The 72,089-nt window shown below is 40.2% G+C and overlaps 1 long non-coding RNA gene across 1 annotated transcript; it reads left to right on the top strand.

Annotated features, from left to right (window-relative positions):
* The first annotated feature begins 50,822 nt into the window (after positions 1-50,822).
* Positions 50,823-53,721, top strand: LOC146444197 (uncharacterized). Its single transcript, XR_014855210.1, has 3 exons — positions 50,823-51,225; positions 52,182-52,279; positions 53,463-53,721. It is a non-coding gene; the product is annotated as an uncharacterized LOC146444197 (long non-coding RNA).
* The last annotated feature ends 18,368 nt before the right edge of the window (positions 53,722-72,089 follow it).

Here is a 72,089-nt window from a genome sequence, read left to right on the forward strand (position 1 = left end):
AAAATCAAGAGATAAAGGATAAATGAACAAACCACTGCACAAGCATTACATTTCAGTCAGCATTTGGAAGATCAGTTGAACTCCAGGATTGAGGCCATGACAGATGGTGGGTTTGTCTGTGCATTACAGAGACTCTTAGTACTTTGAGGAGGAGGAGATTATTTTGTCTCTAAACAAAAACAAAATTAAAATATGTCTCTCAAGACTGTTACCCTTATAGAGGAGGTATGTGCTTTGAAGTGTCATTCTTTGGCATAGTCTTGATAATCAGTAATGAAGAGAATACAGAAGATTACAAAACAACATAATCAAGTGATATTAATGAATATTTCAAACAGGCATTTCAAACTTTTAATTAAAATTAGTAGTTATTGGTATTGTAATGTGCTCAAGAACATACAGGCAAGTAATCACAAACCTCCCAAATGGGCTGCATTACACATGCAATTAATTATGGAAGAAGTTGTTGCTCAAACCACCCTGGGATCTCTGAGATTTAAGGAAAGTGCTCAAGCATTTCTGTACAGAAGGCAGCTCTTCTAACACAGCCAGCAGATTAACTATTATACTTAAACCAGATGCTGCATTGCTGCGATATGGCTCAGATCTGTTCTGCTAGCAACAATTTTTACTCATCTTCTTTAATAGCACAAATACTTCTTCTTTTGCCTAAAGTAAAGGCTGGTATTTTTAAACACAGGCTGTGAGAGCTTGCAGGACAAAAAAAAACCCACCTACAGAGATGTTCTTTTCACAATATGCCCTCCACACTGCAGGAGAAGAAAAGTTTAATCAAAGTACAATGCTTGCTCTTACTTTTCTTTCTCTTTAACACTGCCCCCACCCAGTGCTCCCACTCTGATGTCCTTTCATGATTCTTGGGGTTTTCTGAAGTTAATTTTGTCACTAAGGAGCAGGTCTGAAGGCTCCTTACCTTAATATGAGGGTTTGTAGTAGTACCTCCAATTCACAACAAAATGGCTTAATTTAAAGCATGGAGAGGTGGTTTAGAAATGGCCCTGAGTATACTTTGACCTATTGCTACCTGTGAGCCTGAATACACCTTTTAAAAGATCTTCCATGTCTCTCAGTGAAATTAAATCATTAATCTGAGAACTGAATCTCATACTGAGCTATTCTGAATAAACCACTCTGGCAATTCAATGCACCCAGAGCTTACTGTTAGGAAAAGTGAGAGTCTAAGAGCATTCAATCTTGTTTATGGATTTGAGGCTTCAGGCACAGCAGGATCAAATATACTTAAAAATAAATGGGAGTGGGGAGGGAGAATGGTGCTTTTCTGTGACCTTTTCAAACTCTTTCCAAGAAGGCAAATGCTCCACTCTTTACTTGGCAGGTGCCTATCTCCAAATGGGCCCCTAAACACTTTTCAGATTCCTTGCTGGATAAAAAAATTCTAAGCTATTTCTGAGCATAATGTTATTGATAGGAGTTCTGCTGCAGAAGGAAAGGAGAATATTAGGCCTAAGGCCTTTCCTCTTCCTCCAGACTCAAAATGCTATTGATGAAGGTTTTTGAACAGATCTGATAGTGCTGGGTTTTTTTTATTTCCTCAGCACCCTGAGGAAGGGAATGGACATAGGTGTCACTTTGCAAAAAGCAGCAATATCCTCCAAGCCTATCCAGGCTAATTTTCTGTCACAGGATTGTGGCCACCACTGATCTCAGCAGCTGTTTTGCAGAACAAGGCAACTCTGCTATAAGTGTCATGAAGGAAGTAAAAACCCAGTTTGGAACATTTATGAAGGATGATAATGTGATATTAAAACTGAATTGTAAGACATTTAGAGTCTTGTTCAATGAGATGTCAGAGCTCTTAGCTGTTGCCAATAATGGGATAAAAATCCAAAGGCCAATATGGTAAAGGAGATGGTACCCACAAAAAAATATGTTTCCACCTCTTTGCCACCTTAAGAAATATACAAAATTTGAAGTGAAGCAGTGTAAGACATACACCATACCAGCACTTTTTATCCTGTGCAGTCCTTTGGGGTAAGATGCTGTAGTTATGCTTTGTAAAATATCTGGGTGTTAGCTCAGATCAGCCACCACTGCCTGTCAAAAATGCAAGGCAGCTCTGAGCAAGAGAGGGAGACAAACTCTCCTGTGTTTTGAGCCCTGAGTCATAAGCCCACTGGCTCTTCCCTCTAACCCCCGAGAATACACAAGTTAGCATTATCCACAAAAATATATGTCAAACTCATCCTATTGAGACTCAGAGTGCTTGTGAATTCTGGGTTGCTTAAGGAAATATCACTGAGGGGAATGGCAGGGCACCACTGTCACTGAACTGCTCCTGTCTGTAGCAGAATAGAGAAGCTCTCCACACCTCAAACTCCATGCAGAGGGCCATAGTTCTCTGACACAGAGCTGCATGGACCAGGGGGGACACTTTTCAAAAAATGATGGCTAAGCTTCAGCTCCAAAGTGCATGTTTGTTTTCCTAAATAAGCAAATTGATGTTTTCATAGAAGCTTTTTATTTCTCAGGAGGTGCTGCCATTGTCAGTGACTCTGCACTTGTGGAAAACACGTTCTCTTTCAGTTTGTGTTTCTCACTCCCTCTTTACTATCAGATTTTCATCCTAAAATTGACTCAATACAGGTACAGAAACATCAGTATTTGCAGTCACTTGTAGTTTCAGTAACTATACTTCTTATACACACTGATATTCACCCTTTTTGCAGCTCACTGCACCACCTTCTTACTATCTCCCTTTCAAAAGACAAAGATAAGATTCCCACTACAGGGCTATGAGACCAAATAGAAAAATGTAATTTCAGATTTGGTCTAAAGTTCAGCTGAAATACTGTTTATCCATTTTTTCCATAATTAATACTACTACACTATGTACTAATGAACAAATATATAAAGTGCACAGTTACTTTTCATCTCATTTAAGAAATTGAAATTTAAATGGAAAACAGGCAAAAAAATGACATCTAGGCAGCATCTGGCTTAGTTGGTCCCTCTTAAACACAGTGGACTAGAGGCTTCATAAAGATGGAGTTGACATTAATGTAAAGGTAAAATTCCATGCAGGAATTTGTCACTGAACAAACCCTGAGATAAGTAAGTAGTACAGAGAAGCCAAGAGAACAGGTGGGGACCAGCATCCTTGGAGAATTTAGGAGGACTAACTCAGAAGGATCATAGTTAACATGTACTTGACATGGCCTTCCTTAAAGGGCAAGACAAATACAATAAAATTCTTCCAATCACACTAACTTTTGAAACTCCTGGGAGCTATTTTAGGGGAGATTTGAGATGGACTAGGCTGAAGTAGTTACAAGGCATAACTTAAGTGAGATTGTCTTTGCCATACAAGTTTTTCAGCTCCAGCCAGAGAGTTTAGTGGATAAAATTCAGACGAAAGCATGAAAAGGGAGAAAACAAGCTAAGCTACTAGAGAGTGCTTACTATAAGCTTTTTTTTCCATAGCAAATGGTCCTTAGCAATATTTGCTTTACAGTATTTATTCTCAAATGAGAGTTTGCCATGTTCATTTAACACAGGATATCTCAATGCTGAGTGCACTGTTATTAGAATAAACTCAAGGCAAGCTGGGGGACTCAAGTAAAAAATGCCATTACTAAAGGTCAAGCTTTTAATTCTTGAAAAACTGAAGAACCACACTCCTAAAAGAAGCAAAATATTTCCCCTACTGAAACGGAGAATTATAATTTTTCACTTCATTTTCTTAGAAGGGCAGATACCTGACATTTATTGTTGAAAGCAAACTAAGTAGCAATGAATCTGGGAATAAGCACAGCCCCAGTCCTTCTACATCTCTGCTTCTTATCACCTGATGCTGTCAGAAAAATCTATTGGGAGTAAGACACTAAAGAAGAGTGATTCACACTGAAAACAAGAAATGTAACCATGTGGGTTTGTTCATCAGCCAAAATTTAAAAATTTAAAATTTAAAATTAAAAAAAATGAAGTATGAGAATAATTTTGGAACATAGAACATATAGATCATCAAAATGATGATCAACATATAGATCATTACCTCTTTTATGACCATGTATTTCAGCTGGCAGCCTACTCCAGTGAAACCAACAGCAAAAGACAGGGGAAGCAATCCACACAGAGCGTCCTGTTAGGAGATGCAGGTACAGTCTTGAAAAGCCTCAGAAAAGAGAGGGCTGTGAGCATCTCCTGCTCTGCCCAAGCATCCTACCACAGGCTAGAGGGAAATGTCACTACTGATTCTGGAATGGTGCTGAAGTTATAATGCTCCAAATAGGATTTAAGCATTTTAGCGTTTCTAAGATAACAGAGTCTGCTAACCATGGTATTTCACAGCCACAGATTGACAGTTCAATTGACAATTCACGGCAACACAGCATTCAATAATGCCACTCTAAAAACAACTTTGGAAGGAGCTGCAGTTTTCACGGTCAGACACAGCATGCAATACCACTGAAACATCCTTTTTTTTCACCACTGTGGGTCATTCAGGAATCAGAAATGCTGAATGACCCTCATTTTTATGATGACATGACTCTCACGAAGTAAATAATTTGTAAGAATGTCTTATCCATGTGTTAATGGCTATCATTAACCAAAAAAACTTTCTGTCAGAATGACATGCAGAAATAATCCTTGCAGTGTGTCATCATCAGTGTTGGTACCATAGAGCTCATAAAAGAGCACAGAAAAATGGCTGGCAGAATCAGCAAAAATATGGTCATATATTAAATATTTTCATATTCTAAAAATTCATAGGCAACCTTAACACATGGATTTTCTGACTGGTTTCAGTAACTAATTTCACAGCTCCTTTATATTCTTTGTTAACTTTACTGAATTCTGGTAGCATTCCTTTTTCATTAGTGGTAAGCAATTCCCTCCATCTCTTTGTCCTTGTCCTGTGGCAGCCAATACTGATGATGACTTATGTCTGTAGGTCACAACACACAGGAAATTGCACACCTTAGTAACTTTCTCTAATACAGAAATAAAAAAAAAGAATTATAAATAGATGGTGTGTCTCTGAAGTCTGCGGATGACAGAGAGAATTAAGTGTTTGACAGAACCCAGAATGTGGATCCATAACAGCCTGAATTCTCAATTTAAGTGAAAAATATTGGGTTATTAACATCCGGGAACTTTTACACAGAACAGAAGGGATATTCTAATCTCTTATCAGTAGAGGAAATATCCTCATATGTTCACTTAATTATGTGTCTAAAAGCCTAGGTTCGGCCAGATTTTAGAAATTAGCTAAATAAAGTTAGCTTAAAATCCCAGGAGATTCGCAGCTTCTTCTGCTTCAGCATCTCCTCACTGCACGTACTTGCCCTTTTTATTTAGTCAAACATGTACATGAAGCTGCTTAGCAAGATTGGGTGCTAATCCTCTGCAGTCCTTACTGCATTTACTTGCATTTCTCCCCTCATCTGCCTTTTAATGATGGACACTGGCAAAAGCAAGTACCCTAGGGTCATGTTCTCAAAACTGTCCGGGGTTTGCAAGTGCCTTCTGTCAAAATCACAGCTTCAGATCTTAGCTAAAACTACTAGGAGAGCACCTGACATCATTCATTCTTGAGCAAATATTTCAACTTCTTTATCCATGTAAGGCATCTTCTTCTGGGGAAAAAAGAAAAAAAAATACTATGCATGCCAAACAGTTCTCCATGTCAAGCTTCTTTTGCTGCAAAAGGCTTCCAGAAAAATCACAGAGGATTTCAGAAAGATTAATTTTTTGAAGAGAAATGCTGCAGATACAAACCACTAACTCAACCCAATAAACCAAAGTCTAGCTGACAGTCTAATTCCTTTACTTTCAAGAGAGCAGGAAGCCCAGAAACTCCTGAGCAGCCTTCTTTCTCTAGTCTAGTAGAGACGATTTTAAAGGACAGAAAATTGGACCATCATGTTCCCAAGCTTAAGACAGTGTCAAACACGAGCAATGAAGGGTCCAGAAATAGCAGAGTAAATGCCCACCAGAAATAGGACGTACAGAGCCTGACTTTCTTCATGCTTCATCAGTCTGGATCCAGTGTGAAAAATCCTACTAACAGATATTGATCTATGGCAGAGCAAATGGAAGCTGGTTCAGTCTCAAACTGGGGCTCACCTCAGAAACAGTTACTAATATTGGACTCTGCACTATTCACACTGACGAAAGAGACAGCCCTTATATTGAAGAAAAATGTTGACAGCTGAAAGGTCTGAGGGGGCTGCAGGAGTGGGAAGAGACTCTTATTTTAATCTGTATTGGATTAATGTACAGATGTCCCAAATGAATTTCATTATACCATCTGTAAGTTCTACTTTACGAGAGCTATCGCTTTTGAGAGAGAGAGGAGGAAGGGCAAGAAGGTTCTCTGTGAATGCTTAACCTTCCAGCTTTAAAATTGGAGACACCTGCCTTGCTTCTGAATGAACTCACCTTCATACTGTCACAGTTAAAGTTGAGTTTATATAATGCAAACTCATATAATGTTTATGTAGTTTAATCAGGCAGCAAACTGTCCAGGAGCTGAATCTACTTTAGTCAAAAACTTACAAACCCTCTTTTTGCCTGCAACTTTTAGGCCACTTTCTCTTCCTCGTGTGACCTAGAGTGCAGATCTAACAAGCCAAGTCTTTCTGCAAGGAAACACCAATTGTACCTCGAAGTCTGTACTTCTGTCAGAGCTGGCAACAGCTGCATTTGCTAGCAGAAACACCAAGGTCTGTCTGGTGTTTGCTCTATTCACACTCCCCGTGGACACTGACTTGCTAAGATGAAGCTTGTGAAGCAATTAATTTTCAGGGGCATTTAGTATTGCCTTGTTACTTCATGCTCCCTGCTGTTTCCACCACCTCAGAGCAGGTTTGACCCTGCTCAGTGCATCCATCAGAGTTTTATCTCTCCAGAAAGTACTGTGATCTAAAGAAAATATGGCTCTGCAGTGATGCTGATGCATATGCTGATCATCTGTACCACTGGTACTGACAAATCTGATTCAGAAAAATGAATGCTTCATAGCATGAAATAACCCAGGGACCTTTTTAAATCTGAGGCTCCTTTGCAGCTATTATATGGCCTGACTCACTCTCACTAAGCACACACAGAGAACGGCGGTGTAACTACTGCTAGAAGCAAGGCTAACAGTATCCATGGGGATTTTTTAACAGCTACATTCAAGGGAATAGTCTATGAATTCACATCTGAGACTTTCCCTGGTTTTTATTTAACTCCTACACAGTCGAACTTCAACTGAAAATAACATGACAAATCTAATCAGTGCAACTCTGTCCCAGGTGAAGAGAAGTTTTCTCCTCTGACAGGTCAGAAGATCTTGAGGAGGTTTAAAAGTTTGCCCTGCAAAATAAATCCAACTCATGACATAATTTGGTTTTTGTGGAGGGGGGGATGGGTTGTGAAATCAGGAACCTGCAGAATGCTTATCTAGCAATATCTAGCAAGATATTCTTCTTACAGGAAGACTATATTCTTATACGAGTAATTGGTCTGAAATAATGTGAATCAATGGCAATGCAAAAGCATCAAAGAACTGACTGCAGGAGAGCAACAGTGGTTAATTACAAGAAGAATTTACAACTTACTGGAAAACATGGATATTTTCCCTATTTCAATCTGATTTCTGATTTTTTCAACAGAAAACATGATTAACTGGGGAAGAACGTGTAAAATTAAGGGAGGGAGAAACACTTAGGAATTATGTGTATCTACACTGGCATTTCACATTTTATAGGGTTATTTTAGTGCTCTGCTTTTTTCCCCTGTGTACATCAAATTTAAATGGCCCTTCTGAGTTGGCTGCCTCTTTGTATTCACTACCTTATACAATAAATTAGAGTCTACTTAGCAAGGAATTTACAGTCTAGGAATCTCACTCAATATCAAGAGAAAGGCATGAATTTTTAACTGATATAGGGTAGATTCAGAATAGATATAAGGAATTCTTTATTATGAGGCCCTGGAGGAGGTTTCCCAGAGGAGTTGTGGTTTCCCCATCCCTGGAAGTGTTCAAGGCAAGGTTGGATGGGGCTTTGAGCAACCTGGTTTGTTTGAAGATGCCTCTGCTCATTGCAGGGAGGTTGAAATAGGCGATCTTTAAAGGTTCTTTCTGACCCAAACCATACTGTGATTCTATGAATTTCAGCCATTCCCCATTCCAGTGTCCCCAAAAAAGGAAGGGCTAACACACAAAGAGACCTGCAGAGCCTAATTCTCTTGATCTACATGTAACGCCCTATCCAGTAGATCAACCCATCAGTTCTCTCAAATTATTAAACATATGTGTTCATACGCATTATTCATGATAATTAAATAATACAACATAATAAATGACAGCTTTAAAAGTTAAAGCTCCACATTGAAATGTTTTATATGTAAGAGCTTTAAATTTAAAAGCTCTCTAATGATTTTTCAGCTCAAGTTTTTCAAGTAGGCAGTTCAGATGCCCAAATTATATAAGGGCAGGACTTCTCTCTGCTTCCTGTTTGTTATTTGATATCTAGACACCCAAATATAAAGTATCCACAAACTTGCTGGACATTTCAGCATGACAGAGAAACATCCCAAATAGTTCATGAAACATGCTTAACAACAGAAATTTTTTAATTTTTTTTTTTTTTTAAAAGAAAGATATTGGAAGAAATAATAGTATTTTTTAAAATCATTTTAGTGACTAAGACATCAAAATACCATTGTGCAGACCAAAACAAATTTTAAATCATTTATCCTAAAGATTAAATAGAGTTAGGAGACTGCATCCAAAAGTGGGAGCCTTCTAGGCGTTTTGACCTTTGCATCTAAGAATAGCATCTACAGATGCTCAAGTCAAAGAAACAAGTACTCCTCAACAGATCCAACTGCAGGAAGGGTGAAACAAAAAGATGGAAGAAAACATTAACTCTGGTCACTGAGAGGCTTTGTATCCCTGAGGGAGAAATTCCTCACTCCAGAATCCCCAGTAAGCTACCTGGGGAAATCCACACAACTGCCCACAAATAGAGATACTTAGGTCAGGCCAGTGTGGCTGCACTAAGTGATTATACCTTTATTTTTAGATGCCTCCAAGCAGTTTATTCAATGTTTAACAAGAGAGGTTGTACAAGGTGGGGTTCTGTTCTTATCACAAACAGCTGGCATTATAGATCAACGCATTTTATACAACACTGGCAGAAATTCACTCTTGCTCAGTTATTTCCTCTGCCCACTTGATTCCATTCTCCACTTCTAGCTCTGTGATAGGCAATTGCTGAAGGCAAGGAATGGAACCAAATATTTTAAGAAAAAGAAATCAGTGCTCAATGTGACTGAAGTTTTCAAGGTTTTGTCTCTTAATAAAAAATACTGCTGTATTTATATAGTTCTTTCCACAGGATATTTAGCGAGACAGTTCTGAGCATAAAACAAACACTCTTCGTGGAAGACTACTGAGGTATAAAGGCAATTTGGATAACCAGATTCCTCTCATTTCCAGAGGAATGGCTGCATTTCATTTCTCTTACATACCCATACAAAACACTTTTTTGTGTGTTTTTAGCTACCAGACCCCAACAATTTGCCTAAGGTCTTACAAGAACTAAAACATATAAGCCCAGAAGGCTTTATTCTTTACATTCAAGAATTCAAAAAAAAAAAAAAAAAAATCTGATTTTTAAGCGAAGTATAGTTGCAAAAATTGCTTCTGTCACCTCAGAAAAATGGGGATGGGTGCTGTGCACTGCAAATTACAGCTGTAGGAAAATGCCAGTGGGACAGGCATTCACTGCATTTCAGGGCACTCAGCAAGGAGTGCATGTCATGGGTTGTTGTTTCTTCTTGACAGCTTTGTCACTAGACAGTCACAGAATTAAAAATCTAGGAGGAATGGCTTGAGCAGTGAGTTGTCAGCACCATAATCCCTCTGTGCTTTAGATCTTATCTGGCCTGACTGGATAATGCATGGATGTCACATCTGGACTATAAGCTGAAAAATTTAAAAAGAATTCATTGGTGTCAGTAGTCTTACCCAACATTGAATAATATCTTTATTAAGGTTTAATATATTGAAAATTCAAGAGGAAAGATGGCATGCAGTGCTTGCATGTACTGAAATATGAAACATAACCAGGGCATTGTTGAGCTCATTTCAGTGTAATTCCTGAAGAATTGCCCCATTAGTCTCTGGCAATTTGTGAATAGCAGAAAAGAACAATATGAAGTGAACTGAAAATTACATCATCAAACAACCTACAAAGGACAATAAAAGAAGAAAAATGGTGTGAAAACAAGGTCAGCACTGGACAATGAACATCTAATACGTGTGGTTGCAATATGGTTGGTCACATTTAAATATTTCTTCATTTTAGGGATAATTCAGTGCAATAAAATTATAACTCTTTTGCAGTCCTTCTTATTTGAGACATCCTTCATTCCTGTGTCTGTGTAAATCCAAGAGGATGAATAAAGTTGATAAACAGCTTCTGGATCAGCTGAAATTCTCTGTGGACACAGTTTTGCCCTGGTGCTTCATGGATTTCAATGAAGCTGAGTCCCATAACAATTTTGGGAGGGAACTGCTCATGCTGGTGATAGACTACTTCCTCCTAATCCCCTGGTTCACAGGTCAGGTTAAGGGCACTGTGGAAAACATAGTAAAAGTTATTTCTTTTGAAATGTATTCTAAAACTACAAACCTGAATAATGCTTCAGAAGCTGCTTCCTGCCCTGATCTTGTAACAGCCCTTGAAAACCCTAATGGTCCTACGAGGAGATCACACACAGGGTTGCACTTTGCCAGCACTTTATAAAGTGTCCTTCTCTCTTTCCACTCCAGTTCAAGACAATGCTGCAGGGTAGTGTTTTACCCCAGGAACAGCAGTGGCTGTGTCAGGTAAGACAGGAGAAGGGGAAGTGAAATGGTGGGAGGATTTGGGGCAGGAAAGAATTGCTACATACTCCTATGGGTTTGCCACCATTTGAATAATCCACCAAGGGCTGAAACAGTAGAATTTTATTCTTGGCTATTGCATCTCTACTAATGCTCTTCCAGGCTGAAAGAGCTCATTGCTGCTAAAATGCCATCCTTGAATGAACTGTAAATTTGAGGCCTGTTTTGCAAGGGTCACAGTAACATTCAGCAGCATTTGAAACCTGATGGCTTTCTGAACATCCTGTGCAGCTCTTCTTTTAATGGCACAGTCAGACACTGTTTGTCACTGCTCTGCTGTGATGAGCTTCTGGGGCTCTTTTTGTCTCAATGGGCACATCAGAATGAGCAGTGTGACAGCCTCAAGCATCTGGGAGCAAAAGGGACTTTTTTTTAAAAAGAGTTTTATGATGAACCTTCAACCTTTTGACAGTTGGAAATGCTGGTGCCAACAGGAATTTTGTTTCCCTGATGAGCACTTGGTCCAAGGGCTGTAGTTTTGGCAGCTCTGGCATAAGGAGCTCAGAATCTCAGTTCCAGATGACATTCTAGGTGTTTTCATTCCCCCCTGCACTTAATGCACTTTTGTCTTATCCTGTGCAGAAGTCATTGTTAGCTCTCAGTGAAGACCATTAATCATCTGCACTGTTTGTAGTTTATTATTTGCTTTTTCTCCTTCTATGACTGTACATATTTTGATGCTTGTCAAATGAAAAAAATTTTGAAAGCAACCAAGCTCTGGGCCCTTTCTTACACCTCAATTTGACATTAGTTATCTAAACAATGACAACAGCAACATATCCCATTAAAAAGTCATCATATTCTTGCTACAAGCAATTCATTTAAAAAGAGAAAAGGAAAGACAAAAGTAGGTCTCCCTCGACATTCAAGAGAATTGCATTTCTAATCAATGCATTGTGGTGGCCAAATGCCAACACACAGGCAGATCACTTAACCAGTCCTTCCGGGTGGCAATATTAAAAGGACTTTCCAGGAATTCAAGCCCTTGATTATAAGGAATTATGCTCCAGTATCTCATTTGTGAAAAGGGTGTAAACACTGCCAGTATGACAGGGAAATCAAATCTATATGGAAGAGCAAGGAAGGGTGTATGCAACTGGGGAAATCATGAGAAAAACTGTAACCAAACTATGAAAAATAAAATTAAATAAAATTTTTCAAAATTAAAAACACCATCCTAATGTTTTGTATGAACAAACAAAATTAAATCACAAAGGAATGAAAAGGAATAGCTGGAAAGGAAACACCCCAATCTACTTTAGGGAAAGAAAAGTTTAAGGCAATGATGCTTTAAAATAAGGATGGGTGGCTGTACAATATTAAGGGCATCACCTAAGTAGTATTTGAATCTTCTGGCCCCTGAGTGAGATCTGCAAGGCATTTTTTTAGACTTGGACTCTGTCTTAAAAGCCTAGAAGAATGGGTTTTTGCTTTTTCCTAAAAATTAGTAGCCTAACATCTTAAGATTAGTCTTGCTGAATTCAGCAGGCACTGGAGGTGCTCTAAAGCAGGTCACTGCCATTGAAATGCCTGCATATGTGTTTAGTTGCTGTTCCACTGGCACTCTGATCTGCTCAGCTTTTCAAAGGGCTCAGTGTACTTTGAGCTGCTCAAATGCAGGAGATGCAGGCAAGCCCAGGATGTCACTGTCAGTGCCAAACCTGTGCCACAGGCAGGGGCCAGAGGATGCAGCACTGCTGGGTCACTGGGTGCTGCCGAGGGAGTCCCTGCTTGTCCTGCACACAGGACATGGCAGAGCTTCTGAACTCACGGGGTGCCAGCAGCTGGAAATCACAATATTTTTCTCAAAGGAAAGCTATAGGAATTCAGGCATACAGGAACTTTTTGGACCACTTTACTGTGATCGGAGCAGATGCTTAACAAATAGGGATCTGAACTTAATTCTTCTGAAGGTTCAATAAATTTGTCCCATTTTTAACCACTTGAGTCATTAAGTTTATGCCAAGTTTTTACAAGCTATCTGTTCCAATGCTCATTGATTTTGATATATATTAAACTGTGTGAACTAGCATGTATAACCAGCATGTTCGTCTTCAGGCTTACTCCTTTCCCAAGAAAATGAATGAAAATACACTGGAAACATCATTCAGATGTAGTACTGTGAGTAACAGTTCAATGACAGCTTTAAATCTTGACACTTTCTCAGTGTCAAGATATCCCAAAAATACCTCCATACAGCACTGGATCCAGGACCAACTTCTCCCTTTTCTCCCTTAGCTAGCTCAAATTGTGTGTTGCCTAGAAAATGCACCCTCAGCTTTTAGAATTGATAATTATATAAACTTTCGGGAAAGTCAGGGTGTAATTCTGGCAATCTGGAACATTAAAAAAGCATGCATCAAGGTCAAAAAGAGATAAAATAAAATATTCCTTTTGCTTATAAACTTGCAAGTGGAAAAGAAGCAGAAGAATTTTTTAAATTTTTTCCTCTTTCCTTACATTTGTTCTTTTAGCGCCTGAGGTTTTTTGTACAGTCACAGAGACCACAAATTCCCTTTTCTTCTTTCTTATAAGTTACTGTTATTATTGCTGTTGGTAAAAGTTAGACATCTTTGCAAAATCAGACTAATCCTCTGACTGGAGCTTTAAGAAATCTCAGTATAATGAGGCCTGTTGAAGGAGCTGGCAACAATGGAAAACTCATACAGAAAGGTAAAAATGAGATTTAAACAATTCTATTTGAAAGTTTTAATTAATGTGTGACATAGAGATAGCTCTTTTTTTTTCACTCCCAGTTTTAAACTCAGAAATAGAAGAAATACACATCCTGTAGTAAAAAATGTTTAGAGACACAAAGGCACCCAAAGTTACTGGTCACCTGAGTGACTAAAATAGAGAGGGATAGCTTCTATTTACTACTTCCTGTAGCAGAAAAGCAGGATGCAATGAGTGAAAAATTGAAAAGAAGATACATTTCTTATGTAAGATATTGTTACTCTACAAGTGACAAGAACTAAGGAGAATTCTCACAGAGTGCAGGCATATCTATATGGGTTATAAAGATTTATATTTCTGATTACTGAAAAAGGCATGTCATTTTTGGACAGCTCAAGTGGGTTAAAGTGGGAGAAATAACAGAAAAACCACCAGAGGACACAGAGCATCAAGTCAGGTTAATAATTCAGAAATATTCCTGTTACTCTGAATAAAGAATTCCTGATATATGAAATATTATTTACTACAGAGATATTGCCCTTTATATTCCTAGTGTCTCCCTATCTGCATGAGGAAAGCCATCACCTCTCCAAGTAAACATCAAATAACAGTGGGTGACCTAGATTTACAATACATATGTTGACATAATCTAATGTGCAGGGAAAATGGCTTAATATTTTGCCTGACTCTGTGTCCTGCAAGAAAAGACTTTCATCCCAGCCTTTCCAAGATAGTCAATGTTTGTTTAACCATGTTGCCTCCTTTTTTCCTTTTGGTATTTGTCAACCCCATAGCACAGTAGTGGTGCAATGTAGGAGACAGGGAAGCTGTTTAGCAGAAGGGAAGCAGGCCAGCAGTTAATATTCATTCTATACACAATGAAAATCAGAGTTGATAAGGCAGAGCAAAGGCACTAGCTAAATCCTAGCTGGAAACGAGGGGCTGAAGGGCACAAGTGCATGCTGATGACCTCCAGGTGGACCTGGCAAATATTTGTGATGTCACACAAGCACGAAACACTGTTTTCTTTATTGGACAGCCAAGAGGATTTATTGAGCCCTTTATCCACCACAGGTGCAGCTGACTCACAAAGCACAAATATTTATCTTTCTACCTAAAAACAGCACTTCTCTGATACCAGGGGAAAGAAGCTGCTCAGAAAACATTAATCCTTCTTTTTCCCCACTTCACTGCTCCGCCCCTCTCTGAGGCTGACAGCCAGCAGTCCATGGATATCCAAGTATTTCAAATTTCAAGCATTGTGGGTTTAAAGCAAATATTGCTAAGCCTGAGTGAACCCTGAGATAACTCTGGTCTGATCGCCTCAAAGTAAGGGGTCTAATGCTTTCTTGCTCAGGGCCAGTACAACCCAAGCATGTCCCCCACCCTGCTTCCCCCATCAGTAGCTCCAGGCCATCAGAGCTGTGGGAATCCCTCAGGCTGCTCCTCCTCAGAGCAGAGCCCTGCTGACTGCACCAGCCTGCACTCTGGGTAACACCCCACAGACAGACATTAGGGCATTTGGGACACTGTATGGCTGCCCAGACCTTGGTTTGTGGTTTCGTAGCAGGGAATGCTCAGGATCTGCCTCCAGGGAGCTACTTAATCCTTCCCACTGAAGGAGAATCACAAACTGGGGCAAGACTTCTCAGAGGAGCAGAGGGACACTCAGCTGGGCTCAGGCCACCAGACAACCCTGCTTGCATATTTTGTACAGTGAATATAATTTTATACAGTGAACAAGAATCAGCATGACACAGCCCAGTTTGGTCCCACTGTTTCTGGCCCAGTCAGATCTTTCCTCTTGCTTCAGAGTCGCACTTTAGCCATGGTCATGAAATGACACTTGATCCTGAAGGGCTTTAGGTGACGTGAGGAATAAGACATGTAAGCAAGCCTGAGGGGTAGAATGTCTTCCTAAAAATCAAGAACAGTTTATTCTCATGTCTCAAGACAAAAAAATAATATAAATTACTGGACCCTCCAATCCCATAACTGACACTAGTTACACCACCGCATAGGAGACCTGGACCTACCTCACACCTCCAGATTCAAACACCACGTGCCAGAAAGTACCCCCTCCCCATTATTTTAGAGGATTTCCAGGAGAATTCTTATTCCTTTCTATAAAAAACTCTTCCATTCTTTATAAGGTAGTTAAATATTGATACCTCCAAAGAAAGAGGACAAATTCTAGTCATGTCAGCCTGGTTCTTGCTGAGGAAGGAGGAGAGCTACATCATTCCAACACCAGAAATCACTCAATCCAAAATTACCTATGGAACAGGTAGGTATCCATCCCAACTGTTGTGGAATATCAAATAGACGTTCTTTTCCATACCCAAGACCTGACTCAGTGACTAGACTGTATAAAAAACCAAAATGTTTCAGCGGGGGGTACAGATCTCTCACCCCAGCACTGGGAAGAGCCAACCAGTGGGCAGTGGGAGCACACAGAGAGCGGGGGAGCCATCTGTGCACTCTGTGGCTGCTCCCTGATCCTGGCTGCTCCATGATGCTCTAGGAAAGGCAGGAGCAGGGAGGAGAATGGAAAATACTCCTCCCTTCCCTGTATTTCATTGACAACTGACAAGGCATGTGCAGCAAACACATTAAGCCAACAGACAAGGTGGGTGGAATAATGTCTATTCTGTCCTCCAAAAGAGAAAGAGACAGCTGCTGAAAGCAGAGGTGCATATATGCCTAACTAGGAGAAAGAAAATTAAATTTAAATTAACTGCCAGAGTTCTTTTAGGCTGTGGCAGCAATGGAGCATCTTCAGTAATCTGAGTCCTGGGTACAGACAATTAAAATGGCATCTGAGCTCCCAGGAATAAATTCCTTTGTGTGTCTTGCTATAAAGCACAAATGGTGTAACTTGTCGCTAAAAAGATTATAAAAGTCATAGGTTAAGAGAAAACAACACTGTTTTTAAAAATTCAGTTTCAAGTATAATTTTGGTTTTGTAGACATAGAAAATATGTTTTTAACACATTTCTTGGCATATGTTTATTTGTATGGCATCAAAAGGAACAGAAGTCTAAGTGGATATTATGTTCTTCCATAAATATAAATTACCAGAGGATGAACAAATGTAGAATTAGCTTTTTATAAAAGGACATGTAGGCTTAATTTACCATGTAAGATTCACGCCTCCTTGAATAAAACAATAAAATCCTACTTGCCCACTTAACTAAGATACTCTCATGAGTATCTTGAGATACTGGTCTCATGGACTGACTGAATGTTTCCTCTACGAGCACATTATTGGAGGAAAACCTCAGAATTCCAGTCTTCATAACTACCTTCTAAATTGACCATATAATACACAATGCTTCCTTCTAAAAGCCAAGTAAGCATGGATTTTTGTAAAATCAGATGCTACTGATAGATCTGTTGTTCCTTTCATACAACATAAACATTCAAGGGACAGGTCTTCTGGGTATTAAGAGCATTAGAAAGTAATATAAGGTATTCTTTTGTCCTTTTATAGAAATAAAAATTCTTCCTACCTTTTATTGAGCTTTTTTTTTGTTATTTGAGGACAAAAAACACCCAAAACAAACTTACCAATTCAAAAGCTTAACTTAAAAAAAACTTTCCAAAGTTCATCTGGTAATGTTTAAATGGCCAGTGAGGTAAAAAAAAATTCTAACAACCTCTCATATTATTTCCTACCCTATTATTTCATATTATTTCCCTATAGCATCACACTCTTTTTACAATCAGTGCAAGTCATGAACTGTAATTAATTTAATTACTGACACTTTGAAGGATAGTTTAACACTTGGTATCCCCAAATTTCCTCATCACAGTATTATTTCTTCCAATCATCCTTTCATTTACAGGTGCCCTCAGGACTACTTAATAATTAAAAAGATTTAACAGATACAAACATTAACAGCCAGACAAAACCAATTTAAAAGTTTGAAACTTTTTTTTGTACAGAACTTTCCTGCTTCTTCACTGCCTGAGAACCTAGTGCTCAAGAAAGCTGAATTCCCAAAGGGTTGACAATTTCAGTCAATTGGTACAAATATCGAGAGACAGGGGAAGAAATTAATTTCTCCTGTCTCAGCCCAAATCTTCATCATCACATGTTCATGCTATTCCTCAGAATAGCAGGATGAAGGAGGAAGGCTAGGGATGCAAGGAAAAGTGGCATTGGGACAGAATCAGGCAACAGTCCCAACTCTCCAGAGGATGCATCTGCTATCATAGCTAGAGCTCAGTAGAAGCTGTTTTCTTTTTCTCTTCTTCTCACCCTCCAAAAAAATTAGAGGAAGTGATTTTTTGTTAACATCTGCTATAGCCTTTCTTGCATCAAAAAACTTAGACTGTCCATGTGTAGCAAAAAAACCTAGAAAAAAAAATGTTGTCAAAGCTGAAATAATACAATTTGAAAATGAAGTTGCAATGCCTCACTGCAACTTTGATTCAGACTTCTCCAATTTCCATTTTTCCCCTCCATGCCTGGCTTTCCAGCCAGACTACCTCTTCTGTGATGCACAACATCTCCCAGGAGAGCTCCTGGTCTGCGGGAGAGATGTAGCTTAACAGAGATTTTAAATGCATTGGGAGAAAAGAGAACAAGATGAAGCAAAATTAAATCCCACAAGATCCCAGTGAAGTGCATCAACAGAAAGACTTCATCTTTTCATCTGAAACATTTTAGCTTTGGGGCTTTTGTTTTAATAGCAAATTTCTGAGCTATGCAGATGCTTTTCATACTGTGTATACTTTCATTTAGTATTTTGTTTTCCTTAAAAAAACAAAACTTTAATGGATAATAGTCCAGCACCCTTAGCTTGAGCCTCTGTGGGGAAGCCACAGCACTTTTGTGTGAATGATGGTGTTTCGATATAGTGGGGAAATCAGGACCAAAAAGGAATTTTATTTTTTTTTCTCAGAAAGTGTCTGTGCAAACTGTTTGTCTTATTACAGCCATCTGTTCCTAGTGTGTACTCAGTAGTAGTATCTGTTTGCTTTATTGCCTGAAATATACTTTTATTACCTTTACTACTTCTTGTTAGCACTGCAGAGTCCATTATGTTACAGGGGAGTGATATGGGTTTTAATCCATCTTGCACATCACAAACAGAATTGCTAAGGCCCAGATAAGTACATTATTGTTAGTAAACAGTGAACACGAAGGAAACCATCCTCTTCAGGAGATGACTTTCATCTTCTCAAGCTATGTGTGTAAGGCTGGCTGTTAGAGGAGAAAGAAACACAGTTTTATATAGGAATTGAGAAGATGAGGTTTCTCATTATTGAAAATTATCACAAAATACCCACTGTACCATTTTTGCAATCGTTATTTTCAGAGCTGAACTTTAAAAGGTAAGGGGTTCACTGTTACTAAAGGATGATCTTTTCCATTTGAAGTTGCGACTCAGGGGCTCCGATGTTGAGAAATTGTGGATTTTTCCTGCTGCTCACATGAGGTTTGTTTAGCATGCAAGTCTCCATCATAATTCTCAAGCAAAAAATGTTTCTTTTTTTTGTGTGTGTGCCATAAACTCCTTTCTTTTTTTCTATTGAAGAAGCAACAAGTTTTTAGATAACCTTGCTGTAATTCCTGTTTGTGCACAGAAATGCATGTATGTGACAACAGCAGTGTTGGCCACCAGGTTGGCTGGAAACTTAACAGAACTAAATGGATGAGTATTAATTATTTTCACCAGAGAAATATCTGAACATTTATAGCAAAATTATTGCAGAAAATTACATTCAAATTTGGGCAGGAATAAAAATATAAAATTTATATTCTCCCTTGCTGCATTTTTAAGCAAACATAAATTTATCCATCAGTGCATTTGTACCACAACCTTCCACCTGGCAGAGCAAGCTGATCAATAGGCAGTAAAAGTGTCATCACCAAGAAAAGTGTAACAAATCATTTTTCTAGCATGCCCCTTTATCATTCACACCAAAGAATTCACATATCCATGTAAAACTGTATGTGATCAGCTATCCCATAGAAAATGCAGCCTCAATGCTACTGCTAAATTTTTCTCTGAACAGTTTTCTTTGCCTCAGTTTATATTTGCATCATATCTACATTAAAAGTATCACTTGGATCACAGTGATTTTGCCTCAGGAAATTATTTTGGTCATAACAGTCCAGATTCTCAAACACCTATCAGGTGTCCCTGGCCACTTGGGTACATTTCAGCCCAAAAGATCCCTGGCCATGTTACACAATTAAACTCCAAGTGCATTCCTGCATCAATGATAAATCGTTTCTATTCACATTTCTTTTTTCTTTTTCTTTTTTTTTCTGGTGGCAAACTTGTCAATCAGCTGGGCTGTGCAGGAGCCCAAATTCTTTCCAGGTACATCCCTCCAATTACAAAATTGTTGATATTATCAGGGGTGTAGATTGGATCCAAGTTTAATTACCACAGAGGAGAATAATCATGTAAACTATAATGACCTGTTTTCTCTCCTGTTTTTTCTTGCTAAAAGACATTTATAAATATTTTTAAACCCTTGTTGTAGCCATTTGGCTGCATATATAACAGTTTCTAATGAGGATGACAGCACCATATTCAGACCCAGGCTGGAGGTTTGTGCCAGCAAGTGGTGCCTTCAGCTCTCCAACACCTGGCACGGTCCTGAGGGAAGAAACACCAGGACTTTGAGGGAATTACCAACCACAACCATGCAGGAACTTCTGACCTTGTAAGAAAAAGGCATGGAAAAGCTGCAAGCCTAATGTGCCTCTTCCAGCAACCCCCAAACAAACTAACAAACAACCCATACAAACCCAAAGCACAATTTGGATGTGCATAAGTTGAAAAGAGCCTTGCACCACCTTTAAGCACTTTTTAATAGTGTTTGCTTTCCACACTGAAGTGGAACAGAGAATATTTTATTTCTGAAAAGAAAAATAGGATAGAGATGCTTCCAATCCCAGATGCCTAGGATTTAGCCCAGGGAATTTGCTGCTGCTCTTGTTTCTGTTTCCCTTGTGAATTCCTCCAGCCTGTAGTTCCAGGACTTAGAGCACAAATTCTGCAATTTTGAGACAGAGTTACTCTACCATGGAAAAGGACAACTAAGAAGTCTCACAGTTATATTAGATCTGTCATTACACTCTCAAGGACCGCAAATTAATTCTTTTTCTTTAACAAAACAGATAAAAAAACAGTAAATTTTGACATAATAGTGACAAAAGGTTAAGCATGTAATAATTGCTGTGAAGCAGCATAAATTGTTACATGATAATTCTGGTACTAAGTAGCAGCTTTATGAGAAACAGGAGTATTAAAAGGGTGATCTACATTCAAGTTCTATTCCCTTATTTCTTTAATAAGTGCACAATTAAGTCCTGGCATCACTGTAATAACATTTCCCTATAAAATTAATAATTAATTCTGATTCACTGGAAGGCAATGTTAAAAAATTAGAGTGACAATTATAGCACCCACATTTCCTTTAAGCACATTATCTGTTCTTTGATCAATGACTCACTGAGGGGATAACAGCAAAACTGGATTTTTTATAGCTAAATTTGTTTTGTTAATATAGAGATTTCCAAGGTCTTTCAACAAAAATTTCAGATAAAATCTCTTTCTTCTTGAAGTCTATTTACCAGAGTCATCACCTGCAGTCCATAGGTTCCCCCCAGCCCCATTATCCAGGAAGGTCAAGTGTTGTTATTGTCTTGTCAGAACCACAAACATGCTATTAGCTTCCTCCAACTTATCCTGTTTCAAGATATCCCTGTTAGGTTCTTTTCTTTTCTTACCACCATTAATCACTGGTAAGAAGAGAAGGTGAATGATAGGAACAGATCATGATTAAAACAATTAAGTTCTTCTTCTCACTGCTGCTAATAAATCTGAATATTTAACCCAATTATTGGTGTCTCTACCTTACACCAGTAAGTCTCCTTCAATCTGACTGGTAGAGGGAATAAATTAATTGTTGTGCAAGGTCTCATTTAACATACACAATTCAATTGTGCTACAGCTTAGAAGCAATCATACTAATAAATTAGTTATAAAAAGTTCTTTGTTCATATCAATGAAATTTCTTCTTTGGGATGCCAGCACTAGGTTTCATCCCAGCTGCACAAGCTATACTTTGTGATTTAAAACAGCTGGATGGCCAAACCTGAAATTAAATAACTGGATTGAATGTTTAGAATGAGACAGGAGGAGGTTGACGCAGTCTATAAATGAAAACCAGAATGAGCTTTGACTTTAACAATCAATTTCCAGCAAAAACACATGTTGAACACCACCAAGCCTAATTATAACGCTATACTTCTACAGCTTAGGAATGCAGTTCAGGTTCTTGCAAATTGGCATGAAACTCACATTCTTCACTTTTATCATGGCCAGGAAGATTGAGTGAGGAGAGCCAGTCCTTGGACAAAGTCTGGCCAGAGAACATGTTACTTCTACCTACACTGTTTCTACATTTTATACCACTATAATTCCCCTGGTCTCAATGCAATAACAAAGGCTTTCTCTTCCAAAAAGGAAATTAAAGTTCCCATTTGTAAATGTGATGATCTTCATATTTTGCATAATTTTATTTAAACTTAGCCTAAAGTAATGATGACCATGCATTAAGAGGTGCTCTCAATAGTAATTTCAAATGTGTAATTTTTCTGTTCCATATAGGTTCAGAATTTCTTTTTTATTGTTTTTTTTAATTAATGTCTGAATTACTCATATATGAAGTCAATCTTTAATTTAACAAGTGCCTTCTTGAAACACAAACTTGAAAAGCTTTTTCAATCAAAAGAAAAAAATTTGAAAACACATTTTTCACCACCATTTCTGATCAGTTTGAAACCTTTGCACTACTTTGCCAAGAAATAATTTTTTCTTTCTAATGGGGTCACTGTCAAGAAACAGCCACGAAATTCTGAACGCTGAAAACTGCAGTGCACATTTTCACTTAGATCTGCTGGTGCAGCACCAGAACGCAGGGCCATAAAGCCCAAATGTTTTCCTTGCACTACATGTCAGAGAGCCACAACAGTGGCACTGGAGGTTTATTTCAAATGAGTAAGCAGCAAGTGTTACGAATTCCCCCTCCTCAAGATGTGGTCCCAGAACTCATTATCTCCTGGGCTGCCTGCTGCACCACGGGCCGTGCTCGAGATGTGCTGGCTCTGTGTGTACAGTGATAGGGTTTAAAATGGATGAGATTTTCAGGAACATAAAGTTCTGGGAAAAATAGGGCATGATCTTTGCAGTCGTGGGGAAACATAGTCAGAACCTTGAAATAGCATGCTAATTGCCCTGAGCAAAGTAATTTGTTTTATCTGTCTGCCACTTGGCTTCCTGCAAAGCGCAAAAAAACTATTATGGGATTTTACTGAAACTAATTACTACTATTTTATCACAAAGGCTGCTGAAGCATAATCCTCTCACTTTCATTCTGTGTTTCTCTCACAAGCTATTCCTCCCCTTCCTTCATCCTGAATTTAAAATCTTGTGGAAAGTCAAGAAGTACTTTAATCATCCAGTGTTGTAATAGATCCTGCTGATATTCAGCCTCACACTATAATAATATGGAGTGATAGCACAGTACATCAATGTAAACTCTGGTAAGCTGTACAGACCACTGCTTATTTGTTCATAGGAAACCTGCACCCCACAAAGTCTGAGATGTGCTGCAAGGACACCACCTGCCTCCCCACAGAAACGCTCCTGAATGACAAGCTGAGCACTGGGTAATTTGTCTGCCTTTTCCAACTTAAACATGCAGGAACTGATAAGAATTTGTTTAAAATACTGAGGATTTGGTGACTAAATAGTGACAGTGAATCCTGGTATTAATGCAATATCTTGGCTTATAATGATAATTTTTAGAAGCCCTGAAATATCTCATTTTGCTCATGAGCATGAAATCCTGCTGATGTTGAGATACCTAATTAGAATGGTTGGCAACTTGTCTTTAATTGAAATTATTATTCTTTTGAAATGAATGACACTGCCTGAATGTGTTCTGTCACATCTTGATAGTTAATTAAATTGATTTTATCAGAATAGTCAACCACACAAAATGCAACCTATTAAAGAATGTACTTGAAAAAAAATAAATTGATCATCATACTCTCCTTGATGTGAAGTACAGATACCATCAACATTTTTCACCCAATATAACCAGCAACAGTTCAACAAGTATCGATATTACTAAGGAATTACACTGCACATTTAAAAATATGCCCTTCTAGAAGGCTAATTTTTATGAACAGAAAAGTAAATGAAGACTGATAGTCAGAAGGCACAGCAGTAAGAGGATCTTGAAGAAGGAGATGAGGTGAAGATTTTCTTTTCTCAAAAAGAAGTAGGAAGAAATTAATGATTTTTGCCATTGAATTGTAAGGTCTGAGCTGCTCTTAAAGCAAAGACTCTCACTCCTATGTATGTTTTAGCTACCCAAATGTATGTGCCTTCAGATACCCAACAATTATCACTTTTTACATCATACATGTGCTGTGTATCACTTTTATTGTTTTTTACATTTCTTGTGGGTTTTCTACTCAGTATGGTGGGATTTTTTAGTTCTTGTGCCACAGAGACATCAGATTCAATCCCGTGATGTTCTTGCTGGCTGACTTTGAAGGCAATGTTAATAAAGGCCTGTTATTCAGATCTTCATCTGAATCCAATCTTCAGTGTGTTAAGTATTCCAGCCCTTATTTTTGTGACATTCTGAGTCCACTCATTGTAGGTGGATATTTGACCTAGGCAGCCAGTGAAGTAAAAATATTCCATGAATAATCATTCGCATGTGTGAACAAATGCACTTTCACTGTGTTACCAGTTATCCAGCTCCCTCCCCAAAAGCATGCACACCTCAGGAAGACAAAAATAGTCTGAATCAGATCCCCTACACATCTGTGCCAACAGCCAAAACCAGCACTTTTAGAGAAATAGCCCGAAGTCCATACTGCATTCAAAAGTCTCAAGTTGCAGCCCATGGATACTCTCATGGGATAATATTTTCAAAAGGCCTCAAAGCAGACTTTTTAAAATAAACTGTCAGATGCACACATCTATGAGAATTAAATCTGACAGGATACCTTTTCATAGCTCCTGTTGCAAAAGGCAATAAGAAACTATCTGCATATTTAGGCATTTAAATTCCATCTTAAAATCCACTTCTAAATAGTTTAACTGCAGCTCCTCCTGTCTAAGTCACTAGGATTCAAAGCTTAAGTACCTCTGAGTATCCTGACATTATATCTTATAGACTTAATGAGATACAGGCTCCTAAATCAGTTATGTGGGTTTCAATTATTTTAAGGGTGATCTATAGAATTAAACAAACAAAACATTATCACTTTTCTTTAGCCACAGGAAAAAAAATGTTATAACAATGAAGAAGCTGGATCCTGTGACTAGATGCTGTATGCACCTTATGGAGGATATATAGTTCATATAGATTCAAAAGGGCAAAACCTCTATTTCCACAGCTTGAAGGAACATCATTGGCAAAGAGTCAGTCTGCTTTTGCAGCTCCCCTGCCAAGCCTCTGCAGGGTCCTGCCCAAATGAGCAGCTTGGTAGGAAGCACTGATGGGTTGATAGGAAAAGAAAGGAAAAGCTGCTTCTGCAATATTGCTGAACCATTTTTCTTCAGGCCTTTAAGCTGATCTGCTATTCCTGAGCTTCAAAATGTCATCTGACAAGACAGCAACTATTGAAAACAAACAGCTACACATTCCTTGTGAGTTGCCAAAGTTGTCACAGGATTTGAATCTGGTTTGTTATCCTTAACTGTACCTACCATGGAGGCCATACAATCTGCTCCACTTAGTATAAAATACAGTAGGTTTGGTTCTTTTTTAAAGTCACAGACTCAGCCATGGAGTCATTTGCCCCAGCTAAACACTGCCTCATGTGATAGTGTAAAATAACAACCAGGTGATTTGACTTGATGAATCACTTGTAAAGAAAGAAGGAATGGGAGAAGGGGAAGGGAGACGAGATCCAAAATCATGTTGAAATCATGTAAAGGTTGAAGGGACCTCTCAAAAGAAAAATTAATATTTCCCTCCTCTTTTGTCAAGCATGCCCTCTGCACTGCTTTTGCTGTACAGAACCATGTTTGTTTGCTCATCTCTCTCTGCCATTTAGACACATTGCGCTAATTACAAAACGAGTTGTAGCAAGGTGCTCTGGGAACTGACAGAAACAAAAGTCTCCCATAAATTCACAACAGTTTCCCAGTTACTCTTGGATTTAAAATCATTTTGAAGAAGGGGAAGAAAACCTGTATATTAGAAAAAGAGGTGTCTGAATGTTAGTGTGCAGGCAAGTGGAATGAGATAACATACAGACAGCTGTGCAATATGTATTTTTCTCACTGCAGAATTAATGCCAAAACATAGCACAATATATCTATAAGAAAATCAAATCACTAATAATTGTAGCATGTGCTTCAAGTGAGTTCTTTTCTGCAGTGCTAGTAGGCACAAAGAGGATTGCTGGGAAATCTGGAAATCTGATCTGACACCTTACAAAGATGTTGGTCAAGGCCAGAAGGCACCAGTCTAGAAACAAAAGCTCTGGTTCCTGTCCCAGAAGAAGCTTGCCTGGAGCATGGCCTGTACATCATAACAAGCCCTCAGTGCAACCCCACAGAGCAATGTTCACAACATGCATGATGGTAAAGGGATCAAACTCATTTGTCTAAATTGTGTTTTAATGCTCAATTCAGCTGGACACAAACAGCACTATGTTTTTTGGTAGTATGAACATAACAACACAAGAAAACATCATTCGTTTTTATGGTCCTTTTCTTTGGAAAAGTCTCATCACCTTACCTGGAATCAAAGGCGTTGTATTACCATTGTTTCCAGCTGTCATTAAGATGTCTCAGGAAGCTCCTGATGAGCCATGAAACATTATCACAAGATGGAAATTATATTAATGCAACTGCTTAGGTTTGCGGTGAAAAATTAGATAACCTAATTTGTACTTCAATTTCCAAGGCACCTATTTGTTAGCTAAATAATTTACCACCATCTTTCATCATTTAAGTCCTTTTCCTCTCTAAAGATTTAATTAGTTTCCTTCTCTGTCTCACACACAATTTTCTTGAACTGTTTCAGGCAGTCCCAACAACCCCCCAGAAATGTCCCCCTAAACACAGAGGAGAAATCAATAACTTCCATGCCTATTCAGTAAAAGAACTCAGCATTTTCTGATAGCTGCAAACAGGATGGGATTTAGGCCACAAATGTTTCCCAGTCAAGCATGAAAACAACACTGGTACCCTGCTGGTAAGCAGCCATGCAGCCCGAGAGTAACCAGTGGCAGAACACATCCAGGTTCAGGCCTTTTGAAAACTATCTGCCCTGAAGAAATCCCATAAATAATCTAATGTGAAACAAAACCATGCATTTCATCTCTCATAATAAGCACACAGCATGATGTGTGAGAACAGCTATCAAACTGCTTCCAAGATGAGATCTCAGTTCGATAAGTTTGCTCTTATTTGTCTGTGTTTTTTTCTTCTATTATGAATTATCAGGTTTTACTAAACTGCCTTATGAATATGTCTCTAAATTAACCTTAAGTCTACTCCTACTCGCTTTCAGAGAGGTCAGTGTAAACCTGTCATTAAATGCAGCAGGGATAGGTTTGGGTCCAGAATGAGTAACCTTTCCTTTACTTTCCTTGTTTGCTATCTTTATTTCACCTTGGTCTAACCTTAATTACACAGTAACTTAATATTATCCTTCCTATTCACACAACCAAGTAATTGCCCTCTTTCTGTCATCTCTGCTATTTTTAACACACCCTTTGTTGTTTTTTGAATACTAATACAAACATTGATACCAATCACAGAGTATGCAAACAGGCTACTGGGCTTGCACTTAACACTGCTAGAGGAGGACAATAACTGGGACTTGGGGGACAAAGTGTCATTCCCTACACCTTTACATAGCACCCAGCACACCAGCCCTGCTGTGATGAATGCTAACATTTCTGCCTAAAGGGATCTTTTTTCAAGATTCCCATTATCTCAGCCTTCAGATATCTCATAGCATTTCCTTTCTGTGTGAGCTAAGGAAGTTACTGTTTTCTCAAGTATTTAAGACATTATAAAGTGTGAAATGTGGGAATGTTTCTTTTGACTTCAGAGCAAGAATCACCTATGTCCCATTTATATCTTTTATACCCACTGGAAGAAAATGTTGGTAAACAAATTAAATGAAGAGTCAAAGTGAATTTGACTCCATACACCCAGCTGTGGGGTAGCCCTGGGTTATGGTCTCTTCAATTAGTCCTGTTTTACATTTATCCTAGCACCCATTAAACATAAAAATGGTTATGTCTGTTGCCTCTTTTGGATCTAATCCTCAGACTACACCTTGGCAGGTAGGGAAAGCTTAGGAACATGTATTAGTTGCATATGTTATATTAGGAGAGATAGACCTGGCCTGTTCAATGATCCCTCAAACTCATTCTCTGAGGTTTGCCATGCTTAATGAGAACAAGACATGCATGGAACTTTGGTTTCATCATGCTCTTACTCAGCATTCAGAGGATTTTGGGCTGTACCTCTGAGCTGGACATGCAAAAGTTGTTTTGGCAGAGAGCACCAAGCACTAATGTGCTTAACCCTTTCATCTTGGGTAGTTTTGGTTCAGATGGCAAGGAGAATCTGCAGAAGGATGAAACTTGCACTCAGGGCAGCTTGGGACCAGCATACCCTGGGCTGCAGGTGCAACTGTGGGGGCTTGTCCAGACTACACAAGCTGATGAGTATCAACCCACTGAGATGCATGCTGCCTTTCTGTTAGCCTCCAAGCCTTGCTACAAATTAAATAAAAGTGAATGGCAGCTAACTATAAATTGCAGTGTGGAATTAAGCTATGGTCATTGTAGCAGGTATCATGCCTGAGGTAGAGCAAACGATTTTGGTAAGGGCTGTAAAACCTTCTCCCCTGGGAATGTTGAGGCACTGTACTGCCATCAACACAATTTATGGTCTATATTAGCACTCTGCTCATGAGCCTTACTCTGCCCAGAAACTTTTGGAATTTGGAAGGTGGAAAGATGCTCATAAAACAACAATATATTTGACACGCTGTTCAGTAGGATCAGAAAGCAATCTGCAGAGGTCTGACTGCTGACAAGGAATGCTGTTTTAAAAAATCACAGTAACTGTCAAACTTATTCATTCTACCATCCAGGATACAAGGCCAATTTACAAAAAGACCTTGAGCAGTCATCAATCACGCACCATATCTGACAGTCACATCAACTGCATAGCCTGGGCAAGCATTTTGTGTCCTCAGAGGCAGCTTGATGGTTCAAGCTTCAGTAACACAGCAGTAGTCAGAAAGGCCACGAGTCTGTGCAAGAGAGGTAGAGGTTTTCCTACATGTCAGGTAGCAGCTTGACCATCTGCTTTTTTGTTTTGCTCCCTACCAGCCTTCCAATACATCGGGACTCAGTTCTGACTTTGCCTCAAGTCCTAATGAAGGTACTCGTCACATGTCCATGTAAAAAACAATGTTCTGGAAAGCATTTTCTCCCCAGTGTATTGCATGTGATATTGGAAAGTCCTAAGGGAGTCTTCAGCTGTTTCTGATGCTCCCTGCAGGGATGTGCCACAAACATCACATTCCTTCCTCAGCCAACACAGAGGCTGTGCTGTGAGACCAATTTGAACTAGGCAAAAATAAAATCCTTCCATGGCATGTACCTCAAATTGGAGATTCAATGGCACATGTCACATTTGTTAACTTTTACAATGGCTTGCTGCTTTTCATTTTCTTTCCCAGCTAAAACCATTCTTTTTCTTTCCAATTGTGAAAACAAACTTTGTCTAAGAAAATTCACATTAATTATGTAAGACATTATACAGAAAGGGGCTATGTCCAGGGAATAAAGCCAGTCCTGCATCTGAGATCATTTCCCTTCAGCTAGAGAACTCACCTGTATCCCTCTCCAACTCTTTTCCTTCCTTTTTTTATTGTTTTACTGCTTTCCTTTGAAATATTACTGCCATTTCTCATGCAGCCTCACAATAATTTCTTGGGTGCACCTGCTCTTAATACCTTTTCCTCTCTCTGTAACTCCTTCTCCCATATATCCAGCACAGAACAAAGGTTTCCTTTAGTACACAAGCAGGAAATGCCACAGATCTGCTGCAGTATTCCTGAATGCAGCTTCCAATGTGTATAAAACCTGTTAATAAGTTCTCTTTAAACATCTTTTGCAAATGTGCTTATATGCACAATAGAAGCAAATGTATCATCATACACTGGGCCCAGAAAAATTGATGCCAATGACTTGTAGATTTTGGAAAAATTCCATTTCTCCTTCCCTTTTTTATTGAAGTTCCCTCTGAGATATCTGTACAAAGCTCATTCTTTTTAACTGTCTCCTTGCAGTCTTGGAAGCACTTTGTCTCAGTTCCGTCACAGTTCCTGATGTATGAGCATCTGACAGGGTTCTCAACACACCTGCTCCAGCAAAGGAAAAGGATTTCTTCACAGGGTGAGATTTGTTCTTAGCTATTTCAGGTTAGAGCCTCTGCTAAGTTGTATAACACTTGGAAATAAAACAATTTTTTTAAAGGTGAGGGGAAAAAAGAAAACTTCCACACTTTGGGAAGTATACCTTCACCTCATTCTAGGTCAGTACTCTGACCTGGACATATATCTCCACATTTTGCTTCTTCTTTGCCTTAGCAATGGGATGCTTAATATATTAAAACATTATTTTTCATCCTTCTTTTACTTGCAAAATGTTGTCCTTTGTCTGAAAGGTCACCAGCATTTACTAGCAGTTATCTCTGAGCCATAGTAAAGCCACGGCAGTATTTTTCTTATACCTGTAGTGCAAAATTCTCATTCTAAGATAGAATGCCTAAAACCCATGTGACTTCAATATACTGTAACCTCATGATATTTTCTGACTTTACTGTGTGGCAGGGCAGTTTAACCTTCCTTGGATGGAAAGAGATATGCCTAAATATGTGTGTACATGCACTTGCTTTTAAATAAACTCGTTGCATTTTTCTTCCTTTCTAAAATACAACACTCTTCAGGTTCACTTCACTCTTGCCAGAGACGAAGTAAGCACAATTCAACCCGTTTCTCACAAACAGAAATGTCAAGGTCTGTTTTCTGGCACATAGCTACCACTGTAGCTACCACAGATACTGCTGCAGAAAAGGGATAAGGCTTTGCCTGTAACACAGGCTGTTGGAAAGGGCAGGAATAGCAGCTCTCCAACTCACATCATTTCTCTACAGCTGAAAAGCCAGTTGTAGTTATTGAGACAACTAAACCTCCCAAGGAAAGGGATTTGAAAACCTATACACCTGCCTGATTTCTATATATTCTGGACAGTTTTATTCCAGTACACTAGTTTTACTCTGGCACAAGCCAATACTTTGTTATTGCATATGTATCCAATAGTGACACTTTGAAGGATGTGGAGGCCAGGTGTCAATCCCATGTGAAGATGCTTAGCCATGATTTTCTTGTCTCTAATATATGATTATATTATCATGTGAAAACTCACAGCGTCTGAAAAAAACTACTCTGAAATTAACATTTCATCAGTTCCCTTGACAGGGACAAAGACAGGGAAGGAACCAGGTGCATCGCTGAGCTGCGGCTTCTACAATCACAGGTACAGTATCCTTTATTCAGAGGGGTCTATACAGATTTTTAGCCTGGAAAAGGACTTTGTGCATATTTTTCACACACCTCTTCCAATTTTCTGAAAAATCTAAATTGTTCCTGGAGTGCTATAATTTGTATCCAGGAGAGGTTATTTTTAACAGCAAAAGGTACTTAGCTGTTAGCAAAGTAGAAACACTCTTGGGTTTGCCCGTATTCTGCATATTTCCCAGCTCCACCTTATTAGGATCACATGGGACTCTTCATTTAAGGTGTCTGGGCATGACATTCTCACCCCACAGAGACCCATCAATGGTAAATTTATCATTAGCCTGGTGCCAGTTCTCAGCTGGTAAGAAAAGAGATATGAACATTCCTACCATTCCTAAGAACTGTCACAAAGCCAATGGTAATTTTTACATGTGTAAGGCTGTTGCAGTGTCCATGGCTCACCTGGGTGCCCCAACCCCCTGGGAGAGAGATGGGGATGGATCCTGGGCTTGGTACACTCCCAGGACCCCCTGCTCTCCAGGCCAGTTGGAAGGTACCCAGGCTTGACAAGGTGACAGCCACTCCTCTCCCCCTCCCCCGGTTCCCTATATGGTTTTGATTCTAGAATGTTCTTCTTTGTTCATGTTTAAGCAATTATTTGGTTGGTTTTCTTTTTATGGTATTGTTATTTGTTTGGTTATACAATTTGTCGCTCAAAAATCCCCCTTTCCTCATTTGCTCCCCAAATCTCCTCCTTCCCTTTTCCCTCCCCCTATAAAAATTGTTGTGCAGAAGGGCTCGGGGCCATTTTGTCGATGCCCCGAGACCCCTCCAACTCCCCTGACCCCTTACCCTAATAAACCCTTCTTGGAGCACCGACAATCTGGACTGCATCTCCTGTTTTGCTTCGCCGTCCTGCTGACAGCACCTGCGCCCCCTCGGGGCCCCGCCCTCTCCCGTAGTCTCTCCCTTCCCAGAACTCCGGGGTGGTTTGGGCACCCACGGACGGGACTCCCACATAAGGCCATGCTCTCTGCAAACACAGCATTTATAAAATATTAACACCCAACAGCCTCTATTTTACCAGGAGGATGCACAGGTTTAGAAAACTGCAGGACTTTCAAGGTGGCTTTATAGGTTAATGTTTTGCAAATTTAACTTCCAAAACTTCTGTGCAATTTTGTGGTTTGTCAAGAAAGAATGAATTATACAGAGCTTTCAGATATCAGAACGAATTTTCCATTTCCTGTCTGGGTACCAGCCCAGTTTCTACAGCTGCATGCTAGAGACTACTAAGAAGAATTTCAGGCAGCTTAAAAGTGAATTTCCAGCTTCCCTTGAATTCAAAGAGGTAATTATTTATAACATTGGAGTTGCTTTTAGAAACATGCACTCTTCAATCTTCACGAGTTATGCCCAAGACTATTAACAGGCTTGAGTTTCACAACAGGTTCTTTTCCCAAACTCTGCCTTTCAGAGGACAATTTTCTCTGAGATAAGGCCAAATTCCTCAGACTACATAGGAAAATTTACAATAAGAGGCCATAACTCTACAGCAACATTAGTGGAAACACTGAAAACTACACATCCCTTTAGAAGAGAAATAGGTGTCTGGAACCAGCAAACAGAAAGGCCTGAAGATCTGCTGCAATGTGCAAATGCAAATCAGGTTGATGACAGAGATGCCAACTTTATTAATAAATATCTCTAGCTGTAATGCTTCATCTTCAGCACTCAATAAACCAAGCTATCTTTCTAGTAATGTGAGTTCTTCTAGGTTTTTTGATCTAAAAAGATCCAAAGTTTCAGGAATACAATGAAAAACTCTTTTTTCAAGATGGAAATCCTGTTTTCTGTCTACCATAAAAAATATCAAATTCCTTTCATGAAAAACAGCTTTCAGAAGAGAAAAGATCGGCATTCCCGCTTCATTTTTTTCCTTTCACATTACAGGGCAAGGTTAATGCTTTATCATGCTGCTAGGTAAATAGGTGCTTGCCTAGGTTGCCAACAAGAATTAATGGCATTGGGGAATTATCTGCAAAATCTAAAGAGTTTACACAATTTTTTGCACGTTTATATTGATTAGAAATAGCAATAACTGATGCCAGTGATGTGGTTTCAGTAGAACATGACACAGAAGTTTCTCCTCTGTGGCTCTGCAGCACAGCAAGCAGTATTATACTGGCTCCAGTCCATCTTATTTCATTTTGTCTGCAAGTGCATCAAAATGCAGCCACCTAGTCTGAGAGAAAAGAAGGAGAAGAAAATAATTCAGCCTTTTTTAAATAAGCAGCTAATATTCTTATTCTGTGGAATGAATTCCAATAAGACCTCCAGAGGCAAGGCTGTCAGATATCAATGTCAGATGTCTGCCTAACTCCTCCAGCACAGGGAACTAGGGAGAAGTTCTAGATACCTGCTTGGAATCCAGCCCTCCTCCAAGGCAAGGCAACCTGTGGAGCAGCACTGTGAGGCAGACTGATGGCTCCCCCACAGCCACTCAGCACACCTCTGCACAGCTCAGACAGGAGCAGGGCTGCCTCCTCCTTGGGTCTTTCCTTAGGCTTTCCTCAGGGTTTGAAGCTGTTTCTACTCTCTGAGAAAGGCATCCAAATTAGGCATCTGTGTCCACCTGCTATGAAAGCTGGACCCAGGAATGTAAGAGCTACAAGTCAGAAAATAAACAGATCAAATGGAGTTGGACTCTCACCTGTGGTGGGCAGAAAGAGACACAGACCTCTCTGAAACGCACAGGCATTTTATGGTCAAGCAGCATCAGTTTGGGGCTTTTTTAAGTAACTGTAGGAGCTCTAGGAGCTTTTCCTCTGCCAACCTCAGTGTTTTAACCCCCAAATTAAAGCCAAGCTGGCCATTCCCCTTCAGGTCCCACGGTGTTTGCTCCTTTAAGCAGCTGGCAGCACAATGTGAACAGAAGGCACAAGGAATGCTCTTTGCAATGCAGTGAAGAGTTCACTCAGCTAGGGAATCACCCTGGAACATGTGCTGAGATATTAGCCAGCTCCCAGCTCTTACCAGAGGTCATTATACAAACAGTCCATCTCTGCTGACCATCTCATTCCAGACTGATGTGATCATGGCTGGAACACCATTTATAAATCACACCGAGAGTATTTTAATAACTGAATTTGAAATATGTAAGACCACATTTACACACATGCATACATTTTCACACACCTGTTCAGTGACCACCAGTTTACAAGCTACACTGGCATTTCAAATGACAAAGTTCAGCCTGTCTCTAAACTGAGTTCTATGAAGCAATTACTCCACTCCTGGGGTGCCCAGGAGAAGAGACTAGCAAAGTAAAGCCATGATTAAATAACACTGAGTTCTAGTGCTGCCTTCCAATACAGATGTTACTGACTTATTGTCTACATTTACTTTTGATTTGTCTAGTTCTTTTTCCTATATTAAGTGCCCTCTTGCACACGCAAGCTGTTCAAGGCAAAGCAAGTGACCACCTATAGAAGGTAGAAAGAAGACAAAACCGAAAAAAAACCCTAAGGCAAACCACACTGAGACAGACTGGAAAATAGTCTCAAGAAGGAAGGGGCACAGCCAACATAGTTTCTCCAATGGAGGATGTAAGCAGATGTGGAGAGAATAGTTTCCATCATTCTGAAGCACAAGATATCAGCCATTGCTCCCAAGTCGATGCTGTGGGTGCTTGTCGCTGTTTGACAGATAGCAGAGTGAAGACCTGTGAGTCCTTTCCAAGAGTGCTAAAAGACTGCTTTATTAAATAATTAACAGATTTATATACACATCAGAAGGCTATTTGGATTGGCCAACAATCATCCACCCCCCAGGGACTGACTGGCCCAGGCGTTTTAACACCTGTGTCCAAAAGCCGTTTCAATAACATGAAATTTTATCTTTATTAGATATTTAGAAAACACGGAAGAAGAAGAGAAAAATTCCCGTGGGAAAGGATCTGTGCTGCCACAGGTGCTCTGTGCAGTCATGTCTTGGTTGCATTAAAGCTGGTGGCACTGATGTCTTGGATTTGTGTGCCATCTCTATGTACTTCAGCTAATTCAGAGAGATGGGTAACCTTTCCCCTGGCACGATGAAAGCACTGAATGAAGATTTTTGCCCTAATCTGCAACATGAGGAAACTCCACTTGCCAAGATCACCTAGCATTTCATCAAGACATTTCCTGTTCCTGTCACTGCAGGAGCCTGGGGCTTTGCCCTTGACCTTTTCCTGAAGCACAACTTGGTTGGGGGTTTTTGTGTTTTAGGCCAGCCCATAAGCTTGTAAAAATTTGTGGAAAGGTTTTGAGGCCTTTTTTAAAATTGAATAGACATCTTTAAATCAGATATTTGTTCATGATTCTCTGTGATTTCTTGGGACTGAGTTGAAGAATTCGGAAGCCTCAAATGTTTTGTTTGTGTTTTCTACTCCTTGGTGCCTGATTAGCACATCTCCCACAGAGCATCCCACAGCCTGCAGAGCAAGTGTTACACTATCCTCAGGCTTCCTCAGGCTTAAAGCAACTGCTGCAGGCTACACCTGATCTCAACTACTTCACCACACCCCAAAAAATTATGCAAGCCGTGAAATACTGAGGCCTTAGATAGCATGCTTTCTAAAATCATCCCATAATACTTGTCCTTCTCCACCTTGCTGTCCACACCTCACGAGAGCTGCTGCAGGCCAGCTTCTCAATACTGACTGAAAGAACTACCATAAGGACCATTTCTGTGTCGTTCAGAAACCTGGAACAGTTACCGGCAAGACCCTTCAAGGTCTTTGAATGATGAACACAGTAGTCTGAAGGCTTCTAAGTAGGAGGACAAAAGAATATTTCAGCCACAGCTGAATAATATTAAGGAAATAGCAGGTTTCAATCCTGGACCATCTAAGGGAAGGGGGAAAAAAATAAGAAAGAAAGCAACAGACGTAGTATTGGATAATAATGATTCAGAATTATTTAATGCATTGTTTTGACAGACTTCACATCATAGAAGTAAAATCAGACCTTCTTAATAATAAAATATAGATAGAGACAGAAACACAGCAGAGCAACAAAGAACATAATGGAAGATATTTGAAGCTATTTTGACATTTTTTTCTCTTTAAACAATAGAATTTACGTAAATTTGTAAACTAGTCTGAATATATTCATGAGATGTGGAAAAATAACAATACTTTAAAAATGAAGGCTAAACTAACTCTTTCAGCCATTTAATACCAGCACTAGTAGAACAAGGATATGAAAATTTCTGTATAGAAAATATTTACTAATGGCTATCACATGATCTTCAGTGTCATTGGACAGCATCCATTTGACTTCTGTAAATGTATATTTTACTAACTGTGGAATGCTGGTGTTCTGTTTTTACTAGAAAATATATTTATTTATATTTTAAAATGACTTCTGTGAAAAGTCTTGGAGTTCGAAATACAGTTTTCTGAACAGAAGACTAAATGTAAAAATACCTTCAAGTTCAAGGTGACTTTAGTCAGCTAAGATTCACATCTCAAACTGTGAACATCACAAGTACCTCCTGTTTAAAGCCCAAATTCAGAACACACCCCAACACACACATTTATAAATTACCCATCTTGCAGTTCTGCAGGACTTATCAGACTGTCCACTGAATCCTCAGCTGACCCTTCCTGCACTTCTCACACCAGCCATCTGCTGACCCACTGCCTAGGGAGCTCTTAATGCCACCCACCTCATGAGCAATGGCTGGAGAACCTACACTGCTGGGGAAAATGGAGCAATCAGGGTCCACTAGCAGTATAAAAGTACTTATAAAAGTATATTTCACTCACTCTTGAACTTATCCAAGTGTAGGAAAGGGCAGACAGTCCATTTGGCAGTCTGTTTGCCAGGAGTGGGTAACATTAAGGTGGGAGTTAGGAATGAAAGGAGTGAGAAAAAAATAGGATGGCTAATAGGGATACTAGTGGGCAGCAATAGGAATTTGGCCAGAGAAAGGTCAAACAGGCATGAATGAAGACCTGAACTACAGAACCAGGAGGAGAAATAGAAAGAATAGACAGAGAACAGGCAGGCAGAAATGCACAGTGATGAGGACAATGGCAAGTCTGGATAGCAGCTGCCATATTCTCATCAAATTCATACAAAAGCAAGAGTGACTTCAGAAGAGCTGTGGTTGCTGTCTGAGAAGGCAGTAAGAGGCACAACATCCACGTCTGTGCTTCAGCTTCCACAATTGTGTACACTCAGCCCCCAACAAGCAGCATCACCTCAGACTGATGCCACACATTTTTCATTCTTGGAGACAGACTGGGCTGAGAAATGGCATCAGCATTAACACCATGCCTGCAGTCTGCATGAACATCACATTTAGCACATGAACAGCAGTTTTCTCCAGTAGATCTGCCCTCTGACTTGAGCCATTTTATTGCTTCCAGAACCAAGATAGAAGTGTGGGTGGTTTTGGATGGCATATGAAACAGTTTAGCAAGTTGTCAGTCAGTTCATGGATTCAAAGTGACTGTAGTGGCTTGAAGAGATGAAGCTGGAGATCTGGAAGGGACAGTGAAAGTAAAATCTGGATATCAATGGAGATGGCTGACCTAACACTACAGGGAGAAGTGAGCTGGAAGTTAAGTCAATCAAAGTTAAAAATGCAAAGTACAACTCTGATATGAAATAAAGGACAGGAAAGGTTAGCAAATGGAATGGAAGCAAATACAGGTTCTGTAGGGATGCCTATTAAAACAGTTTCTGCACTTCTGGGTTAAAGCAGCCCACCCCAAGCAGCAAGAGAGCACTGAGAAACTATGTACTGGCAAGGCTTTGAGAGCTTGTGTCTCTTCCCATCATTTTCAGACTTTCCTATATCTCAGAAGAGGGCACTGTGGGATGGAGAGCTACTAAACACGAGAAAATTCAGCCGAGTTCTCAACAGGAATTGCTATCACCATATAATTTGCCATTAATTGCTTCTTTTGTTTTTATCCAGAGAACCGTGTGCGATCTATTTGCTCAAATGCATGAGCATTCAAATGCAGAGCTTGCTCATTCTCTGATGTTGGAGGAAGTTCTCTACCCTTTTGACATATCATCATCCCCAATCACAGACTGGTTTACAATTGCTGAGGGATTTTATTCCAAAGGGACCAAATTTCCTTCTTTTTCTTTTTTTTCACTTTATTTCTTATTAACAACATACCACGAAAATGGTCTTTATCCTTGCTGAGACATAATGTCTCTTTAGCAATTAAGGTGAAAGCAGATGAACTCTCAAAACAGATGAATACCAGATATAGTGCATGGATAATTAAACCCAAATTATATTAATTCTACATATTCAGAGACAACACAAATATTGTACCTGCTTCCCTATTGCCTTGTCCTTTATATAACTATACCTGTACTGCATGGATCTAAACTGCATTACAAATTGCACAGGCCTGGTTTGTGTATGTATGTGTATTTTACACTTGTAGCCCATAAATGTAAATGAATGCATAAGAGCAAAAAGCAGCAGTAAATCAGTCACTGCGTTTTTTCCTCTGTGCTCTTTCCTTGATTGAATCAATAACAAAGCTGGTCAGCTCCCGATGAAGCAAATTTCCACTGCTGGCAAGTTGAAATTAAATGTTTTGTAGAAACATGATTTTTCTGTGAACATTTGTTTGGACAGGGGAAAATAAATCATTTTTAAAGGGAACATTTTGAGGTTTGTTTGAAAATTGATTTTTCAGTTAATTTTATTTTTAGCATAGTTGAAGGTTTTCTTACATCCTGTGGTACTGTAAAAATTAATAACATAAACATTCACCTGAAGCACATCAATCCAGAGGAAACAAATATTGCAGACTGTAGCATTCCACAGAAACTTAAAATTTGTCATCTCTATCCTATTTCAGAATGGAAGATGAATATCAGTCACAAAATTAGAAGTAAGACATGCTGATTTAGAACTAGCTACATCTAAATAGTAATCCACCAGAAACTACTAGGATCCCTCTAAAATAGGAGTTATTTGGGATCTTCAGCAGGTCTTCCACTATCCCAGTTTCATTTTTAAAACATTGCATTTCCTTTGGATTTCTCTTCTCTGGAGTTCATGTTCTACTCCATTTCAGGCTTGCTAGCTTCTTAATCTTTATTTTTTGTTTTTATTTCTTCTTTGCTTCTAATCTTTAATTACTGATAAATCCAGCTCGGATTTCTTTCATTTATTTTTTATTCATTGTGACCTGTCATCTTCCTTCCACCTTAGTTCACCAAATGTGATTGTGTTTCCTTTAAGCCACAGTTATATCCTACATACTTATCCTGTATATAGAATCTGCCATACAGAATCCTGTGGCTATAGCAGTGTTGTGGGAACAAAACCCTCCCCAGGATCCTCCTCCTTAGCCCACCCTTGCTCAGTCTCCACTGTGTCCTCACTCATTAAAGCCATGAAGGCACGATGGAGGTGCTGAGTGCCTGGATCCATCCCCAGCACGAAGCCAGGAAACTGCAAGGATTGTGTCATCCAGACAGACAAAACCATAATGCAAATTCCTAACTTTTCTGTTTCTGGACCAGAGGCCACAGCCAGGTGATGTGTGGCAGGCAGGGGAGCTGCAGACACCACAAAAATGCATCCATCAAGCTCAGTTGTCCTGAGGGTTTTGGCGATGCTCTCATGATCATCTCTCCATCCTCCCCTCAGTGTTTGGCTCTGATACATGGGGCACCACTCAAGATCCAGCCTCCTGGAGCTGACAGAAGGTTCACCCAGCTCCTGGACCACAGCAAAGTGTCTGCCTGTTTGGCACTGGCCTGAGAAGGGAGTTCAGAACTTGGAGAAGTGCAGTGGTGTCTGTGAGGTGACCCCGAGAGCCAGCGAGGGCAGCAGATGGGCAGGGCCTGAACGGGGAGGGGGAGGGCTCAGCTGCTTTGTGACGCTCAGAAACAGCCACAGCTCATTTCAGAGCCTGCTGCCTCTCCACAGAAGCTTCCCTGAGGATTCATGTTAAAATTATCAATAAAAAAATATATTCTTGGGTTTCATTAAATCCAAGGCACTTGTATGATAGCATAAGTGTGCAATGAATGCTGTAATTAAAGCTGAGGACTGCTGCTGCTTTGGATAATTTATGGGAATTTTTTGCATGGAGATGTTTTTTTGGAGAAAAATGGACAGGGCTTAATCACACCTCATATTAGAGTTCAATTTGTAAATGGATAAGGAAGAAATAATAACTTATTAAGACATTTTGGAAGGGAATGTTTAAACCAATAGGACAATAGGGGTTAGATTTACATGATGTATAAGTCCAAAACCTTAGGCTACTTTCTACCTGGATTAACTTTTATTTAAATTTCTCAGGATGCCTGAATTCCTACTCATAGAACTCCCCTGGTGCAGGATTTCTGCCAGTGAGAATGCCAAGTGTCACGTACACCTTGACAGAAACAATCATCTCAGCAGAGCTCAGGTCTGCATGTGAGCAGCAGCAACAGTCTGCCAGATTTCAGCAACAGCAGCAGCAGCAGCAGCTCACCTGGAAAATGCCCTCAAGCTCCTTCTAAGCCTCTTAAAGAGCAGAGCCTGCTTGTAATGCAGTCAGCAGAGTGCTTGTTCAGGAAGCAAGCAGACAGCTTGACCTTCTGCTCCTGTGGGAAGCAAAGCTAACCTGTAAATCCATCCCCAAGAGACCCTGGTGTAGGAAGAGCTGTACTGTGCCTCCAGGGGAGAGCTCTGCAGGGTGCAGAGGTGACCAGCCCTCTCCAGAGGACAGGGGGATCTGGGAGAGAGGGTTCAGCTCGAAGGCTCAGGGAAGCACATGGCACTGCAAAACGAAAAGCAAGACTCAGAGTTTGATGTGAAGGTGGCAGCTACAGGAGGCAGTGACAGAACTGCAGGCACATCTATTCATGCTGATTTGATCCCAGCTAAATCCCATGCTAGCTGTAGGAATCATCTAACTTAGCTCCAGGCACACAAACTGAGGCATCTCTTCAGTCAGTGAAGAGCACTGTGTCTCTTTGAAAGGATTTCTATCCCTTCATAACCTACATCATCACTATTCTACAGCTCAAACTGCCTATATTTACTGTGGAGTAGAATAAGAGGCATGTCTTTGGCCTGATCTGTACTTGATATTTAATCATTAGGCTGTTACACCAAGGAACATGAACCACAGGATTTGCAGGAAATGTCACTTTTCAGACAGCAGTGCTAGGTTACACTTTGCAGAAGTAAATCATTAGTAGCCTTCATCTAATTATCTGCATCTTGCTAGGCAATCTCCACATTAAATGCCTTTGATCAAATCTTCAGATGGTTTAATTAGCAGACTTCAGGAGCCCATGTTAGTTGTAAGAGCTAAAATTCTGCCCTTTACTAATCATTAATAAGTACATCTCTCTGCCTTTCTCCATCACACCAATATTACTCTTGACTGCACAGAAGGAAATGCAGTTGAACCCTTCTAACCTACACACAATTGTTAATCAGCAATTTTTCAGTTGCGTGTGTTTTGTCTCCGTTAGTCGGCTTTAAAAACAAATATTTATGTCAGCAATGGCGCCAGTGGCATAATAAACACGAACTTCCACAATCATAAGTCTACACTGATACGCCTGCCTCCCCCATCTCTGTACTCTCACAGTGTTTTATCAGTTGGAAGCATTCCAGGCCCATATTTTGGATCTTATTTTCTGTAATCTGAGTTTTGTGTCTCTATGTGAAACCAAACAGAATTCCTCTATATCAGAGGCCAGCATATAAACCTAAAGTTGTCCAAAACTGGAGTTTGGAGGGAGATAAATCTGTTTTGCTTCTGTGGAAGTCATCAGTCCATCTAGGGAAAATATCTAACCTGTGTTTGCCAGTTAAACTCACAGAGGTTTAGTCTCTCTCCTTCCATAGTCTAGTGAGAGAATTTAAGTTCCTGAACTTGATCCCACTATGAGGACAGGACCCTGGAGCACCTGCCAGGGTGTGCTCACAGCCACGCTGAGCTGCATTGTGGCCACACTGCAACACCAGAGACAAGCAAGTCAATGCCCCCTCATCATTCATCCCCTGACTTTACAGTAAGAAAGCTCAGGCAGGCAGCAGGGGAGCTGCCATCCTCTCCTGCACATCCCAAGACCCTGACATTGAACCTCTGGAGAGAGCCTGCCTCACAGGTTCATCTGAGACACCCCTAATTTAAAACATTGTGCAACACAAATGTTTGAGAACTGCACCCTCCTTCCTGCCTGTAGTTTCTTGTTTTCCTAATATTCCCACTGGAATGGCACATTGTCACTAATATTTTTTGTTTTGTTAAATAAGATATAAATCAATAGGCCTATTTTTCCCTTTGTGCTTGTTCATTAGACCATGTGGGAAGTTACAGCACACTAGTGAAATCACAGTCAGAAGCTGATTTGTGTCTGCAGGTTATATCAACACATATAAAACTCACGTTCAAAAGTGTGTGTCATTCTTCTATTACAGAAATTTACCTATCCCTTCCTCCCATATCCAACAACAACAGGGAAGAAGTTGTCTTAGTCAAGCAACATTTGACACTCCAAAGTGCAAAATGAGCTTGTGAATGATACTTATTTACCCAACCATCACAGCTCAGGCAGTTTTACTTGCCAGGGAAGTGTGACAAAGAAAATGCAATTGTTCAGGGAATTGTGAAAGCAATAAAATGTTATTTTACTGTACTTAAAGAAAATTAACAAGAGCAGGCATAAAACAGTTACACTGATGTCTTTAAAATTACCTAACTGCAATAAGTGAACAAAGACTGAGATCGAGAAAAGGACTCTTTAAAGTTGATTACACTGATGAGTGATTTTGTTCTTCAGCCCATTTGTTTTGGATAGCATGTCTGTGTCTTCTCTGTGTTTTGCTTTCCCATATTACAGAGGTACAGCAATTCTCTACACTCATTTGCCAGGATGAGATGTTTTGGAGGACAGAACACGTACCAGGGTCTTGCTTTTTAAAATGCATTTTTCAGCTCGACAGTGCAGTGCCCAGGCTTCAAATGTCTCACCCAAGTCTTCAGCCCCAAGGCAGGCTTTTTGTTTGATGATAAAATGTATGCAAGGGAAGGAAAATCCAGATGCCAAAGCAAAGCCAGCCATGTATCAGTGAGGATGTGTAACTGTCAGAGGCTCAGCCATGCCTGCTCCTGTTCAGTTCAACAGGCAAAGAATCAAACAACACTGGGGCACAGAGCTGGGCAATCCTCTTGTGTGCTTCCATGCCTGTCAATATACTGTTCTGACACTGCCTATTTGTGACTCACTTCTCCTGATATCAGCTAACCACTAAATACCCCAGATGTCCACGTGCTGGCACACAAAACTTGTCATCTACTGGCGCAACAGCTGCATCACATTTGTATGAGTGCCTATGTGAGAAGAAATTAATCTTTAATTTAGGTGAAAGAAGTCTAGCCTGCATTGGACCTGCTTTTCATGTATAATTTTAATGTATTTTTTCCCTTCCTTCCCCTCCTCTGGTAATGAAATGAATAGCAAATATCTTCGTAAATTGGACTGGTTGAAGGATAATGTTTAAAAGGTAAATCTACTTGCCCATCTTGTATTCTTTGCCTTCACTGGACATACCTTTAAATCACTTCAGGTGGTCCAGATGAGTGGATTTATGCTAAATATTACTGAATTTTCTATATCCAAAGCCAAAGCAATTCTTCAGCATGTAATAACCAGCCTTTTGCAGCCAGAAAATTGGTGAAAGAAATTAAGTACTTTTGTAACTATAAAGGGCAAAAAACAGAGACATGACCTCTACATTCTGATTTTCCCAAACCTGAAAGGCTGCCTGCTGACTCCAGGTAGCAGCCAGATCTCACAGCCTGGACAAATACGTTCTCTTTCAGACGCCTGTCTCTGGAAAAGGACAAAACACTCCAATTTTTTAACATATGTATATACAAATAAACCCCTGATAAAGAAGAACTGCCAGCTATTATTTTCCAGGTGTCAGCACTTCATATATGACAGAGCACCTCTTCTGTTTCAGACAAGACAGAGCAGTTACCCCAGTATTTGCAGAAGTGTCTTTACCTCATTGCTGGCACTGTCTGATATTGTAGACCTTGGTATGGTCATGTAGAGCACACAGCTACAACCTATATCCCCCACACTGTATCCCTGATGTGTGTTCTGGCTGCTCAGTTCTGTTTTGCCTCATGAATTACAATCAGCATTCAAGGATTTGCTGCTGAGAATACAGAACTCCTTGGGCTTTACATTGATGGCACAAGTGTTTCCCCTTTCTCAGGGACTTTCTCATCTATCAAAGTCTTCAATTTCTCACCAAGAAGGAGATGCATGTGAAGGTATAGTCCAGTTCTTGTGTTTCATTTCCTTTAATCTTCATATTGGGCAGCTTTCCTCCCATGAAAACACACTGGAACACATTTTTACCTACCAGTGCTAGAAACACCTGAAGCTGAAAGGCTCTGTGCTCTGTTTACCAACAGATCCTGCCATGTTACAGGAAACCATCCGAAGTTGAAAGCTGCTGTGTGGAGTCTAACATGACAAGTTATCAAAGTTGCCAAAGGAGAAGGGGAGCCAAGCAAATTTGCAGAAGTGAGGGACATCCAGCTGGACTTACAGAAAAGTGGCCAGTGCTCTACTCCCATGGTGACCCTGTGGGCAAACACCCTGTGTGGGTGGCAATGAAACAGACCAACAGGCAGCACAGGGGTTAACCCACATGGGCTACTGTCAAGACATTAGTGCCTGCTGGGTGTGATGAAATGGTCTGCAGTTTGGGGTGGAGATTGCCCTGGGTCTGGCTGGGATTAGCTGAACTTCGTTCACAGCAGTCGGTAGGATGTTGTCCTTTGGATTTGTGGCCAAAGCAATCCTGATGACACACCAGTGTCTGGGCAACTGCTGAAACAGTGCTTGCACAGTGTCAAGGCTCTCTTCTCCCTCTCCCCAAAGTGAGTAGGCTGGGAGTGGGCAAGAGGCTGAGAGAGGGCAAAGGCAGGACAGCTGGCATGAATTGACCATATTTCACACTACATGGCCACATTCCCAGCAAGAAAAGCTCAAGAAAGAAAGGACAAAGGGGAGGTATTTGTTGTTATGTTGTCCATCTTAGTAAACGAGCAACTGCACATGCTGAGGACCTGCTTTTCTTAGAGTGACTGGACATCTGTGTGCCTATGGAAAGCACTGAATGAATTCCTCTTTTTGCTTTTTTTATGTGTTCAGCTTTTCCTCTCCCTGTTAAACTGTCATTATCTTGACCCATGAGTCTTCTGACCTTCCTTCTGTTTCCCCTCTCTGCCACGCCAGTCCCATGAGACAGGAGATTAAGAGAGATATTGGGTGGGTGTTTGTCTGCTGACCAGGGTCAAGCCACCCTAGGAAGAGCAGAAAAATAGTTGAGTCTGGCCCCTGACAACCTAGGAAAATTAATACATGGGGAAGATGCTGCAGACAGATTATTAAGCAGCATGAATCCTTACTTCAACCAAGCGGTCAGACAAGCTAGTTCTCTCTGGTCAAGATTTTAACCCAAGGCACAGCAGATGTCCCATGACATCAACATCAAACAACCACCCTTGTAACTGCAAGGTACATAAAAGGCACCCAAAATACAGAAATCTACTAGGGGTGTTTAATTTAACCTCCTAGGAGTATTTCATTTCAAAGAGGGGAGAATGAGAAGGCCACACAGAATATAGTTCAATGGACTGGCAGAAGCACAAAATACAGGTAGGAATTCTTTACAGCTTGCCCATTAGAGCCTCCAAATGCATTGCCCATGACAAAAGAGAAAAGGTTACCATCTGATCACAGGAAAAGGCAGGAGTGTTCAATGGCAGAGTAAAATGCTGTCATTAGAGGTAAAAAGCAATTTTTTTTTAAAAAAAGGCCTAAATAAGAAAAAAAAAACAGCTTGACTTTTAAGAATCTTATCTGATGTGTCTAAATGATTAGGAAGAATAATTTGCTAGAGAAGTAAAAAACTAAAAATAAAAATACTAACTTCTCCAAATAATTTTACCTAGAAGGTTGGTGGTGAAAAAGCCAGGCTGAAAAGTCCTACTTATATCTAAAAGGAGCACTCAGGGAAGATGAATCTGAAGGAAAAAAGACAAATTAGTTCTTCCCCAGGGTTTCCCTCCTGTAGGAGCTATGGGACTCACTGACACCAAAGCCTTTCCTCATGAGGATGAGACCAGGGAACAATCCCAGCGCACAGTGTGATGAATTGAAAGAATAGTGAGAAATTGAGAGGATCAGATGGTCTCCAGGCTGAATGAGCAAGGGGCACAACACTGCTAAAGTATGAAGCTTGGTATTTAATCTCTGGTTTAGAAGGTTATGTGTAGAGGAGAGAGAAAAGGCACAGCATGGGGCCATGATTTCTGAGAGCTGTGCTGATGGTGACAGCTACTGTGCACTGAGCCTGAATGGCACAGTGAACTGAATAGTGGTAGTTTTGCCCTAAATAGCACATAGATATATTGGAGAAAAGTCAGATCCAACATGGCTTTTTATGGGAAAGAGGTACTTCAAAAGGCTATAGATGCTCTGTTAAGAGATCAGTAAGCATGTGGAGAGGAGTGAAATGGTTATATCATGCATCTGAATTTCCCAAAAGCTTTTGAAAAGTTTGAATACTTAAAGATCTTAAAGATATTAATCTGTCGTGGAAGAAAAGAGAGAAAGAGAGCCTACTAATTAATAATTTTTACTGTAAAAGCTGAGCAGTTAAAAATTGTGGCTGGTCAGTTCTTACAGTGGAGGGAGGTTCTCCCACAGGGAGAAAGTTTCAGGGCTACAGTCAGCTCTGTTCACCCTGTATTCATAAATGAACTGTAGAAGTCTGTTCATCACTATTAATGCAATGAATCTCTTTTAGTGAGGAGGCAAATGTTCAGCTGCTAAAAAAGCATTCAGAAAAATCAAGCCTAAGACTGACCTCAAAGACTTGCACAAAGCTCTCATGGCGGAGTAATAAATGGCAGAAGAGATTCAATGTCAATAAATGCAAAGTAATGCACATGGCAAAATAATGATCCTAACTATACATATGCAATGATGGGCTCTACATTAACAATTCATGAAAGAGGTCTCAGAATAACTCTGGATAATTTCCTGGAATGTCAGCTCAATGTTCAGCAGTCAGAAAGGCAAAAAAAAACAGTAAGGAATAGGAGGAAGAGAATGAAAGCAAGCAGAACACATCACTACAGCAGAGCACAAAACCACTGTTCACCCCCAGGTTTCCCAACCACTCCATCCCAAATCAAATGGGGCAGACCCATGAGGGGAACAGAGCTGTTGGGAGGCACAGACACCACAGACCACCAGCAGCATCCTGAAGGACAACAGGTCTCCGTGTCACACCTGGGCCATCCCAGCTGCTTCTTTCTGCTTCCTATGGCAAAGAAACCCATCTGCTCTGTTCAAAGCAAGGGCAAAATTGTTAAAACATTAAACTGCACAGCAATTTCTTATGGTTTTAGTGCCCTCTGGAGCTGTGTTGTAAAAGATAAATCATCCACCAAAAATGTAAGCAATCAAGAGTCACTTTCACTTGATGAACCTGCTATTGTTATTTTGTCTTTCATAATATTTCACGTTGAGATGGAAGAAAATGGGGACAAAGATCAGAGAAGCTGTAACATGAATTGCAAGTTAATGGGAGAGGGGGACAAGGTAGGATTAACATTTGTGTGCTGCATACTTTTGAAATGCTAAGGCCTTTCCTTGTTTTAACCTACATAATGCTTAAATTATAATTTGTCACCCTTGAAGTAGTGCTGAAGTTATCTGCAAGCTATGAGTTAATCTTTTACCTTTGTTCTGACCTCCTCCTACTACAAATAGTCACAAGCTATTAGTTGACTGAGTGACAGAAAAGACATAACATAATCATAACCTGAAGTTATGTTGTTCTTTGCCAACAGTAGAATGCAAACCAGAAAGCTGATCTTGAGAAATATCTTTGATCAATGAATATGTGCTTGGACAGTCCATAAAAATTGCAACACATACAACTACATGAGATGGACCAATAAGGAAAATATCTGTTGTTGAACTCTCTAAGTGCTGTTACTGGAGATGGCAGTGTTGGTAGGAATGGTCAGTCTACACACAGATTATCATGGAACTGCCTCCAACAACATTTGAGAAAAACAAAGGCAGAGACAGAGAGGAAAAGGACTAAAATTGTCTCTGTTAAATGACAACAATTTATCTATCCTGCTCACAAATGCATTTCTTTTCACTTCATTTCTGCCTTCTGACCACATCAGCTATTTTGATACTGAGAATAAGAGGACACCATCAGAAGGAGTGTGACCAGCAAGGAAATTATTGTGACCCTATACTCAGCACCTATGAGGCTGTACCTCCAATCCTGTGTCCAGTTTTCAGCCTCACCCTTCAAGGAATACATTGAGGTGCTGGAACTTGTCCAGGGAAGGGCAACGGAGCTGGTGAAGGATCTGGAGAATGAGTCTTGTGAAGAGTAGCTGAGGGAGCTGGGGGTGTTTAGCCTGGAAAAACGGAAGGTCAGGGAGGACCTTATTGCTCTCTACAATTGCCTGGAAGGAGGCTGCAGTGAGATGGGGATCAGTCTCTTCTCCCAAGTAACAAGCAATAGGACAAGGGGCATCAGCCTCAAGAGGCTGCATCACAGGAGGTTTAAATTGGGAATTAGGAAAAATTTCTTCATCAAAATTGTTGCCAAGCATTGGGATGGGCTGCCCAGGGAACTGATGGAGTCACCATCCCTGGAAGTGTTCAAAAGCACTTGGATGTGGCACTTGGTGACGTGATTTAGTGGTAGATTTGGCAGTGCTGGGTTAACAGCTGGACTTGATGACCCTACAGATCTTTACCAACCTAAATGATTTTAAGATTCTATGAATCATGAGTTCTGCATCTGTCAGCCTCATTTCTACAAATTAATCTTTGTTCATCCAAATAGTCTTTTTGTGCTTACCATTCCAGTAGCCCCACACTGGTGCACAGTTTCTGTGCTTACCTAGTCCACAGGTTTGCCTAGCCCCTCAAGAAAAAAATTAAAGCTTGCCTTCTGGAGACTGAGCAAATAACCTACCCTTAAATATGAGAACATTAGCACTGTATTCATTTCCACATGACATTTAAGACTGTAATCCACGCTGTGTGGGGTCTGGGGGATCCTCCTTTCCCCATGACTCATTTTACTTCCTGCTTGGCCTCTGAATCTAATTGACTCTTCTAGTTAATTTCATTTGGATTGTCATTATGATTATGACATTTAACAAGATTCCTTTTATGTTTAATACATTTAAATAGTAAATTAAAACAAGAGCTAGCCACTATTGACATTTGCAGAATGTAGGCATTTGCAGTTCTATTTTCCATATACTATGAATTCAGAAGGTTGGAGAAGAGTTTTTGGCAGGGGAACACTACATTTTTTCAGTTTGCTTCATTTCTTATTTACTCTCTCTCTGTAAAGAACTTATAGGCAGTGCAGAAATCTAAAGCTGAAATGACCCACATACAATTTGTTGATCTCATTAATCACTGAATTAAGTGATTGGATCTATTTGATTGCAATTACAGACTCTACCTCTCTCTCATTAATCACTGCAATAAGACCATGATTTTCAAAGTTATGTGGGTGACTGACTGTCTAAAATCAGTGACAAGATTCTTTTCCTGTGTAATTTATTTTAATAACTTTGAGTCATTTTTTGTTTCCACACAATTCACATATAAACCTAACAGACACAGGGGTTTAGCTATGGCTTACTGACTCTTCACAGTTCAAGAAATCCAAGGATTTAAGTGTGTGTATAGATGAGAGGCTGAAACAGAGAGAGAGAATAACTACACAAAACGCACGTCCTGAAATTGCCTCCACTCAGGAGTAACATTTTGACTACTAGATAAATTACATGGTGTTTGCACTTTTGTGGAGCAATCATGACATCCAGTGGGCATCCCCCTTATTGCAGGGCACCAGTACCTTGACTTCACTATAGGGCAGGTGATGGGTCATAAAAAGAAATACCAAGAAAATTTTCAAGGAAATAATGTTTTCTTTTTTTTTCCTAATTTTTTTAATTTCTTTTTGTTTCTGAATGCTTTCCAAGCATTCCGTGGATACATTTCAGATACATTTCTAATTATGAGTCTTGCTAGCTGTATTAAGTGCTAAACAGTATTTCAAGACCTTAGGACAACAGCACAGAATGCTTCCTGGCATGCTGATCCATGCAAACCAGTGGTTTTGTCACAAGCTCAGAGTAAAGGGCAGCCAGGTCTGCCCAGAAACAAATCCAGCCCTCACAGGACTGTAGCAGGTGCTCCATGATAGTCTAGTCTGCTGTGAGTTGGATGTATCAGCTGCAGACTGTTGGGGGTATATCTTGTCTTTCACTTAACTACTTTGGTGAGCTCACCAGCCTTCACGCAGGGGCAAGATAAAGAAGAGGGTTTTGCCTGCTGCTTGGGACAGAGAGAGACCTTCTCCATGGCAGCAAAGTTTTGTAACATACATCATAATGAGGAATCCATCATATATGGTGGCTGGCATTGATGTTACAGAGGGATCAATTAAACCAGGTGTGGGTGTGTTGATGAATTTAAAGGCCTTCAAACCACAACTTTCTTCTTTTGTAATTTGCAGCACCATTTAATATGTGTACACATTTTTCTCTCTGCAGCTGTTGCTACATCCATCATTTCCTATTCATTTCCCACCCAAAAGTTCACAGTTGTTGTACCTGTGCCTTTGCCAGCTGTTCAGCAGCACACCAGAGCCTGTACTCTGCTCACCACTCTGTGACAGATTCCTCCTCGGAGACAAACATGGACAACTCACTCCCCAGTGTTTGCATTTCCATTTTGGTCAGGGTCAGGTCTGGAGCAAAGCACCAGACTCAGCTTGAGTCCTCAAGTCTGACTGGTGCCCTTTGAAGAGACTGTGGCTGTGCTGGGTAGAGTTATCCCTTGCACAGTCATCATCGGGTTTCAGCTTTGATGCTGAAGGTAGAGAGACTGGGTACACCTCCCAGATGCAGATCAAAGGGAATTCCTGGGCTCAATCCCACTGACTGCTCAGGGCTGACATTGGTTCATTTTTCTGCCATCTGGCAGACAGTGTGACTGCACTGTACAGTTTCTCATTCAGAACTTTATCTTCCCAACCAGTCTTAGGCAGTCCATTAAAAATATTATGGTGTAAATTCTGAAAAAACTGCTGGGTGCCCCTGGGAGGTGTTGGTAGGAATCACTGAGCACTGGCTCTAGTTAAGCCCTGCAAACAAATCTGCATACAGGATTCTGTGTGTGCAAGGAGAATGACAGTGCTAACTAAAACATAAATTCAGGGTTGTCATCCTGTTAGTAACTAAGCAGCAATGGCAAGAGACACCATCCCTCCACCATTCACACTGGATTAAATGACTGTGCACCTTTCCAGCACACAGCATTACTCTAAAGCCTTTGGAAGAAAATGAGAGTAACCTTTTCTTCAGCCTGCCAAGGGACTACGTAACCTTGTAATTATCTGGCTTTAGATAGAAGAGATATATTGTAATTGTGTACAAAAAAGGTCACAGGTTTATGCATCCTCTGACAGACTGCAGGAAGAGAACTATGGCAAAACCTCTCCAGCAGACCTTTTTAATTTATTTTTCCCCAGTATATTAAATTTTAATGTCATCTTTATGACCTGTATGTTAGAGTATTTATGAACATGTGATTAACTTATATCATTGCAGAAAGCCAAAAGTGTCAGAAATTGTTTGGTTTTAATTGATTTTGGCTCTCTTTTCTAAAAAAATTACCAATATTTTACAAAGAAAAACAGATTGCAGCACTGAGAAGGAAGACAAACTTAGATGAACTCATATCAGTGACTGGTGTTCAATAAAAACAGACTGTGTTTAAAAACCTACCAGCTGCCCTGTCAGTAAAACAAAGCTGTTATTTTTGTTTCACAGACCCAGGTTTTGAGGAAGATGCGCAGTACAAACAAAGCAAAAGAGGTGTCTTGCAAGAAAGGAGGATAACACAACAGAGAGACCACACCTGACACGTGGTGAGTGGGGTCATCCCAGGGAAAATATACACTGTGTTCATCCCCACCAAGTTTTGGTAGGTACCCAGCATGTGGGAGTGTTAGAGGGGAGCTGGAGATGACTTGGGAGAAGTTGATGGCTCTCCAAATTCCAAGTTTCTGTTGGCATAACAAGGAGCAATGCACTGTATACTCCTAATTTAAACTTTCTCTTCACCACAGGTGAAACAGGCTTTGGAGATTCCCTTCTAGTTCATGGCAAAGACTCCTCTTGCCTGTTAAGACAGGGAATTCCTTATTGCCCAGGAAAGAGGCAATTCCTTCCTTTGCTAAGTGTGCCACTTGTAAAAGCTTGGTGTAAGCACTTTATGATTGCTGCTGAAATGGCCCAGCCTGAAACATTAGCCTTCCAGCAACGTAAGGCTAAGGACCAGCTCCAAACCATTTGAAGAATAATGTAGCCTTTGCTAGTGAACCCTTCAAAGTAGGAAATGGGCCTGCTCTCTGCTCATGTAAGCTGTTCTGAGCATTATTCTTAGCAGATATTGACAGCAAAGGAAAAATAGCTGAAGAACACTTAGAAGGCTGTTAAATGTGTAACTGGAGCACCAAGAAACCTCAGACAGAAGATGTACCCCAGGCAGGCACAGATCAGAATCCATTTTGTTTAGGAACAGAGGGCTTTCAGTGCAAGTCACACATGTTGAACAACTAAAGTGATGCTATCCTTCTGCAGTCCTATTTTGAAACCTCTCATGCCACCTGTGCAATTGATGTATGTCCTGAAAAGAGCAGAAAGAAGAAGTAGAAGAAACTTTGCTCAGTTACTTGTACTGGATGACTGAGGCCTAAGGAGACATTTCATTTCAGTTAACAATCTGTTAGTAAGAGCTATTAAAACTTTTGAATGCTGATTCTTTTGCTTTCTCTGGAAGCCAGATCCTCAGATGCTGACACTTTAGGATTTGTTACAAGATTAAATTAGGATGCAAATCTGCAGTTCTAGTTTTGCTTCTAACAGAAATGTATTCCCTGTGCTAACTGTGGAGCAACACCCCTCTCCATCCTCCTCCTGCACAGCCCTGCCCTGTTTACCTCTTCCCAGGTGGGAGACATGAAGGGCCACAGCTCTCCACTTGCTGCCCTGCAGCCCCCCAAGCACAGAAAGAATATGTTCTTAATATGCTTTCCTCATCCTTTGCAGGTATGTTTAAATTACTTTTAAACAGGTTGAAGCAGTTGTGGATCTCCATGAACGTGCTGTATGCCCAAGTCTTTGCAAGCAGCCTCTGAGTGCTCACAGTGTGGGACTGCTTCACCCCTCTCCCACTTCTGAAGCTGGAGAGGAGCATCAGCCCCTGGTGGAGAACTGGCCAACTTGGGTGGCATGATTAAACTCTGAGGGCCACAGAGAGAAACAGGGCTGGACTTAGGAAAAAAGTGAGCAAAGGCAGAAAAATAGCCTGTGAATAAAAAAATCTAATTGCACAACTCAGCCCAGGCTTGTCATGTCTCTTTTGTCCTCGGCTCCCCTCAACATGATTTCTCTAAGAATGGGTGTTCAAACACCTTTTATGTGCCTTCAGCAACTTTTTTGTGCTGGGGAAGGTAAGAGAGTGAAATGTGCCAAACAGCACAATTGCCTCTCAGGTAAATGTACCCTTGTATATTGGAACTAGATTATCTTTAGGGTCCCTCCCAACCCAAGCCATTTGATAAATCAGGAACAAAATGGCAGCTTCCTTCCCCTTCTTTTCTACTCTTAGAAATAAAATTTAAAAAAAAAGAAAAATACCCACCACATTAAATGTAGTGGGAGTTACAGTGGAGGTGCTTCTTCCCTCTTGTAAAGGCTGTAAAAGTCCTTTTGCCGTGTTTGCTATCTGTGTAGTGAGGATTTATGAAGATAGTTGTGGAGAGGTATGAAAGGAGGGTAAGGGTGTTTAAACAATATGTAAAAGGCATCTTCACTTGCTTGCAAAACCTGCTGCATATCCTCATATTTTTGTCCATCCAGCTGCCTCTCCCAAGCTCCACAGATATATTAGGGTTTAAATACACTTGCAGCAGACAGCCTGGTGTGCCCCCATGCTCTGACTGCCATGCTCTGACTTTGTGGGCAGAGATCCTTGCTCCTTTGCAAGGTCTGTGCTGCAGGCATTATCAGATGTTCCTCAGCCAGCATCAGCTATTTCCCACACAGCTCACAGAGATTTAGATAAGAAAATCAGACCACACATTTCAAGCTCCAAAGTACCCTTGATCAAGGGGCAAACTGATCCCTATGTAATTTAGGGAGTGTGAATATAGAACACAAGAAAGAGCTTCTCAGGAATGTCTGGTTAGAAAGCATAAGAGTTGGTGAGAGCCCAGCACAAAAGAAATTGAATGAGTGGGTAAGATTGTCCACATTTCCTTTTGTGTCTAATCACTAATCAGAAGGAAATTTCTCCAGCACAATTTTCTCAGTGGTTAGAAAAAACAAGACTGAGAAGGGAAAGCAATCATGATAGGGACAGGAAAAAAATTTATTATACCTCAGATTTGTCTGGTTATAGCAAGACAATTGGACTTTTTCCTTCACTTCTGCCTCCAATACAATCTGGTCATTTCAGAGGAGATCATTTTCCTTTCAATTATACCCTTAAGCTGGTGAAAAAATGTAAAATTAATGCCTGAAAATGGAAGATGTTATGCAGGGCTTTTGAGGGAGTGGGAAGGTGAAGGGCATGAAAAACAGGATAACATGGTGCTTCATCTTGGTCTCAGCCAAAGTTCACTGCTTGTTGCTGATTTTGGAGCCTCTGGGAGTTTGCTTTTCTGGCTTTATAGTCTAAACTGAACTGTGAAAAGTAAATTCTTTAAAGTTCTAGCTCCTCTGTTAAAACTATTCACTTTAAAGTCTCTCACATATAAAGTCTTAATTTTTTTCATGAGATTCTTTATTTAAAAATAAGCAAACTGTATGTGAAAGATAGTTTTGCTTCTGACTTTAAGCCTTTAAAATGCAAACCAAATCTGCTAAGGTTTTCTCTGTTAAAATATGGAAAGGGTTTCTACTTTTTTCCAACAATTTAATAAAACTTTCTCTACCCTGCTGGGTGCATTTGGAAGTAAAAAAGAAATCATATAGACTATATTATTGATCATTCCTGGTGGAACACCAGCAATGATAAATCATATGGAACTGCACAGTTCATTAGACATTGACAGGGTGAGGTGCTGCCGTTCTGGAACATGTGGTGCAGACAGCATGCAGGTGCATTATAAAATGCCCTATTTTCATTTAACTCTTCAGAGGCCCCTAAAACCCAATACAATTGCTTTCAGAAAAGTTTCACTTTCTTTTTTGATTAGTGGAATATACATTGAAGATAAGGGGAAGCTTTGCTTTCACAGGGAGTCCAGTGGAAAGCCAACAGTTTGCATTTCTGGGAAAACCAAATTGTCCTGTATCTAAAATCTGATTTCCTTCACATGTAAATCCCATCTCTACCAAAGCCTTCAAAGAAACAGTAACGAAATTTTGAAATTCAAAATCTGAATTGAAAATGGACAGTCAGTGTTGGCTGTAATTATTTATACATCTGATGATGTCGTTGTCAGCAATACTGATGTTATTGGTACTTGATTTTCCTGCCACTACATGAACAGTAGAAGCAGCACAGGCTCCCATACATCACTGCAGTCTGTGACGCCCACAAATGGATTAATCAGCTCTCATTAGTTGCTAGGTAACAGTGCCTTGACCTTAGTGTCTCTCCAGCCGAGGAGGGGCAGGGATGTGGAGATGTTTCCCAGACACACATTGTCACCACATCTGCTGCTGGCCAAGCTGCACAGCTCATCCCCCTGCAAGCTGCACTGTACTGCTAAAGAAATTAGAAAACAAGATGACTCTTCACCTCGTGGCATTTCTTACAATTTCTGTCAACACATCTTGTGCTTCTCTGCATCAGATTGGATGAGACACAGGCATGATTCACAAGAGCAGTTGTAAGGCTCCAGAAGCAGTAGGGAGCTGTTACAATCTTTCTGTTAGTTTCTGTATATAAATTACTGTGGTTCCAATTACACAGTTGCTGTTACTGATGTACACCATCCAGTCCTTCGAGATCCCAACCAATGCTGTAGAGATCATAAATATAGGTGAAAAAGGGTCTCTGCTGGCACATTTACATCGCAAACAGAGGAAACCTGTAAAAGGTGAAGGGAATGGAGTGAGATACTCATTTAATTGGGTCAAGAGCAGGCAGTGAGACACAATGAAATGAAGAGACTTGTGTGGAATCTAAGGAAAGCAAAGCCAAGAACTCAGTTTCTGCTTTATTACTTCTCTGTAGTCCAGAGGGAACATTCATGGTTTCCACCACTTGACCCAGAAGCTGCTTTTTCACATGGAGACTTTCACATGCATTGCATGCAGTCCTTGGAGTAGGACCTAGGAACAGTGTAATGGATTCTGTTTGTTTCAGTTAAAGCTGCAGAAATTCTTGGGGAAATGAATTGGTTTTTTCAGGATTAACGCCCAATTTGCTGTATTAAAAACATACAGACTTTTATTAGAATGAAGACAGACATTAAAATTCAGCAAATAGATAACAACATCTAAAACTACTGCTTTACTTTTCTTTTTTTTTATTAGACTAAACAGACTTTAATTCAACAGTGACATCAAGATGTCATTAAAATTGCATCAGGAAATTAATGGAGGAACATTAATAATAGGTTAAACCACCAATTAGTCAAATCACCAAATTAATGCAGCAGGAGATTGAATCATGAGATTAAAATAACAAAGAATCTTTACTTGCCAATTCTTCAGACTGAAGGGAAGTAGCATGTTTGCTCTAGCTTAAACCCACAGCTAGAAGATTTGCCCAAGGCAATAAAAGTAATTAATTTGGTCTCAAGGAGTTACAGAAATCAAATTGTGGTTTATTTTGAGTGATGATTTAGTGCTAACTCAAGAGTTTTTCTTAAAGTTCACCACTGCCATGATGACAAATATCTCCTTTTCTTACCCACATTCTCAAGATGTAGATTTACCAGCTTATTTAAAATGAAAAAGCTTGATGGAAGTAAATAAATATTTTAAACTTTGCATCATTTTTGCTAACCCAGGAAAACATCTCAGTGAAATAAGCCATGCTAAATACAAGATTTGTTTTTGAACACCTTCTTTCTGTGCACTTTACACAAGGACATTCAACCTGTGCCCTAACTGCAAAAGACACATTTCTTTTGAAAACCAGTATAGAAAAAGAAAAGGAAAAAAAAAAGAGAAAACATGATTGGTTGAAACTATTCTGTTCTGCACCAAGGGGAAACACTGCTCACAACTTGCAGTTAAAAGGACCTAAAGAAGAAACACTTGGGCCTGAAGCATTTTGTCACAGAGGATCTTTCCGGACAGCAAGAGTCCACTCAAACTGCTGAGTGTCAACAGCTCCTCGTGCTCTGCTCCTCAAGTGTCATAGATGTCCCTGCCCATGCCAGCCCAAGAGACTCCGTGGGCTTTGTACTTTGTCCCTCTTTGTTGCTGTGCCAGTCTTTGCAAGCAGTCAGTCAGGGCTGTGCAGGGGCTGCAAACAGCACAGCCTGAACAGGCTTCTGTCCCCAGCCCAACACAAAACACCTGCTGAAGGTGCCTGCTGCTGGAAATACCTGCCCTTGCAGTTCCTGGCAATAAATCAGTTTCCCAGGAAACAAAGTCGAAGGGAAAGTCCTCTGACCCTGCTCTCAGGTATTGGCAAGAAGATGCCTTGTTGTCCCAGTCTCTGGCAGCTTATGTGTGTCACACGAGTGGCTGCGACCACGGAGGCATTCCTAAAATAGCAAAACTTTTCCAAGAGAGTTGAGTGTTTCATTCCTGAACCCAAAAACCAGGGAACTGGGAAATGTGACCATATTTGTGGAAATAGTTTTATCCGGTTTCCAGTCACTTGCCCTAAGAAGTGAAAGCATCTTTGGTATAAATAGCGGGTGGAGGTTTCTGGAGAGCAAGTTTCAGCAAACCATGCCAGGAGAGCAATAGCTAAACTGAAGTATTTATTAAACTGTATTCTCAGAACAGCCATTTCTGGAGTGTACCCACCATCTGCAGCAGTCATACTGAATTTCAGAAGGCATTATGAGGATAATATCTGATTCACCATTTTCATATAACTCCTTTTGGATTTCCTTCTTTCTGCAGGCAGGATCACTTGCTGTGTCTTCTTGTATCTATTTTGCAAACTGTCAGCAGTTTTTAATCACTGACAGTACAAACCACAAGGAGCACAATTGCTCTAGAAAGAAGGAAGTTTCCAGGGTGGGTTTGTTTGTTTTCTTTCTATAGGTCAGATATACTTTAGATCTTGGTAATCCATTGGCAAGTGATTAAATAAATTGATAGAGAACAAATGCTCCATTGCTGTATAGAACTGTTTACTAATGGGACTTTTAAGATGCTGGAAGACTTTACCTCAATGGACATAGATGAAACTCAACAGATTTGATTTAGAGAAGAGAGAGCAAAACAGGAGAAAGGTTTAAATCTTTTTGGTATGCTTAAAAACAAGGATAAAAGTCTAGCTCATTATCTGCTTAATATAAAAGTCTGGGAAAACAAAAAGCTAGATTGGGGAAACTAAATCCTGCTAGCTCTCTTTTTTTGTTTTTTAGATGTCCTAACAATAATGCAGCAGGGTGAAAAGATCAGGACCACTTTATACACATTGTGCTAATTACTGCAAGTACTTAAAGTTGTAATTAGCTTATTATACTGCAGAGAACCTAACATGGCATGTCTTTCAAAAAATTTCTCTCCAGATCATTAGTGGGAAAGCTAACAACATCTGCTTCAAATAAAATCAACCAATTAGCGCAGGCAACTTCGCATAGTTTGCAATCAGAGAATTATATTGTGCCAAGTGCTAATTTCAATGTGAATTCTATCTCCTTCTTATATCCCACGCTTATCTGCCAGCACAGCTGGTGTTTAACACCACTGACTTCAGTGAAGTCTCCAAAAACTTATGTTAATTTGAAGTAACCTAATCAGAAGTGTGCAATACAGACTGGGCTTGATCTCAGCTTAATTAAAACTGACCTTGTCATTTCACTGCATATAAAACAGCAGAATCTTACCATTTATCACTCAGCTATGATAAATATGCAGCTTATGTGAGAACTGAGGAAGACAAGCACTGTACCAAAGGAGCTATTTTCAGATATCAAAGCTTGGTTTTAACACACTGTAAAGTGCCACTCGCCTGTGGCTGCCAGTAAATAATTCAAATAGTTCAGAAATCCCAAAGCAAGCTCCAAAACCTCCTTCCAAAATTACCAAACAGGGCATCACTGCCAGGCTTTCTCATTTTGATGCTATCAGAATCACACATCAAAAGCTGGTTATTGTCACTGACAGTGGAAGTGAAACACAGCTTGATTTTTAAAATGAAGTTTGTCCTTGTTCTGTTTTAATGTTACAGTTTCCCAAGCAGATGAGGTGAAAAAGATGAACTTGAAAATAAAATTTAAAAAAAGGGTTTTGGCAGAGTTCAATGTAGCAAAACACAGCAATCAGAAACTAATTTGAAATTGCTTTTTTTTATTTCACTTTATATTTTAATCCAAATAATGACAATTTGGTTTACCTGAGTGTGTTTATCACTTATGTTTGCTCTCAGGTGTGCATGGTTTCCAGGATCAGACTTTAGGCATCCAAAATTACGGTTTCCTATGGAGTTAACATTGGGGAGCAAGTTTACACCGTGTGTTCTGACTCGCTCTCAAAAGGACTCTACCCCTCATCCCTCACCCCTCAGATGTCTGATGTTACTTTATTGCCCTGGGATCATCGCCACAGATTCCTGCACTGATGCTCCAATGGGTCCCAGATCTGAGCCTGCACACAGTCACGACTACAGGGCCAGCTCCTGGCAGAGGCTTAGCTTATACCAGTGAAAAATCTAAGCTGCTTTGTCACGTTGGCTGATACTCACTCACAGAGCAGAAAAAGTACTAATGGAAGCACTTTTCGTGTCAGGGTAACTGCATCACACATGTCAGCTTCCCTCAGTGGAGCAGTAGTGACCAGCCACATGTGCAGGCATATCCTACTGCAAATGCAAGGTAAATTACCCTAATCCAAATCTTTCGTTATACTGCTGGCAGTTCAGCTAACCTCATGTTTACTGAGGGCAAAGTAAGCACAGCCAGCTCCCAAAGCTCACTTGAAAGTCATTTGATCCAAAGCAGACATCTTCAGCATGTGCTGCAGGTGTCCACAGGAGCAGGGTGCTCACTGCAAGGAGTGGGGAGGAGAAAGCATGACCTGAGCACCATTCATCTGAAAGCAGATACCTGAAATCAGCAGATAAACTGAGCTCCAAAAGTGCCTCGGCTGTGTAGCTGGAGCTCAGTGCGACTGACTCAGATATGTCCACACATGCTGCAGATGGCAAGGTGGGGCGAGATGCACTGAGACCTTATGCTCGAGCAGCTTGTCCTGCCTGCCCCCAGCAACATCAAGCAGTTGCCAGAAACAAGCAGACAAGCAAACACACATCCCCCTTAATGCTAACTTCTGTGGCTCTGGCAGGAAGGTTCCCAATTAGATCTGGTCTGTTTTTCTAATTATTGTGGTCCAGTCTCACCTGTTTATCAACTGCTCTCCCTGTAGAGAGCAGCTCTTGGTTAATTCCTGATTAGTTGTTCATGTACTTGCAAGAGGGTAAATACAGTTTCTTCTGGTGGTAGGCATTCAGCTTTTTATTTGAGATGGGCTTTGTTTGGTATTTCAGCATGGCCAGAGTCAGCCTTTTCCTTTCTCACATCCTGTTGTTTTTGAAGTTGCTGCTTTAGCATGGAGCAAAGGCAAGCAGCCTAAGTGACTATGCAAGAAGGATAGGGACAACCGTGTGTGAACAACCTTGTCAAATGCAGCAACAGGAATAAATAATGAATAATAATCAGGCTGAAGATACTGTAGTTCCTCTTGGCAGCAACCCAATGTTTCCTGCTTATCCTTCTGTCTCCAAGACCTTGTGAGTCTGTATGCATACTAATGCAAATGTATATTTGTGTGTGAATATATGCACATTCAGGAAACAGGTATAAATCTAATAGAACATGTATCTGTTCTTGTACATGTAAGTTTATCATCCTTGGTATTCAATCCATTATAAAATCTCCCTCCAGAACAGTGACTCACATGAAGCAATTGAAAACGTATCCAACAGTTCTTTTGAGTGAGGCTGCGTATTACACAGACAAGTCAAGAAGGTAACAGTTTATGACAAAACATAAATTAAATTAAATTGATCATCATGGACTCATTGTTAGGACTGGATCACTCAGAGAATAAAGCCAAAAAAAAATTCCTCCCAAGTTAGACTTCACTAAATACTGTAGGCGGCAAGATAAAAGCAGAGAAACCTGGAAATCTACTTCTAATAAAGGCTGAGTAAATACTTTCACAAGTTAAGCAATAATAGAAGCTCTGAAAGTTACTTAATATGGCATACTGAAATATCAAATCTACATCCTAGTCAAGCCTTTTTATAAGGTCTGCCTGGTACAAGCCCTGTATGAAAGGGCTATGAAGCTCAGTGCTTCCAGACTTAGCTGGTTTTTAAGAAAGCCTTACTAATTAAAGTAGAAAGATGGCTGGAGGTAAAATTATAGGAAACTGAGAGGTTATATTCACATCCTAACAGAAGCTTTAACAGTACAGAAATTACAGGGTCAAATACAGCTGCTGCTCCCTGGATGGAATGCAGTTGGCATGCTGGAAACTTATCCCATGGTGATTTCATGCACCCACAGTCTGCAACCATAGCACCTGCTAAGGGGAATGGAATGGACGGTGGAGAGGAGTAGAGACCCCACAGACAGGCTCTGTTGGAATTCTCGCAGGGCAGGAAACTGTGGTGCTTTGATAAACTCCATAACACCTGTCAGCCAGGGGAGAAAGGAGATATCTTGCTGCCAAGCCAGTAGCTGCAGTGAAATCACTCTCCTCAGATGAACTTGGTTCATTATAACCTAATTTTAATATTAGCACACACCTCCATCCCAAAGGTAACCCATCCAAGGTACAACCACCTCTCCCTGGGCATCTACCCTACATTTTACTGATTATACCTATAAGAGAAAAGCAAGTTACACCAATCAGTAACCAAGGTATGCATGACTGGAGTAAATCAAGCTCAACCTAAAGAAAGAGTATAAAACTGAGTAGAGAATTGGGAGAAGTCAAGGAAGACTCCATGGTAATTGCTGAGCTCCGTCAATGAGCTAAACCTGTCTCCTCCCCCATAGGGACTCCTATAGGGTAAGAACCACGCTCTGTGTCTGCTGAATGCTTTTGTTGGGGATTGGAGCTTGTCTGTGAATTGCTTTGAATATATTTTTGCAGTCAAATACTATCACCAACAGTCCTCAAACCTTCACCTGTCACAATTTTCTATTGATGAAGTGTTATTCCATACCCATGAGAGTGAGTCCTTCACAGGCACTGGCAGTCACCAGCAGCAGGGAACACACTCGAATAACGTGGAAGAGCTGCTGAGGGTTCTCCCTTATGCTGTTGGTGTGTGTCCTTCTGCTTCCTTTACACTACACAATGGTGGGCTTGAACTAGAGAAGTCCAAAGGTGTTTGCTATGATTTACTTCCCTTCACAGGACCATATAAAACACAGTCCTACACCTAGCCCAGAGACCATTGTTCAAAACTGAAGAATAATTACTGTGATTGGATAAGAGAATAGTTTTTAAATTAAATAAAATACATTTTAGGTCAGGTCAACATCTCAGCCCACTATTGGGGAAAAATTATCATTTCAAAGCCTTTTATAGGCTGCTAATTATTAGTGGTTATGCATTACTTCTTCAGGAATGGCTATATGGCTGGTTTGCAGGAAGAAGGCACAATTAGGCAAGGTGGTACTCTAGGCTAGGTAACAACATAAAGGGGGAGAGAAGCTTAAGAAGTGGCATGGATAAAAACATGAAGACATGAATGGGAGAAATAGAAAATAAGATTTTTCTGAAGGAAGTCCGTGGAGCAATGAGGGAAAGAGAAGTTGGAATGGAGTGGTAGGACATAAAAGTGGAGATCGAAAAACAATAGTAGCTTGGAAGGAGGTGACTGGCATAATAATTTACTACTCACAGAAAAAAGAACAGCTAAGGCAATTCTTGTGGTTCAAAGGGCAGAAAATTAACAAAATTAACCACTCAAATACAACATCTACAGATTTACGATTAACTTTCCCCCCTCATCCGCAAGTATGACTTCTATCTCAGTGAGACTGTTCACAGCAGAAGATATGTTAACAGAAACTCAAGCAAATTTTGCATTTTCTCTTCAATTGTAATTGCCTTACATGAAGACTCAGCCATCATCCAGTTACTGGAACAAATCAGGACACTGGACCAGAAAAGTGGAAAATAACTGAAGGATCATATGAGAACAGACCCTGGAATGGGATAAAAGTCATGAGCACAGAGGTCTCTTTCTGACGAGAATACAAAGAGACATATGACTGAGGGAGTAAAATTCAGGCCAACCCTCCGAAGGTGAACAACACCACACTCATCTCACTCTTGAGCATCCTGTTCTTCCTCTCCCCATAACTGCAGACTCTAGTAAGTCAAGAGATTTGGCTGGATTCAGATAAAAGGAAACATAATCATCCTGGTGACACTGGTGTAGTTGCCTCTCCTCATGTCTCTTAGTCTCTTCCTGCACAAGCAGAAGAGAGGAATGGCATCTTGATAAATGCATTGTTTTCTACTGCTTTGAATGTGTACTGGAAGAGAGAAATTGTTGTTAATCATACCTGTAATGATTATAGACCTATTAATCCACATATTTTAAATGATTAAAAATTATATATCCCATTTCTAAAGAAAAAGTGCAGTTGATATCCAAATTAATCTATATTTATGGTTTTATAGAAATGTATATGTAGATTAAAGATTATATATTCACAGTGTATTTCTGGTAGGTGTGAACATCCTTTCCCTGCTTTTTAGCACGTGTGGGCTCTGCAGGTCTACATATCACATCCTTGAAGAGTGCAGAACACAAAAAGAGTCCCAAGCAACACTGCCATACTACAAAAAAATAAAAACAAAACAGTTCACCACTATATCTCCTCAGTAACAAGGAGACCATAAGGCTCATAGTGCTGTTCAGGAGTTACTCAGTGTGCTAAATGCTGTGAGTTCATCACAGCACTTATTTTTATATGCATTCATTTTACATGTATTAGGTTTCAGTTTAATCTTGTCACATGCTTATGAGCCATATGTTTTTGTTTATACAGATTAATTGATATGTAATAGCTTATATTTCATTTATTTGCTTTTAATTTCTGCATCCATATTTTATTTTTCATCTGTGTGCAATCCAGGATGCCCACATTTTCAAAGAAAGTTTTTCACTCTCTCCCTCTTCTAGAGAGTTCTTACCTTTTTACTCCATGATTGAATTCAAGTGGCTCTAGTGCCTTGCAATAACACAAAATTAGACTGGCAGTGCTCACAGCTCTACAGCAATGCATCATTGACATTCAGGTATCATGGCAAAGTGAAAAGCTTGATGGAAATCATCAGACCTATCAGTTCTGAGTTCAATAATGCGACATGAAGCTGTTCTTCAATATGCTGTTGGAGTCTATGTAAAAAACTGATGGGAGAAGTCTAAACCCATAGAGTCTATTCATATAAATACAACCCAGTACAAGTTGAGCTCTAGTACATAACTATTAAAATTGAGCTTCACTCAGTTGCTGGCACATGCTCGAGGATTTTAAAAAGTACAAAGGCAATTCACCAAATTATATACCTACTGACAGCTGACTTTCTTGAATTATTCAAAAGAAAACGTTTTTGGCGATCAATGCATCAAGCTGAACAGAGTTAAAAAGTAGAGGGCAGAAGTTGCAAGATTTAAAATGTATGTAACCTGAAAGTGTATTGCCCCTGTGCCAGACCAATAATGCTTGATACAAAAAGTTGTAAGTTAGTGTCAGAGCTGAGGGCATCTGTGCAACTTCCAGTGCCAGCCTGAAGATGGGCAGAGTGGTCAGGGGAGCTGTATATTCTTCCTCAACTTTAGCATGACTTTCCTTTAGCTACCTTTAATTTTGTTTTTAAGCAATCAGTCTCAATAATATTATTTCTCCTCCTACATTCACAGATGTTCAGTTTTATCCTTCAAGTTCTGGCACAGGAGTTCTCTTATCAGAAGCCATAATATTCTAAGGCAAAATTGTTCAGTTAAGAGACATTCATAAAGCTGAGTCCCCTGCAAAAGAATGTAACATCTTGACTTTCAGTCATACTGCATGAGGAGTGCTACAAGAAAGATTGTACTTTAGCGGCACAAAATATTTATTGACACAATTTCATATCAAAAAAGAAAAAAAAACAATTAACATTGCCATATAATTATAGTAACAGAGTTTTGAGTATGATGCTATGTAGCATTTGAGAAGAGTTTTATTTCCCTCTGGCTACTGCTTTGCCCCCCATTTCAAAGCCTCTCTAATGTTTCATGTGAAACCAATTAATGACATTTTAACCAGCCTGTGCCATTACTAAAACATAATCTATTCTCAGTGTATGTTTACAAATTAGGTGAGGGGTGTGACCCTACAGTGATTCAACTTGAAGCTTTACCCCTCTGAGACAGAAAACAATAGGCAAAGAAGCACCACTCACAGCAATATATTAACATCATACAGTGGGGATTTACTTAAAGATTTTTTCCAATTTCTGAAAATATTGTTACTACCATACTCACCAAGTAAATACCTTCAATATTGAGTATATTGCCATTCATCCTAAAATTATTAAAATGTCTGCATTATAAATAACTGTAGATAAAATCAGAAGATAACTTTCTTAGGTTTGAAAAGCATTCATCCTAGCCCTTTACTTTTTATCACTGTAATGGAATTGAGATCCATTTTCTTTTGTATCTGGGTTTTGTGTTCTCACTGTCCTGTGATTCACCTGCTTCTTGTCTCTGCAATGAGGAAAACGAGCTGTTCTAGGAGGATGAGGCAGGGTTCCTAGACTGGACCAAGCTTTTACAAACACACAGCAGCCCTTAAAATGCCACTCTCTCTGCAGTGACATCCTGTCTGCAGTGACAACTACTGCTGCCATTCTCATTCAGTACCAGCTGTGAGGCTGCCAACAGGTATCCTGAGCCAAGGTTTCCTTTCATCTATTGCTGCTTAATGGGAACAAGAATTATTATAAAGGATCTGCCAACATGATAAAATGCTACAATTATTTTAACAGAGTAATTCCTATAGGCACTTTAGCAAAGGAAGCAAGGGAACCATTCTCCGGAAAAGCTAACCTCAGTACATCATTTACATTTTTATTTTCTGTCATTGTTTTAATTATTAAACAGAAATAGAAATATGAAAAGACTAGATTTCTCTAGAAAATAAGAATAAATGTACCACAGGGAAGACCAGCCCAAATATAATGTTTCATGTTTTTTCTTGCTTCATTTGTTTTAGAACTTTTCTTTTCTATGAGTTATTTTCCTCATTCTCAGGAGTAAAGGTCATGTTTGGGAAAATACCTAAAGTCCCCCAAAGTTTGGCAAAACACAAATATAGAGTTTGCCAGGATTCTTTCTGACTTCATGATGATCAGGTATACTAAGTATAACTTTAATAAAACCTGTTAGGGGGTGCCAAACATAGCAGACCAAAAGAGGCAAGGCTGCTGCATCTCCATGCCTCCACATTCAGCCAGGAAATAGCACAACCATGTACTCCCTGTACGTGCAGGTATACAGCACATATGTATGTAAAAATCCAACAAGCCACACACACATAAAATGGGTTCTCAGGCCATGCTCAGACCACACAGTCTGAGTCCTAGAATTTGTCTCAGAGCCTCTGACCCCTCTAGAAGTCAACTCTCAGCTCCTCTGTTCACTCTCACATCTGGCTTAGTCTTATGGCTGCTTAAATGTTTGGCCACTTACTTATGCCACCAGTAAGACTGGTGACATTTCCTAGTGATCACCCTTCCCATGCCCCATGTGCCTGCATCCCACTCCATTTGCTGGGGCAGACATACATGTACACATGCACACAAAATAAAGAGTTCCTCACCCTCAAAAACAGGAATGGAATTTGGTGAGACCAGGAGCCAGGCATGACCAGCAATCTTTTTACAAGGAGCCAGCCTTCTATCCCTCCCTTTTCACAAATTCTTTTCCTCCCCAAATCACCCAGAAATTCCTCTCCAAAACACCCTGTAAAAATCTTGTGCAGTCCCAAAATATGCTTCATGGCTTCTCATAATAAGTTTCATATTCTCAAAGGCTATCCCTGCTGTCCAGAAGGTGATCCCAAGACTCTTTCCTCTGAGTCATAGTGATGGGTGTCACTCTCAGACCACAGGACTGGTCACTGTCCCATAGCAGCTGGGGGAGGGGTTAGAAGGGTATTAATAAGGTTCCACATTGCCACTGTTCACCTGTACTCCTAAGTCTATGTGGGGACAAACTTCATTTTTTTTTTTTAACCATTACCTAACAAAACCTATTGCCATGTCATCAGAACACATAACCTGGGATAAGCAACAAGAGAGAATAAATGCTGCAGGCTGAGACAGAAAAGATGTTCAATGCTGCCAGCTGTGTGATGAGCCTGTATCGATCCTACAGAAAGTACATCCATTATACAAGATGCAGTTGGCTCCATGCTGATAAGTCATTGAGGAGAAGGCAATGATATACAAGAATCAATGCCAGCCCTCTCTCTCTTTTTCCCGCATGATAGCACAACAGTTTGAGGCTTTCCCACACCAACTCAGCTCTCCTTCATCCACCCACCTTCACTTCCTAGGAATATTTTTCCTCATGCGCAATCCTCATCTTTTTTTTATTTTTACTTTTCTCATGCCCTTTTTAAGATACATGCTTCAATTTGGCCTCATCTGGGAGCCAATAACTCTACATTACTGTACCTTCACTCAGTGTTAGCTGCCCCTCTCTGATCTCCAGGAAGTTTGGGGTTTTTTTCATTTGTACTGCAAAATCACGTGCACAGTTGGACTTGCCTATGGTATGTTTGGCTCTGTATCTAAATGCTATCAACTTGCTCCTGTTGGCCTCCACTTTAGGAAAACAAGTCATTATAAACATTTATGGCAGAGGTGATTGCTTCAGGGTTTGCAGAACTGGTAGGACTGAAATGGTCTTGACTTAGTAACTCAAACTTTAGAGAACAGGTAAGAATTTCAAGGTGTCTAGAGAAGGTATAACAGTTAGAATAGAAGATGAAATCAGAATCCAGATCTTTGTTCAAAGTGAGTGATGTAACTTGCTGACTAGGTCATTATGCACTGGTCACCATGACCCTTTCCTGCTTGTGAAACCATGCACAAATCCACTTTCACCAAAAATTCAGATACTATGTCACACAGTGAGAGAACCAGAGCACTGCTGATTCAAATGAGAAGAAAATTTTTAGCATCTGCTACATGGTCTTCCCCAGTCATGTAATGGGTGTCTGAGTGTTCACATGGCAGACACAAAGCAAACTCTGCTCTTACATCTACCAACAGTCCTCTACAATTCCAAAAGATAAGTTGATATAGACATATCCAGACAGTGGATGGAAGCAGGTTGATTGTGAAATGGACATCATCTTGTCATGAAGACTGTGACAACAGCATCCCAGAGACAGACTTGACGATATCCTAACGAGATGTTATTCTTTTGTGAAAAAAAAAACCCTGAGTTTTGGCTGGGATGCTAAATTTTTAAAGCTCTTTCTCTACATTTTCCCCCTTTGTGAAAACTTACTTTCTAACCAAGTTAAAATAAAAAAAACTTTGATCAAGGCACAAGTTTAAAAATTCCTAAAGCAGGTCTTTCTTCACTCATGAGCCTTAATTCCTTTTAAAACTACCCAGTGTTTCTCTGCCTTAAAACAACTTCACTCCTCTTAAACAATATGTTTGGGGAGAGAGGACACACAGAGCTGACACTGTGCTCTCAGAACAGGCAGCAATATAGACAGGCTTTGGTGCTGAGAAATTTTGCTTTGGTGCTTTGGTGGCTGAGAAAATTATTCCCACTCCATGCTCATTCTTTCATTAGTTTCCCTTCTGTGACTGCCAACAACATTGCCAATTAGTGCTAATCATGGTGTGGACACCTGTCCACAAGAAAGGAGGTTGAGAACAATTACACAGTCATTTTCCAAAGCACATGAAGCAGCTGTCAAACAGTAATGACTTTCAGTCACTACTGGCTTTGGCTGTATTGCAACAGGTGGCCAAAAGGTAAAATAACATTAATACCATTATATGCTTTCTCAGTTGCTCTAGCCTGGGTTTTCTTTCTTCCTTTACATTCCACAGCATTTAAGCTTGCAGAGCAGTGACAGCTACAATGTCTATGAATGGATATCACATGCTCTTCTACTGAGTATAAGAACTTTTAAAATATGAAGAATTTTCTATTCCTCTACACTTCAAGAAGATGACGTGACAGAGGTTTAAGCACAGGGAGTTTTAAAATTGAAATCGGACGTTGTAAATTGGAATTCTCTGAGTTTCGTATGAGCTGATCTTCCATAATCTCTACAGTTATGCATCATCTAACATGTTCCTTGAATCCTCTTTTTATGGACATGTTCCAGTGAGCTCAGGTGGCCCTGTTTGTGCCAAAACCTCTGCAAGTCAGGAATCAAAATCACTTCAAACTTAGGAAGAGAAAATACAGACTGTGCAAGTAGTGGCCAAATGCGAAAATCATGGTTTAACAATTTTCTCATCACTGTAAAGGAACTGTTTGACAGAAACTGAAAATGCATTTCTCCATAATGGCACATCACAAGTTGCGCATTTGAAGTGCCCCACCTCTTCTTGCAGTCCTTTGCCTCAATTGCTATACTTCATTTGACATTGACAAGTCCCACAGACAACCACTTCCTTAACACACTTGATTCATTGTCAGGACAGCTCTGTGATATCTATCATATGGGCAGAGAGTCTCGGGAAAGATAACGTGCGAGAACAGTAGGAGAAATTAAACTTGTTCAGAAAGATGTCTTGTAGCCTATGGTAACTCCTCAGTACCTGTCCTTGCTAAGTTACTGTTCTTTCCACAGACTCTGCATGTGTGATTTCCCACACTTCTTTTAAAAGTGAAATGCAAAGCCACCTCTGTAGAAATCTGAAGACAGTCACTCAGTGATCAGCAGCAGGTTCGAAGTTGTTAGCTGCACTGCATAGATCTCTCAAAATTCAAGTAATAGTGTACTTCTACTGTGAATTATTCTCATGGAAAGGGAACTGCAGTAGAGAGAGATTAAGAAGACCGTTCGTTAGGGCTGAGTCCAGATTCTGAAGTCAGATACCTCCAGCCTTGCTGCTGCACTCTCACAGCTGGATGCCCCTTGGCTCCATCTCCTCTGGTCTTGCCATTTCCCAGGTGTATGCCTTTCCCATTGCACAGGCTCTATCAGACAGTGCCAGCTTTCCAGCATGCTCTGCCCTTCTGTGCTTCCTCCGAGGCTCATCCCAGCCGCCTCTGCCCAGGCACAGAAAGACTCTTCCTTGTCAACACAATCAGTTTGCCTCCCTTTGGCGGACAAAGGCTGACCCGCTGCATCCCTCCGTGCCCTGCCGCTCCTGCCGCCAGCCCGGGGCCGCTGCCCATGGTGCTGAAGCCTCTCCCTCCGTCCCGCCTGCTTGGCCCTCTGGATGAGCAACAAGTGACCCGGTCGGTACGGCGAGAACACACCCCGGTAGGGAAACCATTTCTGAAGACGTTTCCTGCCCAACCATATCAGCCAAGAAATTGCATTATATGGTTTTGTTCCAGCAGAATGAGAAAAACACTGAAGATAAATTTTGATTCAAGAAATGCCTCACCCACCTCCTTTCTCTCTGAGACTTGGTAGTCTTCCAAAAGCCTCATTAAGTTGTCACGTTTTAATCTTCAGGTAACCTATCTGTCAGTCAGATTTGGCTCATCCAAAGCCCTTGGACATTTGACCAGGTTTGTTAAACTCAGCAATACTGCTCAGAAGTTTCATACTACACACAGGCCTAAGTACCTTGCTCAGTTACGTTCTTAAACAAGTCTAACAGAAAGAAATAGGAATTCCATGATAGCCAATGTCTCTTTTGCACTTTCAGCAAACAGACTTCAAAATCCAGATGATAACTGAAATATCCGAGAGGCAGCTATGCAGTTCATTTTTAAAGGAAAAAGATTTCCTTCCTCTACCATGTTAGCAAAGAAACTGAGTATTTCAGCTTCTAAGGATGCTAGTCTAACTCTGCAATCAAACCCCCAAATCCCTCAAGTGTGTTGGAAACACGAGTTACTTTTACCACATAAATTACTTCAATGTGCAAGCATTTTTTAAAAGTATTATATCCCAGTTTGACAAAATAACAGTGACTGTATTTCTTTAAAATTCAATTAATTCAGCCAAATTAGGCAACCAATTGGGGGGGGAGGGATGAAAACTGTGTGATAGCTGAGATTATGTCAAGTCTAAAACTTTCCAAAATGTGTTGGTTGAAGACGAAAGGGAAAGTCTGATAAGCAGTCTGATTTGTTTCAGAAGTTCAGTTATTGCCTTTTATCTAGATCCTGCTTGGAAACAAAACATTATCAAGCAGAAATAGTAATTTCACACTTGGCAAGATTTGGCATTCAACAGCAGTTCTTATAGCACCACAGCAGTACAGAATGTGACTCATCACTCATCCTAAGGCTACACAGGCTCATTCTCTGACATCGAACAGCTTCTCCTTTATCTTGCTTGGGTTGGA

This window comes from Lichenostomus cassidix, chromosome 1, assembly GCF_008360975.1.
Source record: "Lichenostomus cassidix isolate B80296 chromosome 1, HeHo_3.0, whole genome shotgun sequence".
Classification (NCBI taxonomy): domain Eukaryota; kingdom Metazoa; phylum Chordata; class Aves; order Passeriformes; family Meliphagidae; genus Lichenostomus; species Lichenostomus cassidix.